The 70,343-nt window shown below is 53.0% G+C and overlaps 1 protein-coding gene across 11 annotated transcripts; it reads left to right on the top strand.

Annotated features, from left to right (window-relative positions):
* Positions 1–19,049: 19,049 nt before the first annotated feature.
* On the top strand, positions 19,050–68,899 carry CMKLR1 (chemerin chemokine-like receptor 1). 11 transcript variants are annotated; one of them, XM_039253534.1, is made up of 5 exons: positions 19,051–19,322; positions 19,581–19,635; positions 32,590–32,663; positions 64,911–64,985; positions 65,509–68,899. In XM_039253534.1, exons 4-5 carry the CDS (start codon positions 64,983–64,985, stop codon positions 66,607–66,609), a joined length of 1,104 nt encoding a protein of 367 aa, XP_039109465.1. In that variant the 5' UTR covers positions 19,051–19,322; positions 19,581–19,635; positions 32,590–32,663; positions 64,911–64,982; the 3' UTR covers positions 66,610–68,899. The 11 variants fall into 11 exon arrangements, with proteins under 11 accessions (XP_039110062.1, XP_039109465.1, XP_039109384.1 ...); XM_039253453.1 differs by having other exon boundaries at positions 32,590–32,667; XM_039253623.1 differs by lacking the exons at positions 19,051–19,322; positions 19,581–19,635 and adding exons at positions 29,219–29,283; positions 31,650–31,818 and having other exon boundaries at positions 32,590–32,667.
* Positions 68,900–70,343: the final 1,444 nt, after the last annotated feature.

Here is a 70,343-nt window from a genome sequence, read left to right as displayed (position 1 = left end):
GGAGCCTCCATCTGGAGACTTGGAAGTTCCCCAGAGTCCTAAGTGCGGCCCCAGCTGAGGACCTCTACGTTGGTGCCTATGATGAAAGTTCATGGTCAAAATCAGTCTTTCACATAAATCTCAGAGAGAAGCTGACGTTGGAGACCCACTCATCATCTCTGTTTTCCCTCTGTGTTGAGATCAGATAGCCATTTACTCGCTGAAGAACAGATCTCTGTGATGGCTTGCATTTAGGGATCAATGAAATACTTATTTTTGATCACACACTAGGGTGATGTCACCAGGGTGAGACGCTCACCTATGAGAGGTGCACGCACGTGAGAGTCCATCCACTCAGGTGGACGTATGTCCCTTTTTACCTCCCTCTCCTCTCCCACCTCCTCTGGTTAATTCGTATTACTTCTTTAGCTCTCAACCTGATGGTCACATCCTCCAGGAAGCCTTCTCTACCCCCAGGGTAGGCAGCTTCCTTTGTTACGTGTGTTCAAAGAATAATGCTCTTTTCAGAGCCCAGTTGGCAAGCACTCTGGCGTGTGAGGTTGAGCGTGATGTCTGGCCCCCCCTTCTGGACTGGAGGCTCACTGGGGTCGATTGTATTTCCAGTGCACTGGATCCTTCTCAGTAAACGTGGTAAGTGATTGAACCAGTGAACGGATGAATAAATGCAATTCTGCACCCACACATAGTTAAGGGTGCCACAGTTGGGACAAAGGTCTTCTTTTCCACATCTTCTGGAGACATGGTTTATCCAATTACCATCAGGTATATTCTGTCAACCCTGTCGTGTGCAGTGAGGCAGAGCTGTGTTTCTTAGGTCTATAATTTTCCAATAATTAGACCTTCAGGCGCTTATGTCTTGTGGTTCGAATATGGTTCAGTTATATCTCTGTTGCTAAAGTAACTGCATACGTAAACCCTCAAAAATGTGCTTTAATAGTGATGGGCTACTGTGAATGTGTGCTATTTAGGTAACTTGCAATATACTTTCAGGACAATATAATTACATGGCTGGGTTATTTTTAATTTCAACGGGCAGCATGTCTCAAGCCTCAGTCATTTCAGCGCCACTTTTTTTTTTTTAATTTTTGTCCCGTTTGTATACCACTTCGATGGTGTCATGAATTTAATATATATTTTTAAATCTACTCATTAAAAATGTCAGTAAACGTACTCCTTAAATATCAGTAAATGTGTCTCCAAAGGAAGATTTACATGACGACTGTAAATGGAAAATCAGTTTTCACTTTCCTCAAATGTAATATACCCACCACACACCACCCCCGATGAACAATGAAAATAAAACAGTGTTTTTAAATGTTAGCTCCATACTGTGAGCTACACACAAGGCTCTGAGCCCAAGGCTTGCTTGCTCTTTCTTTGTTACAAAGAGAGATCTGCAAGTATTGGAGAAAGTGTTAAAGATCTATTAGCACCAAATCAAGACTGTTTCTTGGGTGTAATGAACAAGATTGGGGGAAAAAATTGAAAAAATAATAATTTTCTCATGTTGTGACTCATTACATACTTGCTGCCTTGTCCATATTATAGGGTATTGTTTTATCATATAAATTCATTTGTATGAGCTCCTAGTTTGTGCTCATAAAGTCAAAGTCAAGTTTGCTGTTTTGGCACCAAATTCACAACAACAAATTTTGTTTTTCTCTAGTTCATTCTCACAGCCAAATCCAAAAGGGTCGAGATTGGGTGGCTCTTGAGGTCTTTTGTTCTGCCGAAACTGTAGAGTTAAGGGTGCCTGGGTGGCTCAGTCGGTTAAGTGTCCGACTTCGGTTCAGGCCATGATCTCACAGTTTGTGGGTTCGAGCCCCGTGTCATGCTCTGTGCTGACAGCTCAGAGCCTGGAGCCTGCTTCAGATTCTGTGTCTCCCTCTCTCTCTGACCCTCCCCTGCTCATGCTCTCTCTCTCCCCCCATTCTCAGAAATAAATAAAACATTTTTAAAAATTAAAAAAAAAAAGAACCACAAACAAATTACAGGTGACTTGGAGGAGTCCCGAGTGGGGTGGGAATCCTGACCTTATCACTTTTTGCTCTGTGACCTTGGGCACTTTTCACTCCTCTTAGCCTACTTTTTCTCAGCTGTAAAATGTGAATAATAGCATCAGCCTCAAAGGACTGCTGTGCAGCTTATAAAAAAGTAGCGTATGTGAACTCCCCTGTCAAACACGACGGATGGTCTGTAACTGGTAGTTATTGTTGATCCTATCTGATCCCCAGAAAGCAGGACAGTGTTTTATCCGGGCCACAACACCAGCGGCTGGTGCCTGTCAATGTTCAGGAACTACCCTCACTCTTGACCAAGTTCAGGAATGCAGAGGATAGGGGATGCTGTTTGCTCATGCGGCCTTCTTCAGAAAGGCTTCTCTGATGACGCAGGTTGGAAAATGTCATGTGTCAATTTAGAGATTACCTCTGGGGGCGGAATGGCCCTTGAGATTCTGGGGGTAGGCGCTGTGCCAGGCAGTCTATGAAGAACTATAAACTGTTACACACAGGGACGGCAGAAACAAAGGCAGTGCATGTGCGACGGCAGAATCATAAGCCATCGGAAATAGAGGCACTGAGTGTCCTCATTTTAAAGGGGGAATCGAAGGCCTGAGAAAGGAGGCAACTTGACTAAGGTCATCCTGCTGGCTAGAAGCAAAGCAGAGGCTTGAATCCACATCTCCAAATACCACCCAGTCCAGAGCTTTGTCCACGTCATCGCCAGTCCTAACCCACTGTTATCATAGTGATGATCTGCTTGTCTTTCTTCCCAGAATTTTGCAAAGCCTCTGGCCTCATCTCCCCTCTGGGAATAAATTCACATTCTCCGCCAGCACCCGCGGAAAGCAGGGGATGCTGGGAGCCTCCGTATGCACACATGGGCCCACTTAAGGCCCAGCTGTGATCCCAGGGTCATGAGCGTGCTCACACCACTGGAAGGGCTGAGCTAAGTCATCTCCAGAAAACCGTTGCCTGATGTCTTCCCTCCTGGGTCTCCTCTGTTGGACTAAAAAAGTTTATTCTTTTTTTTTTATACATATTTTTCCTTTTAACATTTACTCATTTTTGAGAGACCAAGTGTGAGCAGGGGAGGGGCAAAGAGAGAGAATGAAACACAGAGTCTGAAGCAGGCTCCAGGCTCTAAGCTGTCAGCACTGAGCCCGACGCGGGGCTCAAACTCATGAACCGCGAGATCATGACCTGAGCTGAAGTCTGACACTTAACCAACTGAGCCACTCAGGCGCCCCAAAAATGTTTATTCTTTAATGTTATGCAACATTCATTAAAAATATGGACAAGGAAAAAAGGTATCAAGAAGTTAAAAAAAATCACAATCCCACAGCCTAAAGAAAACCACTGATACTTTCTTGGCATATTTCCTGTTAGTCTTTTGTCCTGCGTGTATATTTTTCCCCTACCCGCTGGTCGACTCCCATCCTCCAAACAGAGCTTTGCATCTACTTACATTATGTTGTGTCCACTTACTAATAAGGCCATTTCCCAAGTCAGTAAATATTTTTTCTTTTATCCTAGAGGATCAATTTAATTCATGGGTTTGGAGAAAATAAATTTTTATGTTAAAACTAACACCAGACCGGGCACCTGGGTGGCTCAGTTGGTTGAGTATCTGACTCTTGATTTCAGCTCAGGTCATGGTCTCATGGTTTGTGAGGTTGAGCCTTGTGTCCGGCTCCATGCTGGGCATGGAACCTGCTTGGGATTTTCTTCCTCCCTCTCTGTATGCCCCTCCCCAACTTGCGCTCAGTCTTGGAAAAAAAAAAAACAAAACCACGGCATATTTTGAAATGGAAGGCAAAACTTGCTTGAATTTGGTAACTAAAACATGAAGCTTCAAAGAAAAAATGTCACTTCTGGCTTAGAGTCCCAGACCCTCTGAGTTACAGACTCATTCTTTGCCATTTGGTGGGTAGATATGAGAAGTATCAGTCTATTTTGAGAGATTTTTCTTTTTAAAAAAGTTTTTTTCAGTGTATTTATTTATTTTGAGGGAGAGAGAGAGACAGAGAGAGAGCACGGGAACGCCTGGGTGGCCCAGTAGGTTAAACACCTGGCCCTCGATATCAACTCAGGTCATGATCTCGTGCTTTGTGGGACTGAGCCCCACGATGGACTCTGTACCGATGGCAGGGAGCCTGCTTGGGACTCTCTCCCTCTCTCTCTGCCCTTCACTCACTCTCTCTCTCTCTCAAAAAATTTTTTTTAAAAAAATGAAGTAAAAAGAAATAAAGTGTGCATTCCCATGGCTTTTAGTATGTTCACAAAAGTGCACAGCCACCACCACACTCAATTTTACAACATTTTCCTCAAAAATAAATCTCATGGGGTGCCTGGGTGGCTCAGCCGGTTGAGCGTCTGACTTCGGCTCAGGTCATGATCTTACAGTTAGTGGGTTCCAGCCCTGCATGGGGCTCTGTGCCTGGAGCCGGCTTTGGATTCTATGCCTCCCTCTCTCTCTACTTGTACTCTGTCTCTATCTCTCAAAAAAAAAAAAAAACATTAAAAAATTTTTAAAAATAAATCCCATATGCATGTGCAGTCCCTCATCGTTCCCCTCCCCCTCTCCGTCCCCCGCAACCACTAACCCACTTTCTGTCTCTGTAGCTTTGCCGTGGCTTGATATCTCATAGAAAGGGAATCAGGCAGTCTTCTGTGCCTGGCTCCTGTCCCTCGGTGTCATGTTTTCAAGGTCCATCCATGTTTGTAGTGTGTATCTTTATCCATACCTCGTTGCTTTTTTACAGCTGAAAAATCCGTTCTATGACTCTCCCAAATTTTTCTGCCTTTCGGCGATTATGAGTAACACTGCTGTGCACGATTGTGTGTACATTTTTTGCGCGGATGTGTGTTTTCGTTTCTCTTGGGTGTGTATTCCTGGTGCAATGCTGGGTCCCAGGGTAACCTTGTTTTCTTCTTTTGAGGCACTGCCAGACTGTTTTCCCAGAGTGGCTGCGTCATTGTACGTTCCCACCAGCAGCGTGTGAGAGCCCCTGTTTCCCCACACCCTCCCCAGGACTTGTTACTAGCGCCATCCTCGTGGGTGTGAAGTGGTATTTCACTGTGGCTTTGATTTGCATTTTCCCTAATGACTAATGATGTTGGGCCTCTTTTCATGGGTTTATTGGCCCCTTCTCTTTGGAGAAATGTCTGTTCATATCATTGGCCTGCTTTTAAGTGGGTTATTGAGTTGTCTTTTTATATCAAGTTACCAGAGTTCTCTTTACACTCTAGATATCAGACACGTGACTTGCAAATCTTTTCTCCTGTTCTCTGGGCTGGCTTTTTCACTATCTTGGGGAGATCCTTTGAAGTGCAGAAGTTTTTAAGTGTTTACGAAGTTTCAAGACTATTTTCAAGAAAAGATTTTATGATAGGACTTCATGTGTCACATGAGTATGCTGTGATCGTCTTACCTAAACCCTAGTGCTGAACGCCTGAACTATTTCTAGCTTCTTTGCTATCATCCATCTTGTGAAGCCGTATACCGGTATGATTACATCTTTGTGCACGATTCTTATGGTCTCCTTAGGACAGAACTCTAGAAGTGTATCTACTCTGCCCGAGGGTGTGCGTTCTTTTACGACCCTTGGCCGACTGCTTACCAAAGAGCTCATGCCCTCATGTACCCTTCTGCGCCCACCCTCCACCCCCACGGTGCATTCGAGTGCCATTCACTGCATCCTCTGTTGCCATTATTTATGAAAAAAGACTCCTTTTGCTGAATTCACTGAACTTCACCCTATTGTAAGATGTATGTGTTTTCAAGCTGGTCTGGGCTCTGCCATGCTTCTCTGCGGAAAGAATTTTAAGGTGCATAAGAAGTAAGTCCAGCTGGAAGGGGTGACTAATTTTGATCTTGGAATATCTTTCGGGAGAAGCAGCTTCAGTACTTTTGTGTGTAGACAACAACTGTCTGGGGTCCTTTGTACAAGCCCTTGGGAGGCTGCTTCAAGGCACCCCGCAGAAACAGCGCTGGAGAACACTGCTGGCCAGCAGGGGGTGCCCTTCGGTGGCCGTGGTCTTCACCCTCGTCTATACCACTCATTTACCTCCTTCCTGGTGACAAAAAAAAAAAAAAAAAAAAAAGAATCCATTCAAGTTATCCCCAAATTCCAGATTAGTGGTGTTTGGCCTTCCAGGACCCCTGATTATCAGGCAGTGTGGCACATTGTGGGTTTCCAGTAGTCATTCAGTAACAGACTAATCCAGCAAACCTTTTTCGAGAACCTATCAGGCACCAGCCGTTGTGCGAGTGCATCATGGATCAGGTCTGGGGTCTCCTGTTTATACCCATTTGACGTCCTGGAGGTTGGTTGAAAATCTGATGACAATGTTGGACCTCCCCCTCCCCCCAGAAAACCTTGTGCACTCACACATGTAGATTTATTGGTGTATAGTGTCCTCCAGACCATCTGGGGGGTTCCTAGGAGGTGCTCAGAATCGTTGTTACATTCTTTTTTTTTTTTTTTAAAGTTTATTTATTTATTTTGAGAGAGGCAGAGGCAGTGCAAGTGGTGGAGGGGGAGAGAGAGCGAGGGAATCCCAAGCAGGCTCCGCGCTGCTACCGCAGAGTCTGATGCGGGGCTCAAACTCTCGAAACCATGAGATGACCTGAACTGAATCCAAGGGTCGGATATCCACCGGCTGAGCCTCCCAGGTGCCCCGTATTCTAGTAACTGAAGAAAAACAGACACCTTCTCATGTTCGTGTAGTTATAATTATCTAACACCTTGAAGCCTGACTCCTGAAAGGATGCCCTCCCCCTCCCCCATGGGATTTGAAGACTCTGACATTTGAACACGTCCCTGAGGGACCGTAGCTTCAGCAGAGGCTGAGCAGAGGGCTGGTCCCAGCCCTGTCGGAGCCCGCGGTCCAGGGAGGAACGCCTGTCCTCTCCTGGCCTGACCTACCCAGGACACTTGTTGAGACTCTGAAGGACATTTGTCCTCTGGCCCTTGCCCACAGTGTGTGGGGAAGAAAAAAGAGTGAATGAGCTGAACACACAGGCAGGGGGCTGTAGCCTCAGGCTGCCTGGATGTCACCAGTCTTGGTGACCCCCAGTCAGGACAGGGCCTGCAGGTGGCCGAGTCCAGCCTGGTCTTTTAGATGGCATCAAGGGCCAGTTAGGGTTTTGGGAACCAATATTCCTGCAATAGTGCAAACCAAGGCGAGCAGCTGTGGGCATGGAATGAAGCCAAAGAGTGTGGCCGCCAAGAGCCTCGGGATCCAGGAGGCCCGCAAATCACTTGTGTTGTGCTCCATACACACAAGCCGAATCCTGCCGGGCCGACCGGGAAGGGCAGATTGTCCCGCCTGCCTCCGGAAGGAGGGAATGGACCAGACAGGAAGCCATCTTCCTGGGGTGAATAATTCACAGGTTTCCTTTGCTGAATTCCACATACGCTCTTGATACTCCTCCAGCCCCCACCCCGGGTACTTTCTTTCACCCCAACATCACACAAAAGGCATGTGAAGCTCACTGAACCAGGAGGCAGCCAGCGGCTTCTCAGGGAATGCTAACGCAGCACAGAGGGAAATCCTATCAATGAACCCTCAATGTCATGGGGGGTGCCCTGGAGTGGGGCTGTCCAGGGACGGGCAAGCTCAGGGGAAATGGAGTAAGGCATTGATTCGGACACAGACCACCTCCTCCGTGTTTATATTCCTGTGCTCATGGACTTCCCGTGGGTCGTGGGCATCTCTGGGAAGCCAGAGAAAGCTACAGACCCCTTTTCTATCCACTACTATTGCAAATCATTTGAGGAAGTTTTTGGACCATTGGAGCTCAACTGTGGGTTGCTAGAGGTTCCTGGAAAGCAAATGTTAACATGTGTGGTCAACTGAGGGAGGTGAAATGTCTGTGTGCTGCAATATTGCCATTAAAGGTCATATAATGATAAAAAAAATTAGACAAACTTTTTCTTAAAGGGCCAGATAGTAGATAGTTTAGGCTTTGTGAGACATACAGTGATTTGTCCAAACTACTCAGCTCTGCCATTGTAGCAAGAAAACAGTCACGGACGATACCTACATGAATGGTATGGCTGTGTTCCAATAAAACTTTATTTACAAAAAGAGACAGTGGGCCAGATTTGGCTCACGGGCTCTAGTTTTCCAACCCCTGATAATAATAACAGCCAGTGTTTAGGAACACTTACCATGAGCCAGGGGGCAAGCTATGTGTTTATATTTTTATCTACATTTTACAGATGAGAAATCAGCATTAGGGACATTTTGTAATTGGCCCGGGGTCACTCCGCTGGTAATTGCTGCAGCCTGGATTCTGCTTTCATTGCTTTGATCATATAAGATGGTCACAGAAAGTATTATGAAGGATAGGGAACAGGAGATGATGAGAAAGATTTATTGAGATGCTGCTCTGTGCCAGGTGCTATGCTAAGTGAATCATAGGACTTAACACAAGGCATCCCCACCACAACTCACTGTTACTGATATTACCTATGAGATGGAACTGAGATACAGAGAGGTTAAGGCACTTGCCATAGGTAACACAGCTGGTAAGTGGTGGAGATGAGGTTTGAAGTGTTGGAGTTCGGAGCCAATGGCCAAGAAAGAGTTCTCAAGACGTTTTTTGGTGCAAAAAATTATTATACCACAGGGACAGGACCGCTGGGCAGGAGTGACTAAATTATAGAAGATTTTCTATCCTATAGAGGAGAGAGTGATGTTAGGGCTCCAGGAAATTGAGTCTATAGGTTTCTGGAGATTGTTTTTTTTCTCGGAAATCATTAAGACAGTTGCAAACTGATAGAGACGCAGGTCTTGCAGCGCTGTGATCTCTATCAGTTAACCATTTGTTTTTTCCCCTTCCCATTGTTCTCAGGCAGCCAGGAGTGCCGGAGGAATGTCACACAAGACCCCTGGGAGATAGGGTGGGGGGGCCATGGAGGCGGTGGGGGTGGTAGGAAGGAGGGGCCGGTTACCTTGTGCTTTGCCCTCAGCTTGCCTTTTGCAACCTGATCAGTGAGGCAGGATTCAAACCTGCAGGGTGCTCTCAAAACCATCCCCACCACTGGTTGCTGTTGAAGCCCCCAGGCTGTGCCAGTATCCCCCTTATCATCTGATGGGACACCCTCAATTAGAGGGCAGTCCTGAGTCAGACTCCTGAGCGCCCTACTTGCCCGTTGTGACCCCTGTAGCCCCTGGATCATGGTGCGGTCCTAGAGAGGGTCCTGTTTAGCTAGGGTTGACCAGCTGGCTAGACACTGACGGAGCTGCTACCCCTCTCTGGTGGGGCTGAAGAGCCGCACGAGGGAGAAGTATGTGGATGAACACAGAGTGGTGCTTCCTCGTGGTGACCGGAAACTCTGGGGGCACAGACTGCCTGGAGGACATGTCAGCTGAAGGGGGATCTGAGGCCCAGGACCCTTGAGCGTCACCCACCAGTGCCTGGGTCCCCGACACTCCCCCACGCCTCCTGTCTCCCTTCGGAGGCGGCTGAATTCTGGGCTTGCATCTGAGTCAGAGGCCCCGGCAGGAAAATAAACTTTCTGTACTGAGGGGAGGAGGGGAGAAGCTCACTTTTCAAAAATAGGAGAGGCAGCTCTGTTGCTATGACGAATTCCTTGTGTTGCTCCATGTTTTTAGATTTTTACATTTTTTTTTATGACCCACATAAAAAGGTACATACAGCCTCCTTGTAAAAATACATGGAAAAAAATCTCCATCTTGTGCCGATCTGAGTGAGATTCAGGGAGCTTTGGGGCCAGGAGAGCTTGTTGTAAAGCCTTTGAAGGCTCCGGGATCTCTGACATTTGGGGAACCCCACCCACATCATGGCAAGCCCCAAAATGTCCCTACAGATCCCATTACACATCCACGTTTCTAATAAAAATATCTGAAAAGGTTTTAAAAGAATTCATACAGTAGAGCTTTTTTGAAGAATAAATTATTCAGCATGTTCTTGTGATTTGGGCTTTCCTATTTCTCAAAACAGGAGCTCGGAGGGACCCCAGCTGACTCACGGACACGCTGCAGACATTTCATCAGACATTCATTAATTCTGAGTTTTCAGTTGCCCTTCGGTGTTCGGGGGTCAGTTGGCTTGTGAGTTCAGGTGCGGAATATCTCTGGAGGCCCTGGACGAGCCCGTGAACTTGAGGTTCAGGGCCTCGGTGTTCTCATAGGCAAAATGGGAGCAGTTTAGGAAGAAACAGGCAGAAAGAGAGAAGGGGGAGGGAGGGGACAGAGCGAATGGGGCCTCATAGCACGATCAGTGACTTTGGGAGAAGGTAGAAAGGAGTTCTTTTTTTAAAAAAATTTTTTTAATGTTTTATTTATTTCTAGGAGAGAGAGAGAGAGAGACAGCGTGAGCAGGGGAGAGTCAGAGAGAGAGGGAGTCACAGACTGAAACAGGCTCCAGGCTCTGAGTTGGCAGTCAGCACAGAGCCCGACGTGGGGCTCGAACCCACGAACCGCGAGATCATGACCTAAGCGAAAGTCGGACGCTTAACCGACTAAGCCACCCAGGCGCCCCGAAAGGAGTTCTTTGTACCACTGTTGCTGCCTTTCTGTGAGTTTAAAAGGATATTGTGAAAAAGTCCCCTTACCTAAGGTGGTGGGGGGTGAGAGGGGTCAGTGGATTCATGGGAAGCCCGGGGCGCGGGGCGGAGGCAGCAGGGGCTTGAGGGGTGTGGCTCCATGTTCCCAGCCTCCCCTAGCTGAACGGGTGCTTTTTCATATGCTCTTATATTTGGAGGATCCCTACAGATCCTTCTGGAAGAAAGAGGTCTTCTCACAAGGAAGCTGAAGACGCGTGTCCCTGGAAGGGCTTGAGGGCAAAGGCAGGTCTAAGGAAGAATCTGATTCCATTGATCTCTGAGGCCTTGGGTTTTTCTAACACTGAAGGCAGAAAAGGCCAAGTCCCTGGCTGGAGATTCGAGGCGGGGGGGGGGGGGGGGGGGGGGGGGGGGGGGGGGGGGGGGGGGGGGGGGGGCGGTCAGGCGCGGGGGGTGGGCAGTGGGAGGAAAACAGAGCGGCGGAAGAGGTGGCCCAGATGGTGAATTTGAGTCTTCCTACTACCTCCTCGCTGGCTTGCCAGCGTCTGCTCTGGGAGCTTCACAAGCGCTAACTCTAATTCTGCAGTGCCCTGCCCGGCACGTACTATTACTAGTTGCGAGTTCCACAGGAGGAAAGGAGACTCAGAGACGTGAAGTCACTTTGTCAGGGTCACACAGCCAGGGAGTGGCAGAGCTGGGATGCAAATCTGGGCACCTGGGTAGTGTGGCTTAACTTCCTTCGCGTTAAGCGCACAGCTTAGGGGCACCTGGCCGGCTCAGTCAGTTAAGCGACCTACTCTTGATTTTGGCTCGTGATCTTATGGTTCCTGGGTTCAAGCCCCACATCTGGCTCTGCACTGACAGTGCAGAGCCTGCTTGGGATTCTGTCTCCCCCTCTCTCTTCCCCTCCCCTACTTGCTCTCTCTTTCTCTCTCAAAATAAGCAAATAAACATTTAAAAAAATTATAAAAGAAGAACACAGCTTAGAGCAGGGACTTTGGCAAATGATGCAGGATCAGAGCCAGGAGGGAGGGTGGGAGGAGACAGGCTTTCAGAAATGACCCACGGAGTTTCCGCAACCCCATATTTGAAGCTCTGACTCTCAGCCTTCTGTCTTATGCACTACATTCATCATCTCAGAGAATCCCCAAAGCAGCTCTGTGGGGTGAAAATGACCATCTCCATTTAACAGAAAGGGTAAGGGAAGCCCAGAGAGCGCAAGTACCTGATGCAAGCTCACACAGCAAGAATGTGGAAGGGCTGGGATTCAAACTCATGTTTTTCTGACCTTAGAAATCTGTGTTCTCGACACCTAGGCTGAATTGCCCTAAAATGGAGTGGCTTTGGTGCTTCTGGTCTATTTCCAGCAGTTCCCAGTAACACTGGCCCCGGAGAGGGAGGTGCGGGCATGGAGGCTGGCTCAGGTCATGCAACATTCCCAGTATGGGTCAGGTCCAGCGCCGGTAGCTAGGACAACAGCAATCCAGGGCTAAGGACAGATGAGTACATGGCAGAGTGAAAAGGCAGTGTGATTTGAGAAAGTATGAACATGTTGGCCAAATACAGACCTGCCTGGTAGAAGGGGTGATCAACTTTCTCAGGTATGTGGGAAGAGGTGGGGTGACCCTGGACGGCTCACTGGAGGAGGCGACATTGAACTCAGTTTTGAAAGGTGACCAGGTTACCAGGCGGCTGTGCACAGGGTGGCGAGAGAGGGTGTTTCTGGCGAAAAGGGCAGCTGGAGCAAAGGTTCAGAAATTTGAAAGTGTGTGATGGGGTTAGAACAGAAGGCGGGGAAGCGGTGGGTTATGCAGCTGGAGAGATGGGCAGGCCAAGGCCACTGAACACATCTGTGTGTGTGTGTACACGTATGTCTGTGTGCGTGTGTGTGTGTAGTAAGAATGGAAGAGTTCTTTGGGAACTGGGAGGGCTGGCTGCTGAGGACTTGCTGTGTGACTTTGAGCAGCTGCTAACCCTCTCTGACCCTCTGTTCTACCCCCTGGAAAAAGGGAAGCTTTCCCAGACCCAAGCTACAGCTGCCAGCAGTCAGGCATCACTTGAGAAAGGAGGAAAGGCCAGCTTGGGTTGGAAAAGGGGTCTCAAGCTGGCTCCGAGCTCCTCCCACCCCTGTCCTGGAGAAATGGGCTGGAACACCCCTGCTGGTGCCCCCACCCCTCCCCAGCCGCACCACTCCTGCAAATCTGCCTCAGTAGGAGGAGCTGGGTGGGCAGGGTCCGGCTCACAGCGGGGCCATGGGTCTTATCTACCTCCACCAGGAAGCCCCCTCCCCTGGCCTCAGACTTAGGGCTTCCTCACTCCTGGTCCTACCCCCCTCCTCTATCCCCCCAACAAGCCACGCCCTTTCAGTGCTGTTAACCCTTCCCAGCCTGGACCAAAGCCCAGGGGGGCCTGGATACCTGCCAAGTATCCAACTGGTCTACCAGTTCCCTCCTAGCTCCTCCCACTTCTCAGTTCCCCAAAGTTAACTTCCCCCTTCTGCACTTCTTCCTTCCAACTCAGACAAACTCCAGGAGCTCGAGGAACTCTCCTTCCCTGAGCCTGGACTACCGGGCAGAGGGATGAACTTTTGCCACACAGAAACACGTCACGTTTCCAATACCGTTTTTTTGGCTGAGGGTGTTACAAATGTCTGGGATACTGGACAGTGTTCGGCTCTCCCCTCTTGCTAACCCTGCAGCCCTCTCGGTGGTGAAGAGCCAGAGCTTGGCCGTCAGGAAGGAGTTGGGAGCTTGGCCCGGCTGGCCCGAGGAGGTTGGCCATCTATCTATCCATTCATTTAACACATATTTGTTGAGCACCTACTATGTACCTAGCCCTAGCCCTGGCCCTGGCCCCCATGGAGCTTTACGTGTGGACGCACAGACTTTCAAATTATCGCTGCGTTGTGATTGAAGATGGTGCTATAGTGCAGGGCAGGGTGCAGCAGGAATGAAAAATAGGGGCACTGACCTCTCTTGGGGTCCAAAGAAAGCAACATTTCAATCAACATCTGAAGGTTCGGGGCCTCGAGCTCTCTTTCGGGTTTGCCATGCCTCTAATTTTCTCCTTCCTGGGAGATGAGGTTAGGTACTGGGGAGCCATGGAATGTTGCTGAGCAGGGGAATGACACTGAACAAGATGGAAGATCAGGAAGATGGCACTGGTAGCGCCCCAGGAATGATTAGAGGGCCCGCATTTGGGAATGCCGGCCTTTTAATGCCCAGTCGAAGAGGGAAATGACCCAAGATTCATTGAGTGCCCTGTGCCAGACTGTTCTAAGCGTGTTGTGTGTATCAACTCGTTTCATCTTTCCAACAGCTGTCTGAGGTAGGAGGTCATTTATTATTCCCATGTGCAGAGGAGAGAGCTGAGACCCAGCGAGGTTAGGAAACCGTCCAAGGTCACACAGCTAGCCAGTGGAGCAGGGACTCAAACCCAGATCTGCCTGCTACCAGTGTCAGTGCTCTCGTCCCTCGAACAGCCCATGTATCCCTGCTGCTGCCCTGACAAATGATCACGAATTTAGTGGCCCTAGAACAATACAGATTTATCCTCCTACCGTTTTGGAGCTCCAAAGTCCAAAATGAGTCCGAAGGGGCTAAAATCAAGACTCCTGGGGGTTTCGGGGAGAACCCACTCCTTGCGCCTTCCAGGGCGGAAGCTGCTTGTGTTCCTTGGCTTGTGGCCACACATGGAGGTGTCTGCTTCCTTCCTCCCAGAGCTCTGATCCCCTGCCTTCCTCTTCTGACACGCTTGGATTCCTCTGGGTCCCCATGGGCAATGCAGGGTCATCTCCCCATCTCACCAGTCACCATGTCCTCAGCCCTGCAACTTAAATCACATGAGCAGCAAACCTACCAGAGTTGAGGAATGACTTGCCCAAGGCCACACGGCTGAAATGGAGCTCTCATTCCAGCGCAGTCTGTGGAACTCTTAAAGAAAGTCCAAAGTAGGCACAGTTTGGATTTACAGGGAATCATTTGTGTCACAAAAAGCGTTTTCCCAGGCTTCCTGTGGCTTGAGAGCCTCTCTGGTGAACCTAGTTTTGCGGCTGATAATCGAGGGGAGCAAGGAAACCATTTGCTTTAACTAGAGCGTTGAGAATCTATGAACACTAAACATCAACCCGAAACAGATACCAAGGGCTGTGGGAATTAAGACAGAAGTTTATCTGGGGGTGCCTGGGTGGCTCAGTCGATTAAGCATCGGACTTCGGCTCAGGTCATGATCTCATCATTCGTGAGTTCAAGCCCCGCATGGGGCTCTGTGCTGACAGCTCGGAGCCTGGACCCTCCTTCAGATTCTGTGTCTCCCTCTCTCTCTGTCCCTCCCCCTGCTCACACTCAGTCTATATGTCTCTCAAAAATAAATTTAAAAAAAAACTTTAAAAAATAAATTTAAACGATGTTTATCTACACTAGGGTCAGCCAATAGGAGGGGCAGGATGAGGCAGAGCTGGCACCAGGCCCCCAGCCTCCTAGGCCAATGGGATGGGCTTTTGTTGGAAGACAGAGTGGGATGAGAAAGGCAAAGCCCTTCCTTTAGATCTAAGGTAGGCATTGCTAATGAGTAACGGTGCTCCTTCCAGCCAGTCCAGGATGTAGCCTCAGATTTCCTTTAACACAGGGCTCTAGGATTCCAGAGTCAACCAACTGGATTTGGGTAGAAGATGAAGCTTGACCCGCCATCTTGGAACTATATAGAGTTTCCAGGGGAATAAAGAGAGGTTTCTTTGCCACCACCTCTCTCGCAGGTCCCAGTGTCCTGATGTTAGGCCTTAGATTTCAGAATCCTATTTAAAAACAACAACAAAAAACTACCCTCCTCCCCATCCCGCTCTCCCAGCAATGCTTTTTACTCTGAGGAAGAAATAGCCAAACTTCTCAGCCATGTTCAGAATGGTGACCAAAGAGCTGTGGCTTCTGATTGGCGGGGGTTAGCCAGACTCCTCCTCTTCCTCACTGGGGTCCCCCATGGGGCTGTGTGATCTGACCCCACCCCCCACTGGCCTGAAACCCAGAGTCCTCAGTCTGTTGGATCTCCCAGCCAATAAAACCCAAACCTCATTACAGCCTTGGGTTGGCTTGGGAGGTAAGAGGAGACGTGCATTAACAGCATCCAACACCAATGAAGGAGGAAGAGGCAATTTCCATAAATCCATCCAGGGGCTGGATTCACTGGGCTCCACTCCCCGTCCAGGATATCCTGAGTGTCCCAGACCTTCCTCAGAGGTTGCCTCCCTGCCTCCTCACCCTCCTCCCCTCCTTCTTCCCTGCCCTTCCCCCTCCATCTCTTTCTCTTTCATCTGTCTCTTTCCCGTCCCCTCTCCCTTGTCCACTGCCTCCTCCTCTCCCCTCCCCCTCCTCCCATCTTCCTCCCCCTTCTCTTCCCCTCCCCTCCCCCCTCCCCCCCATCTCCTCTCCCTCCTGCACTTCCTCCTCCCCTCCCCCTCCTCCCAGGCCTCCTCCGCTTTCTCTCCCCGCCCCCACCCCAGTCCTCCTCAGTCCCTAGCAGATGAGGAAACTGTGGCTCAGGGAGGACTTGCCTCAGTCACAGTAGTGGAGACAGGGATTCGGTCACATCTGCTCTGTCTGATTTCAGAGCCCCCGCTCTTAACCACGATTCCGTAGGCTGACAAGGTAACTCGTTCTGGGATCCAGGATTTATTCCTACTGGAAATGTCTGTATCGGTGGTTTTCAAATGTGAGCGAGCATCCGTATCCCCTGGCGCTTTTGAACGTGCAGCTCCCTGGGCCCAGCCTGTCGAGGTTCTGGTTCCCCAGGGCTGCGGACCACCTGGCTTGTGAGCTTGCATTTCTAACCAGCCCCCCAGCAAGACAGCAGCGGCTGGTCCAGGACCTGTACTTTGAGAACCACTGGTCTCTGTTAGTGACAGACCTTTAGATGGTGATGTACATGATACACAGCCTCTCTACTGCATTGTGGGAATATCCTCACCTTTGGACTAGGATACTCTGGGGCTGCTGCTCTGCTGGTAACTGCTGGGTGGCCTCGGATGCATCCCTTGCCTTCTCTGGGTCCAGTGTTCCCATCTGTACAATAAAGGCATGGATGAGATGCTCTAAGTCCTCTGGGCAAGCCTGGCACAGGGGGGAGGAGAGGGGTTTGGAGTCAAGCTGGGTCTGACTTCTGATTCTAGGATGCTGTGTGGCCTTGGACAGTGACTTAACCTCTCTGTGCTTCCAGTTAGTATCTAGGGAATGAAAGAGACAGTAGTTTCCAAGTGTCAATCTCAGTGAACTAACAGTTGAGGATTGTAGGGAGGGAAAGGAGAGGGTCTACGGCTGGTCAGATGGCCAAGGACATGTTCCCACACCTGCCCAAGCCTCTGAGGCCTAAAGATGACCAAGTGACGCTTCCTTCTCCCTTCCTTCCTCCCCCCCACCCTTTCTCTCTCTGTCTGTTTTTTTCCTTTCTTTCTCTTCCTCTCTCTCTTTTCTATTCCCTCTCTGCCTCCCCCCTCTTCTTTCTCTCTCTCAATTTTTCCCTCCCCTTTCTCCTCCCCTTCTCTTTTCCTTTCTACACAAGTTATTTTTGGCAGTCTTAGCTTTAGAATCAGACAGACCTGGGTGCAAGCAGGCCTCCATCAGCCCCATCTGGGTGCTCTTCGCGGAATAACTGCTCCCCCGTGGCCTCAGCATTCTCATCTGTAACATGAGATGCTACACGCATTGCTGGAAGTTTGCGTGAGTCACTCCGTAGAAAGCACCTGACACAGGACCATGCATGCAGTGGGCACTTCTGTTAGCTCTTTATTCCGGGGGCCGAGGGCCGGGCTCTGGAGCCACACAGTCGGGTTGGAATCCCAGCTCTCCCGCCTATCATCTGTGTGGCGTAGGGCAAGTGACTTAGCCTTTCTGCGTCCCAATTTCCTCACTGATAAAAGGAGGACAGGAACAGTACCCACTTCGCAGGGTTGCCCTGAGAACTAAGTAGCTTTTTGTTTATTCTGCTAACAATACACAGTGAGCCAGGCACCATACTTAGCGCTGGGGATGGAGCAGGGGACAAAATATAGTTCCTTCCCCAAATGAGTTGCCAGTGTAAGGGAGAGAGACACCCTAATAGGAAGGGGCAACAGCCGCCACTGTGGATAGAGGGGGAACCCAGGGGTCTGAGCAGAACCCCCAGGGGCAGGGAAGGCTTCTGCGGAGCTGGTCCCCAAGCTGAGACTTGAAACGGGACCAGGAGACCCTCTGAATAATGAATACGTTCATAGGAATTTTGCTTAAGAAAAGAATTGGACAAGTGTGAATTGGTGTGTTTATTATCATCAAGTTGAAAATAACCTGACCAGTCACCAAGAAAGTATTGACGAAAGAAGTCAGTGCATTAATTCAATGAAATAATGAGCAGCTATTAAAGCGGGGTAGGACGTCCATACACACGCACACTCACACACCCTTATCAATGAATGAAAAAGTGGGGCACACTGTTCTACACGGAATGTGACCAAGCCATCTGACATTTATTTTAGAACGTATATGTGTGTGTGTGTTCATACCAAAGTGTCAGTGATACTCATCTCTGGGGAGCAGGGTGTGCGGATGAAAAGGTTTACATTTATTTATTTAGTTTTTAGTGTTTATTCATTTTTGAGAGAGAGAGAGTGAGCAGGGGCATGGCAGAGAGAGGGGGACAGAGAATCAGAAGCGGGGTCTGCGCTGACAGCAGAGGGCCCGATATGAGGCTCGAACTCACAGCCTGGGCCGTGAGATCGTGACCCAAGATCACGGCCCAACCAACTGAACCACACAGGCGCCCCAAGCAGGATTTGCATTTACACAGTGCAGGCTCTACACGTAGTGATAAACCGTTTTGCTGTATCTATGTCAGGCAGCTCTCCAGAAATGGCATATCGGCATATATTCCAATTATGGGGAAGATTTTTACTTTTCCTGTAACATTTGCTAAAACCAGACATAAAACATTTTAATCTTTGTGTGATACTTAAAAAAAAAATCTCACTGCCGTTTTAATTTACACACGCACAGAAAATAAATAAATAAAGCAAAGAAAGGAAAAAGGGAGCTGGAGGTCATCAAGCCACACCTCAGGCCAGGAAGGGCATCCCGGTGGGCGGAGAGAGGTGATGGCCCAGCCTGGTGGGGTATCCGGCAGCTCAGCTCCGTGGCCCTTGTAGGAGCGGCCCCGCTCAGCTCCGTGGCCCTTGTAGGAGCGGCCCCGCGGCCCACAGCTGCCCGGGGCTTTGCATGTGCTCCTGGTTTGTGCTCAGATGGTGAGCACCACTCCCAGCTGGGCTCGGCCACCGCCACCCCTCCCGGCAGGCCCCGCCACCAGCCACCATCCACAAGCCCGGTCCCCCGCTGGCAGGCAGGGGCAGCCTCCCCTGGCGGCCCCCACTCCCTGCAGCTGGCCGCCCCCGCCCTCGGCCAGCCCAGTTTCCTGCCCCTCCCTCTCCCTCTCTCCTCCTTCCAGCTGTTTCTCTGGCAGAGCTCTGTCCCATTCAGGACAGCAGAGAGAGAGAGAGAGAGAGGAGCTCAGGACTGAATGAGGCCTCCGGGAGAGCCTCCTGAGGGATGAGGGTGTTTCAGGGGAGGCTGTGATCTTGGGGGGTGGGGCGTCCAGGGGATCTTGAATGAATGGACGGACGGCTTTCGGGGCCAGCAGCCACAGCCACAGCCACAGAACGAGGTGACTGAGAGAAAGAAGTCCGGCAACACGGGTCCCCGGCACCGCCTCCAGTGGCCTGAAGTCCAGGGGGACCCTTGGGTCAACCCAGGCGGAGACCAGACACAAGGTATCACGCTGGGCTTTGACTTCCTCTGGAGGGGTCAGGAAAGGGGGCTCCTAGTAGAGAGAGGAGGCCCGTGGCTCTGCTTGAAATTTTATTTTTGTCAAAATGAAAACAGCTCTATGTGATTTTCAGAGATCCGGAGTAACGTGCATATAGCGGGGTCACTGTAGTTTTAAAAGCAGCGAGCCCAGCGTTTTTCCTTCGTGACTCCACTAACGCTCACGGCAACGCCACCATTTTACAGGTGTCTTCATTTTACAGGTGGGGACACTGAGGCTCAGAGAGAGGAAGGCGCCGGCTCAGGGCTGCAGAGACGGTAAGCCGGCGCTGGGGTGGGGGGTGCGAGACTGGAGCAAAATGAGCATCTGCACAGCTCACCTCCTTCGCCCCTGGACTCTTAGTACAGACTCAGGAGGAGGTCCCCACCCAGAAGTGGCCTTTCCGGTGGCTCTGTCCATCACTCACACCCTCGCTCACCCCCTAATGTATCTCTGCTGGTTGTTGAGGGCCTACGATGCAGCAGACGCAGGTTCAATATGCACCCAACACCTTGCTGGGTCTCCTACCTTGTCCTTTGCCACCGACCGTGAACTTCCATCCATATCCCATCAGTGTGCGTTCTCCTGACGGCACGGAAGAGATGTCCTGGAATTTATGTAACCATTCCTCACTGGGGTTGCTTCTTTCTTCTTGTTTTCTATTATTACAAACAGTAATAAGGTGTGGCCACCTCTGTCCCATGGATACTTTTTTTCAAAGGCTAAATCACTGAGCAACTGTTTGCCTGATTCTGAGGTTTGTGAGGCTTCTGGTGAGAATGCTCTCTGGCTGCTCGCCCCCTTTACGTTTCTTTATAAATGCCAATTGTCCCTTACAATCTTGCTGTTCACTTTTCTTTTATGAGTATACGGTTCAAGTCCACTCCCACTTCCTTCCTGCTGGCACGCTTCTCTTTTGTTGGCATTTAAGAGTTCTTCGTATATGAAGGATACGGACCCTTTGGCAGTGCCGTCTGTTGATCAAGCGCCACACTCCCCTCTGCTTCCAGACTTAGCACGTGGGTGGTGTGCCGCCATTTATTTATTTATTTTCTAAACATTACTTATTTATTTTGAGAGAGAGAGAAGGAGAGGGCACGGACAGAAGAGGGGCGGAGAAAGAGAGAGAGAGGAGACAGAATCCCAAGCAGGCTCCACATGGTCGGCACAGACCCCGACACGGGGATTGAACTCACAAACCGTGAGATGTTGACCTGAGCTGAGATCAAGAGGGTCCCCCATAGGCGCCCTGGCGTGCTCCTGTTTAGGTGAGTGCGCTGTAAAAGTTAGCTTTGGGCGAACTTACAAACAATGCATCATAATCAAGGAACTGTTGTTTGATGTAAGTCTGATCACTCAGACTGTCCTGTGGTTCAGATTAGCTAGCGAGGAAGTGGCCAGCTAGGCTCTGGGTCTGTCTTCTTTTTCCATTAAGAGGTCTGGCCCCCAACTTCCCTTTTGGCGGCCCGTACCTCATTTTGAAGACCAATCTTACCTGTGGTTCTTGCTGTCTTTCCCACTTCCTCCAAACTTGTGCAAAGGAGAGGCTCATCCAATGCCCTATTTGTTGAGGGGAACGTGAGAGGCTAATCCAGTCCTCTGGGGGTGGGAGTGGGGGGGTACTGGGCACTTTCTCAGTAAAAGAAAGCTTAACTGAACCCAGGGGTGCTTAAGTGGTGGGGTGTCCGGCAGTGACAAGCCTGTGGGAAGAGTTCTCTCTTGGTACCCAGGAACCTTCTCTGCCAAAACTTCAGGGAATAGGTAAACTTGACTTTGGCAAAGTCACTCCTTTCTCAGGCTTGACAGCTTCTGAGAGGTTCCTCTCTCAGGGCTCAGCCTCCTCTGTCGCTCCTGCTAACCTGGGGGTTCCTTGAGGCCAGACTTGGACACTATTCTCTCTGTATCCTCAGTCCTCTGCAGAAGACCTAGCACACAGTAGAAGCTCAGTAAATGTTCATTGAATAAAGTGACAAGGCCTCGGTTTTGCCATCTGTAAAACGGGATTGGGAGAGTCAAAGTCTCTTCCCTTCAGTGTTAATTTACTTAACTCCTCTCAGTTTGCAAACCACTTTACTGCCATTTCTTTTTTCTTTTCCTTTTTTTAATATTTTTTAATGTTTATTTATTTATTTATTTTGAGAGACCGAGATAGAAGGTGAGTGGGGGAGGGGCAGAGAAAGAGAGACTGAGAATCCCAGTCAGGCTCCTCACTGTCATCACAGGGCCCAACATGGGGCTCGAACCCACGAACCACAAGATCACGACCTGAGCCGGAATCAATAGTTGGATACTTAACTGACTGAGCCACCCAGGTGCCCTATTCCCATGATTTTCTTGAATCCTCACCGTGGCTGGATGGCAGAGATATTATTAACATGCCCATTGTACAGATTAGGAAACTGAGGCCTGGAGAGGGGTTCCGACGTGAGACCTCCATGAGAGGCACTAGCACCTAGTATGTCATGGCTATGGAGTTAGTCCTTTTGGGTGAGTTCGAACCTGATCTGCCCCCTGCCGACGGAGCGACATAGCACAAGTTCTCTGTCTGCGCCTGTGTCCTCATCTGTGAAATGGGAATATTATAAAGAGTAAATAAGGTCACACAGGTGGAGCACTTGGCAGAGGGCTCGGTGTGTCCTGAGGGGCCCTGTAAACATCAGCCATGGTTCTGCGATCACTTCTACACCAGCATGCTGCCTATAACCTTTGATACCCGTTTGAGCCAAATAGAAATGGTTATGAATTTCGTTACCAGTGGATTAGTGATGCTCAGTTTCCCATCAGAGTACAAAAGTACTAAAAACCTATTTCACTCTCTGAGCTACGCCGCACGAGTGTGCTTATTACTGCCGGTAATTACTGCCACTTTCAGGGCTACGAAGTAGACTCGGGGCTTCTCAAAGTACCCTCCTGAGAATGTGGGCATCAGAAACATCATGAATCATATTATTCATGCAGAATAATCATGAGCATTTCCTGACGCTCCAGTGTTTTGAGTCAGGGTCTCTGAGGGTGGGGTGGGGGTCCTCCTTTTACACCAGCCCCCCCCAGATGAGTCTGATGCATCCCAAAGCCTGAGGGCCACCGAGCTAGGGTATGTGACCATTTTTCCTTGTGTGCCTTTTGTCCAGGTTTCTGGGTTGTTTATTGCAGACACTGAGGTTTATGTTTTTCCCTTTCTAAGCAAATTATCTATGTGCTTCTGTGACTCTTCATGTCCTGTGTCAGCAGCTGAGGCCGGGACGCATGGTGCAGAAGAAGTGAAACTTTATCTCGTAACACCCCAGAAAGCCAGAGCGTGCTAGCGGTCACCCGGTGTGTGGGCTCTGGAATCATTTTCATAGAATGGAATTCTTGTCTCCCAGTGAAAATATACGGAGGACGGCAGTCTGAAAACAGACCAAAGACACGTTGTGTTAGTTGAAACAGAAGTGGAGGGCTCACCGAAACTCACTCTTAGAGCTTTGGTGGGAGCAGGCTGAACATGGCAAATCTCCCCCAAACTGAAAAGAGACCAACGTTCTTGAACTTTGTGGGATGTGCTGCATGGGCTCAGGCAAGGTGCTCTTGCTCTCTGGCCATAATCGTCTCATTTGTAAACAAAGAGGTTGAGTGTTGTATTCGTCAGGGAAGGAGCTACTGGAATAAATAGCTGCAAACCCATATAATGCAGGCGTTTATTATAAGGCTGGGGTTTCTGCATGGGGGTGGCCCTCTTCCGTGCATGTCCCTACTGTCCCCTTGGACATCACCACTGATGGAAGAAAGCATGGACATGGCATGTGTACTTTTTCAGTGCCTGCTCCCACACGAGGGGACTAGTCATGTGGCCAATCTAGTTGCAAAGGAGGCTGGGAAGTAGAGTTCTCGGCAGGGTGGCTTTCCCCCAATGTCAGCTATATGCGGTGCAAGGGGAGGGTGGATTTTCGCAAACAACAAGTCATCTCTGCCACAAATATGGTGACCTCTGGGCTCTCCTCCATTCTCTGATTTTAAGTCTAAATTCTGATTAACATCGTGTCAACATGGTGATCTTGGCTCCACAAATACTTTCCTGTCCTCAAGATAATCCCCAGCAGATATACTGAGTAAATCCCCACATCCCAGCCCAGTAAATGTGGGTTTCGCTGGGGCTCAGACAACAGCGATTCTCTCTCCCTCCTGGAGAAAGCAAACGAGAAGAATAGTTGTATTGAGCGCAGCACCCTTCGCTGAGCCAAAGGCTTTCATATCCAGTATCTCTCTGCATCCTCCTCAAGGCCCTACCTAGAAAGGCATCGTGATGATCATCCCCATTTTATAGACAAAGAACATGAAGATCAGAGAGATAAAGGGTCTTGCCCAAGGTCACACACGCCATAAGCAAGAGAGCTGGGATTTGAACTGACAAAGCCTAGTCTCGTCCTAGGGTGGCGTCGCACATTGGATATGTGTATGTGTGAGCACGTATGTGTGCGTGTGTGTGCGTGCATGTGAGCACATATGCGTGCATGTCATTGGGGGAGGGGTGTTCCCCGGGCTGTGTTCCCCCAGGTCTGGGCATGAGGAAGTAGGAGTGTAGGAATCGTGGTCCACATCCCTAGGATGGTCCAGGCGTGCTGGGCATGAGGCGGTTGGCTGGCTGGCCTGGCCTGGAAAGCCCAGCCTAATATTATGGCCACTGACCAGAGAACAGAGAAGGGGGTAGCGTGTAGGACACAGACTGAGGGTGCCCGGATGGCACTGAGACCTTGGTTGGGCCGGGCACCCAGCGGGTGCTTGGGAACGATTCCCTGCATGAATCAGCCTACTGGAGAGGTGGCAGCCTTACAATGGAATTAGACACAGACTCTGTGCTTAAGGCCTTTGGGGGAGGGGAGGCAAGCTAGTAACACGTATTTTCATTTATTCACTCAACAAACTTTTATTAGCACCTGCTGTGATGTCTGGGACTCCACAAGGCAGAACCCTGGAAAAGGACTCTTTTCCTGGCCCCTGCGGAACTTTGGGGGGGCCGTGGCAGGGTGGTTCTGTTTGCTGCCATTTTAGACGGGAGGAAGGTGAGGCCCTGATTGGGTCGGGGACATTCCCAAGTTCCCTGGGTGGGATTAGGCCCTGGGCCCTGTGTTCTCAGTCCGTGAGAGTTTGGGGTCAGCAGTCACTGTGCTGCCTGTGGACTTCAGGACATGCTGTTTTCAGGCCAAATTAGGAAGCCAGCTACCTTACTTCTCTTAGGAATCTCTATAGTCTCGTAGCGCTGGGAGAAAGTAGGATTCATTGCGCTGCTGGGTGGAACGGAGAGAAAGCAATGCTACACGGTGCCATCACGGGAAGACAGAATATCTGGTTGGCATCGGTTGACGCTGTGACCATGGTCACAGACGCCACAGCCAGTTGCTCTTTAGTTCAGATACCATCTCTGTCCCCAGCCGTGTATCACCTCAGCATCCTCATCTGTAAAGTGGGTACCCTCTTAGTGCCTCCTTCACGGCCTTGGTTGGGGATAAAATGGGCTCATATACATAAAGCACCGTACAGTGCATGGTCAGCTCAATGAAGACATTTCTATTTTTATTCTCCGGAAAGTGGGCATTGGGGTTTGCCCTTGCATATCTGGGTTTATGTGGGAGTCTGGTGCCTTGTGATCTCAGGTCCCCAGGCTGGAAAATTTCACTTGGGCCTGTCTCCTGGCTTCACACGTCGCCCGGTGGAGAAGCCTGGGGCTCGGGCAGGGGGTTGGGGGTGGGGGGAGCTCAGACCTCGTCCCAACCACCACGAACACTCTGCAAACTTGGAAGTAAACTTGGAAGTGCCAGCAGCTGACTCAGCAGGGGAGGTCAGCTGCTACGTAGGCGGGCTGTGGGAATCGGTTCTGCTTTTTTGAGGTTCACAGCTCGGGTCCTCTGATCCTGGCCCTGAGGGAAGCTCTTGTGTAAGGGGGTAGCTGGGTAGGGCTACTGGTACAAGAGACAGTGACTGCCAGGTTTTTATTCCGGAAATCAGGGGTCAGAAGTTAAGAGAGCTGGGTTTGGCACCGGCCCCCCGGGGAGCTCAGGTAAGTCCCTGCCTCTCGAGCCTCCATCTCCTCCTATCTCAGGGTGGTGGAGAGTGTGTCTGCAGTGCTCAGGAAATGATCAGAGGTGGGGTGTAAGGGCAGGGAGCTATCCAAAATGCAGCCCGTCCCTGGTTATCTGAATTTGTTTGAACAGTTATCAGCATCTGTGAGTTCTTGAGCATGAGAGAAAGAGCTCAAATAACCAGTGTATGAGTTTGTCATTGCTGCTGTAACAACCACCACAAACTTAGTGGCTTAAAACAACACATATGTGTTACACTGCAGTTCTGAAGGTCAGAAGTCCCCAACAGGTTTCACTGAGCTAAAAAGCAAGGGGTTGGCAGAACTGTGCTCCGTTCAGAGGCTCCATGGGAGCATGCAACCCTGTGCCTTTTTCCAGCATCGAGAGGCTGTTCACACTGGTGGGTTCATGGTCCCTTTCTCCATCTCCAAAGCCAGCGGCAGCGGGCTGAGTCCATTTCACATCGTATTACTCTGACTTTCCTGTCTCCCTCTTCCATTTATAAGGACCTGTGTGATGACACTGGGTAATCTCCCCCCTCTCATGAGCCTTGACTCAGTCCCATCGGCAAAGCCCCTTTTTCCACATCAGGTGACATAATCTCAGGTTCTGGGGGTTAGGACATGGGCATCTTTGATGCAGTGCATGTAGCATTATTCTGCCCATCACAGTGAGGGGTCTCTCGAACACTGATCTGTGTCTCTTTGTTTCCTAGGTTTGGAAATTGAGAGTTCCGAGGGCCCCTGTTATAGTTACAGCTAACTCAGCAGGGGACTGACCAGTCAGAACAGGTGTGGGTGTGAACAACCCAGGAGGCTGTTACAACGTGGTGTGTGGGTGATCATCAGCCCCACAAAGGCCCCTGGCTTTGGTATCATTCAGGCTGGATTCAAATTTGTGCCCCATTACCTACAAGCCCTGTGGCTCTGAGCAAGCGAGTCTTCCCATCTATGAAATGAGATGGCAGTAAGCCCTTGATGGGGTGGTGGTTAGGAAGAAATGAAGGTGCCCAAGTTAAGTGTGGAGCATGGTGTCTGGAACCTGGTAAAGGGCTCAACATGAACTAGCAATCTTCCTGGTGGCTGGGCCCGTGTGTCAGACACTAGTGATTTCTAGACAGGAGAACCCTTCTGTTTCTGCCCCATGCTAGGGAGAAGGGCTCAGCCTTGCCCGTGGGCTGTGTGCACCCTTGAAGAAAGGCAGCTCACTGTTGGGAATGTGTGTCCTAACCCGGGGGCATCCTGCTCCAGATGCCCAACCAGGCTTGTGTTCAGCTAGAAGGTTCTCAGAATGTGAGGTGGCTCAAGGGAGGGGCCGTCTGGTCCCCTCAGCTAAGACCCTGCAGCTTCCTGTTCTGCTCTCCTATTCATGCATCTCCATCTCTAGGATTCGTCCATCTGATTCCTTTAGTCCTAGTGGGGTTCAGGTTTCTGTCTGATATATTATTCCCCTCTCAGTCTGGAAACTTCATGTCCAATAGGCCCCAGAAAAATCTTTTTTTTGTTTTTTAATATAACTTATTGTCAAGTTGGCTAACATACATTGTGTATAGTGCGTTCTTGGTTTTGGGGGTAGATTCTGTGATTCGTTGCTTACATAAAACACCCAGAGCTCATCCCAACAAGTGCCCCCCTCAGTGCCCATCACTCATTTCCCCTCTCTCCCACCATCCCCCATCAACTCTCAGTTTGTTCTCTATATTCAAGAGTCTCTTATGGTTTGCCTCTCTCCATCTCTGTTTGAAACTATTTTTTCCCCTTCCCTTCCCCCATGGTCTTCTGTTAAGTTTCTCAAGTCTCATATAGGAGGGAAGACAGGTTGTCTGTCTTTCTCTGGCTGATTTATTTCACTTAGTCCAATACCTTCCAGTTCCATCCATGTTGTTGCAAATGGCAAGATTTCATTCTTTCTCATTGCCAAGTAGTATCCCATTGTCTATATAAACTACATCTTCTTGACCCATTCATCAGTTGATTGGTATTAGTAGGCCCAGGAAAAATCTTGACCTGACATTGGGTTGAATTGACACTGATCTTGACGTTGTCTAGTCCAGGGACGGTGCTCCTCAGCCCTCATTCACCAGCCACAGCAGACATGAATCATGCCCCTCCCTCTAGCTGGACCCAGATGTTTCAGTTACTTATCTTGCTCTGTGGTCCAAACCTCTCCAAAATGTGGTGGCTGGAAGTGACTTACTTGTTCACAGCTCTGTAGCTTGGCAGAGTTCTGCAGCGACGGCAGCGACGGCCCACACGGAAGCCATGTGGAACGAAGTTGGGTAGCTCACAGGTGATATTCAGCTGGGAGTTGACCAGGGCGGGGCCACTTAAGATGGCCTCCCATCCTGCTGGGACCCATTGTCTCTCCCCATGTGGCAGCCCCATCTGGACGTCTCTACTTGGAGGCCTAGGCTCTGGAAAGTGAAAGCCAAGGCTGGCAGGGCTCTGAGGACCTAGGCCTGGGGTCAGCACAGCGTCGCTTCTGCCACATTCCGTTGGTCACCAGCCCAGCCCTGACTAAAGGGAAGAGCAATAGAGTCCACTTCTTGATGGGGGCGGGGCAGTGACATGCATGTACGGGAGGGGATGATGTCAGGGCCCAGCTCTGAGGACAGTCTATCAACCAGATTTGACCTCACAATTCGATGGATGACAATGGTCATCTGAGATCGTCACTTGTCCTTCCTGAGGGTCTTGGTTTGTTGAGGCTGCTGTCACAAAATGCCAGAGACTGTCTGGCTGCCAGACAGAGGAACTTGTCATTCACAGTTCTGGAGTCTGGGAGTCCCCGGGCAGGGTGCCACCACGGTCACCCTTGGGTGTGGCCCTCCTCTGGCCTCCACACCGCCAACGTCTTTCTGTGTCCGCACACCATGGAAGGGACAAGAGAGCTCTCTGGGGTCTCTTTCATGAGAGCACTGACCCCACTCGTCACCTCCTGAAGACCCCACCTCCTAATAAGATCCTGCTGGGGGTTAGGACATCTGCATATGCATTGGATGGGGGTTGGGGGGTGGCGGGGACACAAACAGATAGACCATGGCCCTGAGAGGTCAGTCCATGCTTTCACTTTTCAGATGGGGAAACAAGCTTTAGAAAGTGAGAGGGACTTGTCTAAAGGAGCCCATGAAGGGAGTGAGAGAGCCAGGATATAACCCCCATGCACCCCACCAGCATCTATTGAGCACCTGCTGTGTGCCGGGAGCGTGGGATATAGGGAGAGACAAGCCCTGCCCACAGGGGGCTCCCAGTCAACTGGGAAGACAGGTATGTAACCAGAGTGATGTCCATGTGGCCAGATTCTGGCTTTAATGGTAGGGTGCACAGTGCACCCATGACATTTCCATCTGTCATCCACTCAGTAAAGTAGGTGAACCCTGGCCATTTGACTGAGAGCGTATTTTTGTTTTGTTTTGTTTAAAGTTTATTTATTTTGAGAGAGAGAGACAGAGACAGAGACAGAGACAGAGAGCAGGGGAGGGGCAGAGAGTGAGGGAGAGAGTATCCCAAGCAGGCTTTGTGCTGTCAGTGCAGAGATGGACATGGGGCTCCATCTCACGAACACCTAGACCATGACCTTAGCTGAAATCAAGGGTCAGGCGCTTAACTGACTGAGCGGCCCAGGGGCCCCGATAGCATATAGCTAAATACACTCAAATTAGTGCCTACCTGCTACACTCAGTGTGCAAAGCACTACAGGGGCGGAGAGCATCGCGGTGGGGGGGGGGTGGGTAGCTTTAATAGGGGAAGTCAGGGAATAGCGCCTGGAGAAGGAAGTGCGGACTTGAGTTCATTCCAGGGACCAGTTGGCTTTGGAGGAGGCCTCCAGTTGGCCGGAGCAGAAGTTGGCCGGAAATACAAGACATTTCAGGTGCGGAGAGCAGGGCGAGCAGAGATTGGGAGGCGTGATGAGTGGGGGGGGGGGGGGGGGTGGTTGTCTGGTGTGGTGGGTGGAAGCAGGGCGTGGCCTCAGGGAGTCTGGACACGCCACAGGGTCTCCGAAGGTCCCACCCGGTTCTCTGGGTGGTCCTATGCTGCCGCATTTCAGCATCTTGTTGTCCTGAGGCCCCTGTCTCCGAACTCCATGCCGAAGCTCAAACATTTGAACAATGGCAGATTCCAGACACGACCCCAAACTAATTGAGTTTGAAATTCTGACTTGGCAGAGGGCATGTCGGTTTGTGGCTCTTTGTCCTGGCTTGTCTGGTCCATGAAGCAGCTCAGTATTCTCCGCACTGGTGGCTTTCTTAACTGAATGATGGGTCCCCTCTCCTCCTGTGCCCAGGACTTGCTGCCAGACAGACTCAAAGCTTGGGAGAAACAAGCTGTTTCCTCCAGGGCTAAAGAAAGCTGATTCAGGATGGCAGCTGGGGTCGGCCTGTGACTCGTTTCCTGCGGGGAGACCTTGCCACACAGCCCGTCGAGCCAGACCGAGCCGGGCTGGGCATTGAAGGCACTGGCTTCCAGCGGCTGGGGAGATAGAGCCGACTGACGTCAAAATAGCCTTCCGGGAGTGCAGGCAATTTGCAGTCTCTTTTATGGCGGGACTTGACTCACAAGGGGCCTCTTCAACTGTCAGGGATTTGGGTCACGAAGAAAAAGGGCGTCCCTTGAGTAAGAAGGGAACGGCCACCCGGTGGGTAAAAGCAGAGACTCTGCGAGCTCACGGACCTGTTTTGAAACCTGCCTCTGCCGCTTGCCGGCTGTGAAACCCGGGGATGTTCACGTAGCTGCTCTGTGCCTCAGTTTCCTTCACTGTAGAACAAGGCTCACCGGGGTGTTGTACGGCTTACATGAGATCATGTGTGGCTCGGAGGTGGGGCTGAAAACCACTGTGGGCTTTGTGTGAGGGGTCCGCCCCTGGTGCTGCAGAACCGTGGGGGCCGGAAGTCCCGAGCCAGGAGGGGCCAAGAAATGCCAAGTGTGCCCAGTGCCAGGGTCACACTTCGCCCCAAGCCTTCCCCTCCATTTCCTGCCTTGGCCTGAAAACATGGCAGGACTGGGTGGGGACCTTGAATCACCAGCCTCTCTTCTCCTGGGGGGACTCGAGGCCTATTTGGCCTCAATGGGCCTTTCTTTTTCTAGTCGTTCCCTCCCCTCCCAGGAGAAACCTCAGATGTGAAGGTGAAATCAGGAGCAGGGCCCCAGGGAAGGGCGGGCGGCTTCCCGGAGCCTGGCTGGGTGCTGCCTCTCACCTCCCCTGCTCTGATGCCTGGCGCTCTGCTCCTTCCACATTCTCGGCCCTCTCCCTGCTCTGGCATCTTGCATTTCCCAGAAAGCCAACACCACCTCCTCCTAAGAGCCTTGTGTGTTATTTCCTCTGCCCACAGAGGATGGAAGCTTCCCTTCGCTGAGCCCCTGCCAGGCCTCTGCCCGTCCTGCATCCCTTCTTTAAGGTTGTTTTGTGGGTCCACAGATTCATTGGGAAAATGTGGAGATGGGGCAGAGGGTCCCATTTTACAGCCAGTGAAACTGAGGCCCAGAGAGAGATTGTGTGCTCGCCAGCTCCTTCCTTCTGTAATTTACCGGGTCTTTACTAGCCAGCCCCCCTCTCTTGCCTTTGACATGCGATCTTTGCACCATGATGGGGCACATAGGGTAATAATTTGGTGTCTGGAGTTGGACGGACCTGGGTTCAAATCCTGAATCCTTTGGTGACCAGCAGGGTTCTCTCTCTCTGAGTTCTGGTTAGCTGCTGTCTCTCAGCCTCAGTGTCCCCATTTGCCAATGAAAGGGTGAAGATTAAGTGAGATAATCCATATAAAGAAAGCTCCTCACCCCAGGCCCCGCATTCAGTGGGTCCCTGTCAAGGGGGCGCGCCTTTGACTTCCGGGCTCTTAAAACAAGATGGGTGCCCGGAGGTCCTTGGTCAATGCTTTTTGAAATGAGACCAAATTCTTCCATTGCCCCCTTCTGCCCTACCCCCCTGCCTGTTTGCAGCCATACTTTCCTGTTCAGGATGAGGCTCAGAGAGGTTGGTCGACTGCCTAAGGTCACACAGCTGCTGACAAAGGGAGACAGGCTCCCGACACCTCATCCTATACCTGCCCGTACACTTGACTGTAAACCACAAGGGCTATTCCTATTTTCCTGGCCCCTTTTGTGATTTCTAGGCCTTTCCTGCTCGTCTGGGATTTCTAGGCCTTTCCTGCTTTACCTCTGCCACAGACCCTGCCTATTGCACCCATGGCTATCTCATGCATCTTTTGTTTTTAATCCAATGCCCCATTCTGTCAGAAGTCTGTCCTCATCCAGATGTCCCGCTGAAAATCAAAGCAATCAACTCCTTCCCACTGAGGTGTTTGCAGCTGAGTACAGCTTAAGGGCGTGTGGGTTTGCTGACACGATGCTGAAGTCCGCAGAGAGTGTCAGTGGCTGGCGGACATTCAGGCGGTGTGGACACAAGGTGAGGGGGGCTTATTGGCCAGGGGTTTTCCCAGAGGTAAGCAGGCCATGGCCGGTCCTGCTGTAAAGACCCAAGGACAGGAAGTCACTGAGTCAATTCCACACAGACGTTTGTGTTTCCCACTTCCTCACACCATCACCCGCGCCTCTCCACTCCTCCCTTTTATCGTAGATGGAGTGGCCCAGACTGGGTTGACTTTTTTTTTTTTTAACGTGACGAAGCTGTACCTCAGCAGAGCTCAGAGAAACAGGGCAGGCCCCGGAAGCCTGGGGGACCAGTGTTGCAATCTGGGCACACCCATGTCTACACTGCCTGCCCCCCGGCCTGTCACTTTCCCACAGAGCCCGAGGGCAGAGCTGGTTACCACGGCCATATCCTGGGTCACGGACGAGGACAGGTATCCCTGTCATCTTTTGCCGAACTGGTAACACCGTCTTCTCACTCAGGCTCCCCTTCCTTCCTTGTGTGGGCATCAGAGGGGGCGCCGCGAGAGGCCGGGGCCGTGCCAATGGACCATCGTGGGGGGACACACGCCTGGTCGAGGCGTGTCTGGGGCGGCAGGAGGTGTGGACATGGCCGCTTCTGGAGTCCATGCTCTTGGTTTCACATTCCTTGACTTCCCAGCTCTGCACCTTGGTTTCTTATCTGTATAATGGGGGCGAGAATGGCATTGCCTCACAGGGTTTTTGGGGTGGAGGGAGGTAAATGTGGGAGAGGGCACATTTTATTGCATTTATTTATTTATTTATTTATTTCTGGTATTTGCCACAGTTGGCTGTTTGAAGGCGAGAATCTGGAAGTTGGGGGATCCGTGCAAGGAGTGCGCGTAGCTCTGGGGCCCCGGGGTCAGTAAGTACAAAGTGTTTGCTGTTTTGCCACTAGCGGTCTGAGCCGGTCCGTGTCCCTAGCGATGGGGTGGATTTGGTGCGAAGTTCTGCCCCTTTCTGCTTTCTCGTGTTGGGCGGTGGTGGGCTTTGGGCAAGTTGTCTGACTTTGTTTACAGCCATGTTCTTGAAAACTCCAGGTGCACCACAAGGGTGATTGAGAGGGTACAGGGGTGAGGTCAAAAGAGCTCCATGGGATGCCTGGGTGGTTTGGCTGGTTGAGCATCAAATTCTTGGTTTCGGCTCAAGTCATGATCTCACGGGTTTGTGAGATCGAGCCCCACGTCGGGCTCAGCACTGATGGTCTTGAGTCTGCTTCGGATTTTCTCTCTCTTCTCCTCTCTGCCTTTCTGGCTCATGCTCTCTCTCTCTCTGTCAAAAATAAATAAATAAACTTAAAAAAATAAAAAGAACTCCTGGCTCCAGGGCAGTGAAGAGTTTCTGGAACCTTCTGAAAGGCTTCTCTGGGCATCATCTGGCTCCTCCAGGGGTGGCAGCCAGCGGGTCTCTCCCCTCCATGTCTTCTGGAAAAGCTGGAGACATCTGTGCACACTCCAGTTCCCGAGGGGGGGCCCCAGCACTCATGGGGTTCTGGGCTCTGTCCCCAGATGTGGGGTGCAGAGCAAGGCCACTGTGAGGAGCTGGGTCCAAGACTGGCTGGCCCCATCTGCTCTGTGACTGCTCACCCCTCCTCTCCCCTCTCTCCTCCCCCTCCTCCCCCTCCTTCCGCTCCTCCTCTCTGCATTCTTCTGCAGCCAGTGCTCTAAATCCTTCCAGAAGTTGAGTGGAGCATCTTTGGGCAAAAACAAGAACTGACCCTGAGGTAAGGGAGGGTCCTTGAAGCCCCAGGTGCCGGCTGGGTTCTCCTTGGCTTCCTCTCCCCGGGAGTGGCTGAGATAAGACCCTATGAAAAACAGTGAACCTCAGTTGTCCAGCACACGTGCCCTGGGCACCCAGCCCCCCTGCGCCCAGCACGTCACAGGCACCCCATACATGTTAGTGAGGGGACGGACAGCAGAGGCGCACACCCCACGCCCCCCTACTCTGGGCACCAGGCTCTGCAGCATCTCCTGAAGCCCCCTCCTTCCCTCAGGGAAAAAACGAACCCTCACTGGAGTTATTTTGAGGTTGTGTGCTTATTTTTAAAACACAAGATTATTTTGAGGGCCTACGCTTTATTTATATATATATATATTTTTAAAAAGCATGGGAATTTTGTATTCAGCACCATAGTATTCCCCTACATTTAAAGACAAAACTGTGGCCCCCAGAAACCTTCGGGTCGGCTCCAGGGAGAGGACCTGCATCTGGGTTCTGGTTTCCTGTCTCTGCGGCTCATTCAGTGAAATTTGGGGTGGAAATCGCATGGATTGTCAGGTGTGAGGGGGACGCTCATGGACAGTTGAGTCTTCACCCCCATCTCTCCATTGCTTAAGTGAGGAAATGAGCACAGAGAGGTTAAGTGACGTGCTCAAGGCCGCACAGCTGGTCAGCAGCAGAGCCGGAGTTTGAACCCAGGCAGCTTTAACCACAGCACTTGCAAAGGCGCCACGTTGGTGAGGCCTGTGGCTGCTACCCTTCTGCATTTGCGGCTGGACAGCTGGGGTAGTTTCCTTGACTACAGGGACCTACTTCCTTTCACGGCATCGCCCCTGATGACTGTCACCTCCCAGAGAGAAAAACTGCCAAGAGTCCAGATGGCGCCTGGGGCCTCAAGGACCCTTCCGCCGTGGACAGGGAAGGTTTCGCACAAAGACAGACTTCAGGCTTCCCCAGCTGGAGTCATGGCCCTTCGGCCCGGGCTGGGTCTCTCTCTAGAAGGAAATAGTGTGTGCGCCTCTCGTCTGGGGCGCTTGGCCAGCCTCTCTCCCCAGGTGGTTTGGCTTTTGCTGAGGGTCCAGCCCTTGGCTCCTGTGCTGTTGTCTGTGAGCCAACTGTGAGTTGGCAAGGACTCTGAGAACTCATTTCCAGAAGAGAAGACTGAGGCCCAAACGTGATGTCAGAGAAAGAAGCCTGGTGTCAAGTCCCGTGTCTCTGGCCATCCTGGCTCACGAGTGCAGGCGAGGCCTCTGCCCTGAGTCTTCGCTGCTGGGCCAGAGGGCACCTTCCAAGTTCACAGTCACCTGGAAGAGCCACATGCTCGCGGCTCAGGGAGGGAAAGAGACCTGTGTAGGCTCTCGGAAAATTGGGAGCAGAGTGTGGCTAGAAGTCACGTCTCCTAGCTCCCTGGCACCTGGTTCATTCCTGTTTCTCTCAGGGAAACATTCAATGGCCAGGGTTTGGACGGGAAAGACAGAGCGGCTCTTTGGGCCTCAGTTTCCCCTGATGTCGAACAGGGGGATCGACAACCTCAGCCCACCGCAACCTGTATGCGGTCAAGTTCCTACCAAACAGACAGAGAGAGGAAGAGGGAGAGGGAGAGGGAGAGGGAGAGAGAGGGAGAATGCAGACAACAGAATGAATTTTTCAGAAAGTAAGATGTTTTCAGCTGAGGAAGATGAGTCTTTGTCCCACTGATTTTTGTCGGCATTAAATACTGTTTGTTTTCCGAAATGGTGGGGGGGCGGGAAAGGACAATTTTAATTTTGCAATACCCTCACTTGGCAAACACAGAAAGGTGGGAACTCTAGGGCAGTCTCACCATTTGGGAAATGTAACCGGTTCATGAACCCCCAAAAATTGGAGTCGACTGAACTAATGCTCTCTTGGGCTCCTTTGAGCTCAGGGAGAAGCCAGGTAGGCATAGGAGTGGCTGAGTTCACATGATTGGAAAGAACAGAGAGGCTGGGCCCTGGGCATGGACTTGAGGGTTCCAGCAGTTACAGCTAGAGCCGGACCGCAGAGCAGGGAATGTACCTGGCACATAATAGTTGCCCATCTTGGGCGACAGTGTGAAATGATTTCCATGTGAGTGTTTAGCGCATGACTCCGAGTCAGGGTAGTGTGTGGAGAGAGAGAGAGAGGGCTGGGTTCTGAGTTGGATATCTGTCTTAGGTCAGTTTTCCTAGAGCAGAGCCTGAGGCAAGGATTTGGGTGAATGTGAGGTCTTGAGGGTGTGCTGTCAGGCAGGGTTGGGATCAAGGAGAGGCAAGTGAAGCGGGTCATGCACGGTTAGAGTTGAATTCCATCTTTATTTAAAATTTTGGTATTTTGCTCATCATGTATTTTATGCTTTAGTTTCATTTTTTAAAAGCTTATTTATTTTAAAAGAGAGAGAGAGTGCGCGCCCATGTGCATGTGAACAGGGGAGGGACAGAGAGAGAGGGAGAGAGGGACAGAGAGTCCAAGGCAGGCTCCACGATGTTGGTGCAGAGACCGACGCAGGGATCAGTCCCACAAACCGTGAGATCATGACCTGAGCAGAAATGCTTAAACAACTGAGCCACCCAGGACCCCCTAGTTTCACTTTTTAAAAATATGGTACTAAAATGTTACTTCTTTTGGCACACTTTTAAATTGACATTCAAGGACAGAGCAGGGCAGGAACTCAGCAAGGATGTGGTCTCAGGTGGAGACTGTCCTCAGCCTGACCCCATGGGGAGCCCAACGTACCCCTGTCAGCTGGGGAGAGGTGGCCCCTGCTTAGCCGAGGGCAATTCTCAGGAGAAGGGGCCAGCCGTGAGCTGTGAGCGTCTAGCCTTCTCTGCAGTGGTGGGGTGGGCTCCCTCAGCTAGTAAAAGGGACCTGAGCCGGGCACCGACACAATACTCTCTGTTTTTCTTTAAGAGAGAACATTGGGATCAATTTTTAAGTGCTTTCGGCTGTTGGACCGTATTTCTTTGGCTATGACTGTGCGAGAGCCTCAAAGGCCCAGCTTCTAGCCTGGGTATAGAATGGATGAACGTGGGGCACCGAGGGGCTCAGTGGATTGAGCATCTGACTTGATTTCGGCTCAGGTCCTGATCCCAGGGTCATGGGAACGAGCCCCATGTTGTGTTCAGTGCTGAATGTGGAGCCTGCTTAAGATTCTCTCCCTCCCTACCTCCCTCCCTCTCTCTCTCTCTCTCTCTCTCTCTCTCTCACTCTCGCTCTCTCTCTCTCCCTCTCCCTCTCCCTCTCTCCCTACCCCATTCACACATGCTCCCTCTCTCTCTAAAATAATAATAATAGTAATAAAGAACAGATGAATGAATGAATGCATTTGAGCAGGGAGGGTGTCCGGGTAGGGGGAGGGGAAGGTAGGTGGAGCCAGTGTGGATAGGGGCGTGGCCTGAGGAATGAGCTCCCTTCCCTGGAGGGTGGGAGCAGGCGGGAGGAAAGCCAAGGCGGAGGAGGGAAAAGCGGTGGGAGGAAGAAGAAGAAAGTAGGAAGGAGGGCCTGCCCCTGTTTAAGGAGCAACCAGGGGGTGGCCTGGTGCTCTGGTTTTTCCTTTTTTATTTTTTTTATTTTTTTTTTATTTTTGAGAGACAGAGTGCGAACAGGGGAGGGAGAGAGAGGAAGGCACTGGATCCGAAGCAGGCTCCAGGCTCTGAGCCGTCAGCACATAACCCGACACGGGGCTCGAACCCACGAACTGTGAGATCATGACCTGAGCCGAAGTCGGACACTTAACCGACTGAGCCACCCAGGCGCCCCATGCTCTGGCTTTTCCTAAACTAGGAAGCTGAAGGAGTGGTAGACCCTGAGGCCTGGAATGTTTCGTTCTGAGTCTCAGGTCCCTGGAGAGGGTTGGGGTTCGTGGTGGGACTCGGGAGAGAGCACCGCAAACTACGCGTGACTAAGTCCCAGGGCTCAGGGGGAGGGGCACGGGGTTTGTTCCCTGACCACGTATTCCTTTTGGGATTTTAGGGTGACCCCACGGCCCATGTGTTCTCGCTAAAACTCTGCCTTCGCGCACACAGTGCCCGAGTTCACACCAGCCAAACTTTAAACCTGAACTTAAACCTGAACTTAACCCGTGACGTTCTCCGCCCGCCATATTGCCCAGATGAGCCAGGTTCTCATGCCTCGGAGCCGTGGCATCTGCTGTGCCGCAGGCAACTCTCACTTGTCCTTCAAGGCCCCCTTCTTCCAGGCAGCCTTCCCTGACTTGGTAGCTGCCGTTGGTACCGCGCCGGTGTGTTTTCCCAGCACGCGGGGCTTGCTGTGTTGTGATTTGCTCATTATCTGCCCCCTCCTGCCTGGCTTGGGGTTTCTTGGGAGTGGGAACTACCTCTTTGTGTTCCCGGCTCTTTGCCTGGGACCCGGGAGGCCATGTGTGCTCAGTAAGCACTGAATGTATGAATGTATGAATGAGAAATGTCTAATCCACCATCAGGTATTTATACCTTAGCGTGAAAGAAGCTCCGAGAAGAGTTTTTTTGTTTGTTATAACCACACTACCTCATGACTGGACCACATTCGTGTCTGGGGCAATATGTCGTATAATCATAAGAACCATCATCATATTCAATAGCATACTCCTCTCATTTAATTCTAGCACCAACTCTATTTGGTATGTACGATTACTGCTCCATTTTGCAGAGAGGGAAACTGAGGCACGCAATATTTAAGCAACGTGGGTAGCAGGTAGCGGAGCTGGAATTTGAACTCGGATGTTCTGGCTCCAGAGCCTGCTCCCTTCACCCTGAGGCGCTGAGCATAGGTTTGGGTTCAAGTCCTGGCTCTTCCGTTGTAGCTGTGTGACCTTGGGCAAGTTGCTTGACCCCTCTGAGCTCCTGTTGCCCCAACTGGGAGATGGGGTGTGGTAACCAGGGCTGTTGGGAGGCTGGAACAGGGTGAAGGAGGGGAAGGTGCCTGAGGGCTGATGACGGTGGTGGCCCCCACCCTGCGGGGGCTCTAGGAAACCTGCACCGGTGGTGGAGACATTGCCAAGGTTCTTGTCGGAAGGGTGAGAAAGCAAGGAGGAGGGAGACAAAGGCCCCTCTGTGAGCCACTTGGGGCCCTTCCTCTGGGAGGAAGGTGAGGACTCTTGCCTGGGAGTGGGTGCCATGTTGCCTGCCAGGATTTGTTTTTCATGAGCAATAGGTGGAAAATTACTTCACATTCTTTCCTGAGGGACAGGAAGGCAGGGCCAGTCTATGGAGGGGAAAGGTTTCTCTACACACCAGGAATGGGATCCCTGTTTTATTTTACAACAGAGTAAAAGGTAGAAAACAACTCTGAGTCGATGGTGGCTGTGGGCTGCCCATGGCTGCCCAGTCAGTTCCGGAACACGACTCTTCGCGAGCTCAGGCTCAGCCTCTGGGAGTGGGGACGGCCCCAGCAGCCCACCAGCTGGCCCTTCGCTACCCCATTCTCCCACTGGCTTTTTTTCTGGGAAACCAGACCCGCCCTTTGGGATTGGCAGGGGGGCCCTGGGCACAAATCTGTCTCCCTACACTGTAGATAGTGTCATGTGTCTGCAGAATATATTCCTGCTCCCTGATCCCCACACGGCCCTGTGAATGATTGCTCTCTCCCTCAGATAAATGTGGAAGTAGAGGACCAGAGGTTGGAACGGCTGCACCATTAGGAGAAAAACCAAGATTTTCCTGACTTCCTGCGATACTTCACACCACAGACATGGCTTGGGCTCTCTGGGAACTAACAGTCTAAGTGGCTCTAAAGCAGTTTCTTGATGAATGAAAACACAGCATATCCAGGGAAAAAAGAGGGCTGAAAACGTGTTTGCTCAACGTAAAAGACAAGGGCCTGGGAGGCGCCTGGGGGGGGGCTCTGTCTGTTGCGTGTCCAACTTCAGCTCAGGTCATGATCTCATTTGAGGGTTTGAGCCCCATCTCAGGCTCTGCTGACAGCTAGCTCAGAGCCTGGAGGCTGCTTCGGATTCTGTGTCTCCCTCTCTCTCTACCCCTTCCCCACTTGTTTTTCCATCTCTTTCTCTCTCTCACAAATAAACATTAAAAAAGAAAAAAAAAAAAGACAAGGGCTTGAGGGTCCCAGACAGCATTAAGAATAAGTAGCAAATGATACAAACACATGATTGATTAGATTACATAACACATATACAGTAATGAATTGTATGAGTGAAGAGACTGGAAACAAGTCAAATGCTCAAATCAAGGAGACTGGTTCAGTAAGTGATGGCAAATCCAACAATGGAGTAGTATGCAGCCATCAAAAAGGATAGATGCTTTTTTTTTTTTTTAATACACTGATGTGAAATGGTCTCCAAAGTGTATTGTTAGGATAGACAAAATTGCAAAAATTGTGTGTGTAGAATATTGCCTTTCATGCAAAATGGGAGAGAAATTAGAATACATGTTCATAGTTGCTTAAAGAAACTGGGAGGAGGCATGAAAAACAAATAAAAGCTGATAGGTATAGAGGGGGGAACTGGGTGGATGGTGGCAGAGGGTAGGAATGAGGGTTTTCCTTCTTTTTTTTTTTTTAAGATTTATTTTTAAGTAACCTCTACACCAATATGAGGCTCAAACTCATGACCCCAAGATCAAGAGTCACATGCTCCACTGACTGGGCCAGCCAGGCATCCTGGATTTGCATTCTAACTTTTAAATAATTTTAGATGGTTTTGAACATCACCAATTAGATGGAGTGGTGTTGCTTAGTCGAAAACTTAAGTTATGAAAGCCAAGTGAGAATCACACACAGATGCCCATTCGGCTACTCATAATAGTTATTATGCAGTGTTATTTAAGCTGTAATGCCCGTGACCTTTATCACCATGATCCCCTTGACCATCACATGAACACATTTAGGGTTTTAAACCTAGCTTTACCCAACTCCAGCTTCCTTAGTGTCCCAGGGAGAGAGCTCCTTCTGGCCTACTCTGAACCTTGCCTGAGAAGGTCCTGATTGCGTTTTATGCAAGGCCCACCCTTCCCTGTAGCATCCAGGTCATTCTGGACACTGGGATGTGTTCCTGTGGCCCCCTGTGGACACAGGTGGTCAAGCCGGTAGACTTGCTCATCTCTTTCCAAGAGAGCCCTTGAACCCTTGGTGAAATGTTTGTAGGAAAGAATGTGTCCTTGTGGGCTCTCCTTGACCCTAATATCCGATGTGCAGAGAGACCTTTTAGAGAACATAACTGAACACTCATTTGCTCAGTCGAGAAAACAACCCAATAGGGCTTTTAGCCAGTCTTCTCCCTGCCAGGACCTCCCCAAACACGGCTTCCCCACCACCAAACAGCCTGTGTGTGAAATAATAGTTACTGGTTCCTGTTAAAACTAACCAAAGACCCTGAGGAGCTCCGGTTGCATAGTCTGATCGGTATATGCTCACCGGTTGGCGTGTGGCTCCCGCCTCCCATCCCCCGAGACCCCCCACATTCTTGGGGACTCACACCTTGCTCCGAAGCTCTCTGGTCTTTGGGGAGTTTGGAAGTACCCCAAGGCCGCCCTTATTCTGCTCTTACACATGCCCCCAAATACAACAGAAAATGCCTGCGTGCCCTCTCCTCTCCAGGCTGCTAGGGACCACCCCCCCAGAAGGATGGCCATTTGTGGGGCCCCCTCCTTGGCCCACTCTGAGGTGGGTCTGTCAGCCCTTCATGGACTTTCTCAGGAGTCAGGCAGAAAGGTCGCTTTCAACTTTTCCCCCTTTTGTCTGTCTGACTCTGAAACTCTGTATTGACTCCGCCTTAGTCTTTCTTCCCTGCCCTCCCAGCTTAGCGACTTCTGTTACCTTACAGGTCATTCTCTGTCTCCCCTCCCCTCCTCCTCCCTGTTCCCCGTGCCCTCTTCCCTCCCTCTGCGTCCTCTTCCCTCTGGGTTTACTTGCCCACCCTCCCCTCACCGAAACTTCCTGGGTGTCCCCTGCAAGGTCATCCTCTGCTCTCTCCTCCCAACCGAGATTACCTGCCCCACCAAACCCCTGCCCTGCTCTTCTCCCAAATCTCCCCAAGCCGTGGAGGGGTGGGGGGGCGGGTCAGCCACCCGGGGCTCAGCAAGGCCTGCGCTTGGCTTAACGCTCTGCAGTTCCTGGTCTTGAAATTCATAGTACTTTCTTTTTTTTTTTAATGTTTATTTTTGAGAGAGAGAGAGACAGAGAGAGAGAGAGCATGGGAGGGGAAGAGAGAGAGAGAGGGAGACACAGGATCCAAAGTAGGCTCCAGGCTCTGAGCTGTCAGCACAGAGCCTGATGTGGGGCTCGAACTCATGAGCTGTGAGATCATGACCTGAGCCAAAGCTGGACACTCAACTGACGCCACCCCATCTAAGGGGCCCATGTGTTCACTTTGCACAGGACCCCAGAAGGTATCCAGCCTGTTCTGAGAGTTGTGAGCTTCCTGGGAAGGTCCAGTTTCTGGTCACACTGCTGCTTCTCATCCGATTACTAGTAACATCTGGACGCGCCTCTGGCTTCTAAGGCGCCCCCACCAGGCAGTGGCCCTGCACTCGCATTTTGCAGATGAGACAAGCCAGGGCTCAGAGAGGCCATGTCACTTGTCCAAGGGCCCACCGCTTGAGAGCCTGAACTGAAGAGAGCTGCCTCTCAAATCCAGGCATTCAGACGGAGACTGCAGGGACCCCAGCAGGCCCACCCACCCTTCTATCTGTGAGCGAAGCCTCAGTCTTTACATCTGTGAAATAGAAGTGATGAGAGTAGCCATCCTGTGCAGAGCCAACGAGTACCTAAATCCCAGAAAATTCCAGATACAGGTGCCTAGCATGTGCCTTTTGAAAGAGTGGTCACAGCCTCACTGAACCTCAGTTTCTGCGTCTGCCCAGCAGGGACCATGGGAATGTAATGACGCAGACAAGTTGTCAGCACAGGGCCCGGCGTACGTGGGCGGCAAGGTCAGCACTCAGGAGCCTCTGGCTTCCCTCCCTGTGCAGCAGAAGAGGGGGTGGTGTGTGAATAAGAAAAGCATATGATTTGCTGTCCAACCTGGGCACTTGGGAGAGCGAAAGGGGCATGTTGAGATCGGAGGCACAGGCTGAGATGTAGGGTCACCAAGTAGGGACCTTGTGCGTCTTTATCAGCGTCCTGAACGTGGTGACAGGCGAGCCAGCATCGGGGAGCCTGCGTCATCATGCCCTGAGCCGGCCTCCAGCTGGTAGAGAGCACGACTGGGTTCTAGCCTTTGCCATGGAGAACAGTGTCCCGCTCACTCCAGCTACTGATATCGGGACCTGGGTTCAGGCGCCCTCCCCGACATTCTAGAAATGTCTTCAGATGAAGCCAGCAATACGTCCACCTGCAATTCACACAGTCATTCCTTCCCGGGCACAGCTGGGAAAAGTGGCTCTTACCGAATAGCACTGTGGCGCCAGGCCACCAGCTTAGAGGGAAGGCGCCATATTGAGGCGGCAGGCATTTGATGGAGGCCTCTCCTACCACACGCCGACCTCGGGGCTGTGTCCATGAGGACACTGGTCACCACACTGCACCTTGTCCTTTCTCCACAGACCACTGGAGAGAGTCGTCCTGCTCCCCGGCCCCAGGAAGGCTCCCCATTTCCCTGGGGTGGGTTCATTTTCACCCGGGGCCACGTGACAGCTGGAGCCGGCTTCCCTTTCCGAGATTAGGAGTCTGGGAGTCCACCGCGTGGCCCACCCAAGCTACATATTTAGGACATTACTTGTCGTCTGCATTTTTCTCCGCAGCCCTGGCTCCACTTTCCGTCCCCACCCACGTTCCCTTCCTCCTTTCACTCTCACTTTTAATTTATGTTCCCCTGTACACGTGAGCCTCTTCTGAGATTCCCCTCCCCCCCTTCTGGACCACACCAAAATGTAAGCAAGCCAACAGACAAACCTGCAAGCAAACACATCCTGTAGCACTCCCCCTTCTGCTTGGAGAGAGAAGGGGCCCAGCCAGTGGGGGCCAGAAGGCGAGAGGTTCAGGAAGATGCAGAGGAAGTGCTGGCCAGCATTAGAGTGAGGAAGTGGCCCTCGTCCAGGGCAGGAGGTGGCCAGCTTATCCTGTGTGACTCCAAGGGACTGAAGTCAGGTTGCTTCGAGTTCAGTTAATCAGAAAAGGAAGAGCTTTCTAATGGCTCCCTGGGTTTTTCTCGAAGTTCTGCCAATGGAGATGGGGAGGAGAAAGAGGAGCGACCTGTTCTGGAAAATGGCAGAACTCAGGGAGAGTTTATTTCTGATTCTTTTATTCCTGAGCATTGACGGGAGGGCCCAGGGGATGCCTGAGGGAAGGTCCCAGGCATGGGCTCCCCCCATTCCAAGGCAAGGTGACTTGGCGAAGGGCCCCCGTTCACGATGCCCCTGCGATGCTATCTTCTGCCTGTCTCCCTCCCCACCCCTGCCAAGATAAGTTTCGCCAGACAGAGTCTTCGCACACTTGGCCGTCTGCGGCATCCCCACACCTAGCCCAGTGCCTGGCACACCACTGACCTTTGTCATATTCGTCGGATGAAGACCACAGCTCTTGATGACAGAGCTGGAATTCAAACTCCATATTATCAGACTCCAGAAATAGCTCTCTGTAAACATAAGAGCCCAGGGGTGCGTTGGTCAGAGTCAGGACCTTTACCTACGTAGGCTGATTTGCCCGGGACATTCTGGAAGTCCTGCCTCGCAGGATACCCCCAAACTGCATGACTGGTCTCCCATACACCATGCATTTGGGATCCCAAGGTGGGTCTTTATATTGACCCAGCTTGCAGATGAGGACATTGCTCCCTGGGCAACAGGCAAGCGCAGGGCCGGGCGGGCGTCAGCGTCTGGCTCTGCGTCTTCTGCCTGAAGCTTAAGCCCTCAGCAGCCCTGAGTGACTTTGTTTCCTATAACATGAGGGTGGCAGCCCCCTCGAGCCTAAAGCCTGTCCAGCAATGGCTTTTAAGGTTCTGGAATTTCCTCTGGGCTTCAACCAGCTGTTTTTTCCGTTGAGGGTGGAGGGGCAGTCTTCCCACAGGACCCTTCCATAGGGCAAAGCTTGAGCTTTGCCTTGGGAAAGGTGGCCATGCAGTGACGGGGTTGAGGGGGAGGGCGGCCCATTCTTCCTCTCCCTGCGTCTGGGAACTGGGTGGGGTCTCCTACTCCACCATCCTGGTTGCTGGCGGCAGCGCCCAGCTCTTTTGTCGGCTGTCTGGGCTGGAGCCAGGGGGTTCCAAGGAGCCCCCAGGCCCCCAGCACCCGGGCCCAGCAGCCTGCCAGGGTGCAGACCTCTCCAGGGTCCCCCCTCCTGCCCAGGAGCCCAGTGAGTGGCAACTGTGCTGTCTGCAGTGGGTGAGTGAGGTCACTGGGGACTCTCGGAGGTGGGGTGGTGGATGTGTGGGACGTGGGCACAGGTGGGGTCGACAGGCATAAAGATGCAGGGCTCTGTGCCCAGAGGGACCTCCAGCAGGCAAGTCACAGGGCGCCAGGGACAGTCACAGTGCCTGAAGACATGGCTCTTGTGTCGGAGCAACCCAAGTTCAAATCCCACCCCTGCCCCTTCCTAGCTGTGGGGCTCTTGGGCCAGTGGTCTTGCTTCTTTGAGCCTCAGTTTCCACTCCTGCAAAATGGGAATGAAAAAGCCTGCCTTGTTGACGGTTTGTTCTAAGTAGAGGTTGGCACCTGAGAAGTGGGGGTTAATGTCGTCACCCCAGCCTCCCAGTTTCTGTCCCTCTCTGCCGAGGGCGGAACCCCGAGACTGGGAGACAGGTGAGGGCTTCTGAGTCACCACAGAGAAGCTTGCTAGTGAAACGTGATGGCAGGAAAGGATGCCGCTCGACGGCTCGTCACAGTCCTACCACGGAAGGGCCGTCGGTCCCTCAGGGAGGCCTGGACGCACCGTGATGGGACAGAGGGACATTCTCCCCAGCCTTGCGGGTGGCCGCTGGGGTCCGTTAGAACAGAACCAAGCTCCGGGCGGGGCCGCAGTTCCTGACCTTGTTCCTTTCAGAGCCCAGCATCTGTTGTGGGGACAATAATCCCCTCCCCTCCGGGGGCCTTGTGCGGATACGGGGACACAAGGAAGGCCAAGCCCAGCCGGATGCCAGGCGGTCCCAGCACGAGTGTCCTGTTTCTTCTTGTCGCAGCTGGCTGCCCTGCCTGGATCCCTACCGCGTGCTGAGTGAGGCTGGGAGGAGCGCGGGGAACACGACGGGGCACCCCCGGCCGAGGGGATCTGCAAGAGTAAGGGCCCAGAGGTCTTGGACACCGTGCCGGGGGAGCACTGGGCTCCTGGGGCGCAGGGGAGCAGATTGATCTGGAGGGACTTGGGCTCTGAAGTCCCCCCTCCAACACCCCCCCCCCCAGTAGCCCTGGGCCCTGGTCCTAGGTCAGCCCCCTAGGTTGCTGACATCACCCGGGCTGGCCAAGGGGAATAGATAGGACAGCTCTCACCCCGGCCCTCTCTCCTCCCTCCGGGGCTGTTCTCCACCGGCTCTCCCGCTCTGTGCCCTTTCCCTCTCGGAGCTCTGTAACTCAGCGTCACACACACACATCAGTCCCCGCGGACAGAGCCACCTCTGGCTGGGTCCCACCTCCGCACCTTCGTTCCTGCTGCCCCCAGCCCCTCTAGGATGTCCCCCTCCACTGGGACCGCCCCCCCTTCCCTGCTCCTGCCACGCCCCGCGGGGGGCCGACGCGCCACTCAAGACCGCTGCTGCAGCGTCCTGGCGCATAACCTCCCCCAGTCTCTTTCTTCATCCGCAAATGGGGCGAATAACAGGTCTAAGCCCGAGACTGATGAGACCGAATCGGTTAACACGTAGATGCCACACACGCAATAAGCTCTGAAATCGATGTAACGGATTTCATGGAGTGTTCGCCCTGGGGTCATACACGCTGTTTAAGGGGCCGGGGATGCAGCTGTGAACGCGCAGACCTGAGCCTCTGCCCTCGGTAAATGTCAGCTCGGATTCATGCATCTGTTTTCGTGACTGTTCTCCCCACTCGCTCGCAAGGCGGGGAGGGGGTCCAGTTCATCCGCGCAGCGGACACCCAGCCTGGGGACTGGCCTTGTTTGCAAAGTGAAGGAAAGTTCTCTGATGTGGGGAATCCCTTGGCGTTCCTGATGTCCTTGGAGAGTTTATCGCACCTGAGGGAGCCCCTTCCTCCGGCAAGGGACGTTGTAGGGTCGGGCAAATGAGCCTGTGAGGCCCTTAGTCTCTGTCTCAAACTGCCACCCCTGGGGGGGGGGGCGGGGAGGGGCTGGGCAGCCTTGCAGGGAGGTCCCTCCTCAACTGTGGGCTCTCAGAGCTGGAACAGCCGCGTTCTGTCAGTTGTAGGTGACAGAATCGCGCCCCAAACTGGCAAAAGCAGTAAAGGAACTCCACCGGTTGAGGGAACTCCCATGAGGTTGGTCTTTCTCCATCCGTGAGGTCCTCCTTCTTCTGCCTTGGTCTCATTCTCTGTTAGAATCTGCCCAGGCGATGGCAAGAGTCCCAGGGAAGACTCTCATTGGCCCACTCTAGGCCCTGTGCCCAGTTCCTGAAGCAGTCATTGGTGGTCAGGGGAGCGGGATATTCTGATTGGCCAGGCTCAGAGCAGGGGGCGGGGTCATCTCCCTGCAAGCCCTGCAGCCTGGCAAGGGGGAGGGGTGGCTTTTGACAAAGAAGCAATGGACAGGCCACTCCCCCAATGGATGCACGAATAGGCCCTGTCTGGGAGCAAGTGGAACTCCAGAGGGTGTCTTTGGATACCAGGGACTGCTAACTGAAAGCTTGGGGTTTGCCGAAGGCTACCAGGAAGCGGTGCTTCCAGAGAGAAGGCCAGCATTTCTGCCGTTGTGGGGGTGACTGCACAATATTGGTTTATATTTGGATTCCTTTCTGGGATCATACACTAGGAAGGAGGATGGGGATGGGCATTGCCAGGCCCCTACTTGGTGCCCCACACTGGGCTAAGCCCTGCTTGCTTTGTGACACCAGAGGCAAACATGGGTTTAGGAAGGAAATTCCAGAGAGGTGAGCAAGGAGGAATAGACTGGAAGCCTACATCCACATCCTGGTTCTGCCACTTCCTAACTGTGTGGCTTTAGGCAGGTTGCTTGACCTCTCTGTGCCTCAACTTCTTCATTTAAAACGGGAATGATAATACCCACTGTATTGTCCCTGTCTAGATTAATTACCTAGATTATATTATATTAGCTAATTAGCTTAAGTGTTTAGGACAATGCCTGGTACGTTGTAAACTTCCAATAAATGTTAGGCATGGTTTTAGCCTGTCTTGGCTGCTAAAACAAAAATAGCAATTGACTTTTCACGGTTCTGGAAGCTGGGAAATCCAAGATCAGGGTGCAGGGAGATGTGGTGGCCTGAGAGGGCCTGCTTCTCTCTGTGTCCCCAGATGGTGGAGGTAGGGATATCTCTGTGAGGTCTCTTATAAAAGCACTCACCCCATTCATGGGGCTCCACCCTCGTGACCTGATTGCTTCCCAAAGGCCCCACTTTCTACCACCCTCTACCACATTAGGGATGAGCTTTCCACCTGTGAATTGAGGGGAGGGGACGCAGACATTCAGTTCATAGCAGGTCATTATCATCATTACTACTTTCACTGCAATTAATTGAGGGAGGGGAGTAGAAAGTGGGATTCTAACCATGGAAGTCAAGGCATGGCAGCAGGATTTAGCAGGCATCCATTTTGGGGAGTGGAGGGTGCCTTTCTGGGATCCAAAGTTCAGATCCCCCCAGAGGCTGTTCCTTCAATTTGCACTCATGCTCATCGCCCTGGGTGGGGGGTGGGGGGTGTCTTCAGATTTACCTGCTCCACACACTTGTCCCAGGATGTGCATCTTCTGTAAGCTGCTTGTTCTGGCTGCCCCTTGGCATTGGCTTTCTCTCTCTGCCCCTCCCCCACACCCCCATGTCAAGAGGCCCCAGGTCAGTAAGACCCCGAGATGAGGAATCAGCCTTGTCATGGTGACTGGTTTTCATCTATGGCTTCAGGGCCTCTGGGGACAGAAGCTGGGTCTCGGCCCCCAGGACTGGCCAGCGTGGGCCTTTCTCCGTGAGCTGGCTTCTCCTATGACGCCTCACCTGGGTGTCTGCGGTCCCCACTGTCGGCTCATCTAAGACCTTTCTTAGAGCACGGGCAGTTGCCATGAAAATGGCTCTCGAGGCAAAACTGCCCACGTGGGCTGAGGAAAAATCCCCTGAGAAAATGGGGAGATTGCCCAGCTCCTTGGCTCTCTGAGGGGCCCCAATTCCTGGAACCTCCAAGGACGGCCACTTCTGGGTGTGCGAGAGCTGGAAGGGGGACCTTCACGCAGCTTGCAGGGCCCCTTGCTGGTCTCCTGCCTCCAGTCTCCCCTCTTCCAGCACGGCCCCCACATCAGCCGTATGGGTTAGAATGGGGTAATTTCAGAATGATGGATATCCCTCTGCTCAAAACCATCCATGGCTCTCTATTGCCTCCAGGATAAAGTCAGCGCCTGGCAAGTTCTTCTTCCAGCCTAGTCCCCTGCCATCCCACTCTACACACACACACACACACACACACACACACACACCAGGCTTGAGCCTCTGTGCCTTCGCACACGGGGTGATGTCTCCTCCCTCCATGGTGTAGCAAAGGCTCTGCACTCTCCAAGGCTCAGCCCCAATGCCACCTCCACCAAGAAGCTTCCCCTGATTTCCCCAACCGACTTCCGTTTGCTTTGTACAGAGCCAGGGTCACAGTCTCAGCTGCCAAGCGGGGCCAGGAAGGAGACACAGTGAGTAATCTGGGGACATATATCACTTCTGCAATGAGATCTGCCCTCTCCCATTTACAACTGAAAGTGAGAATGATTTGGCCCCTCTTTATCATCAGGTCACTCTTATTTCTCTACACCAGCATGACCCAGGGCAAGCTCTGTGGTGAACTGCGGCTGACTCATTGCCACAGAGTCAGGAGAGTATAAAAGGGAGGAGTAGAGACTGAGGAGAACCCCATCCTGTCTGTTATGCAGGATGACTGGTTTGCTGGAAGCCTGGACTTTTGGTGACATCTCAGAGCGCCTACCATGCCCCTGCACTCCCCTCCCCTACACGAGGGCGGAGACTTGCCCATCTCACACCCATAGCTTCTAGCAGAGAGTGTGGCACCTAGAAGATGTTCAGTATCAGCTATCTGAATAGAAGTTTGAATGCATAGATCTGTGCTGTTTGCTGGACCCATCAAATGTGCTACCTCGGGGCCTTTGCGCTTGCTGCTCATACTGCCTTTTTTTTTCTTTTTCTTTTTGTGTTTTAAGTATAGACACACTTTATTTACTTACTTATTTATTTATTTATTTATTTATTTTTAAAAATAGTTTATTGTCAAGTTGGTTTCCATATAACACCCAGTGCTCCTCCCCACAAGTGCCCTCCTCCATGCCCATCTCCCCCCTCCCACCCCACACCCATGAGTCCTCAGTTTGTTCTCAGCATTCGAGAGTCTCTCATGGTTTGCCTCCCTCCCTCTCCCCCCCATTTCCCTCCTTCTTCTCCCCCATGGTCCTCTGTTAAGTTCTTCCTAATCCTCCTATACATGCAAACATATGGTATTTGTCCTTCTCTGCCTGACTTATTTCGCTCAGCATAACACCCTCAAGGTCCATCCATGTTGCTACACATGGCCAGATTTCATTCTTTCTCACTGCCATCATATAGATAAACCACATCTTCTTGATCCATTCGTCCGTTGATGGACACTTAGGCTCTTTCCATGATTTGGCTATTGTTGAGAGTGCTGCTATGAACATCGGGGTACTTGTGCCCCTCTGCATCAACACTCCTGTGTCCCTTGGGTAAATTCCCAGCAGTGCTATTGCTGGGTCATAGGGGAGTTCTATTGTTAATTTTTTGAGGAACCTCCACACTGTTTTCCAGAGGGTCTGCACCAGTTTGCATTCACACCAACAGTGTAGGAGGGTGCCCGTTTCTCCACATCCTTGCCAGCATCTAGAGTCTCCCGATTTGTTCCTTTTAGCCACTCTGACCAAAGTGAGGTGGTATGTCAGTGTGGTTTTGATTTGTATTCCCTGATTATGAGTGACGCTTGCTCGTACTGGGTTCAATCAGATAGTCACATGTCTCCCTCTTCCTATATCCAGGTTTCTGCTTCAGAGATCACCTTCTCAGAGAGACCTTCTCTGGGCACTCAACCTAAAATAATACCCCATCTCTATGCCCTGTGCCTCTTTATATTTTATAATGCACGCTACCACCTATCGCTATAATAATTTTATTTTTCCAGCATTCATATAATGCCTCCAATGAGCCAGGCATTTAATCTTTAGAGTAGCCCTGTGAGGGAGGGGCTCCTTACCATTGCTATTTTTCAGATGAGGACAAGGGAGCACAGAGGGGTGCGATGACTTGCCCAAGGTCACAGAGCTGGCGGGCGGCAGAGCAGGGACTCAAACCCAGGCGATCTGGCTCCAGAGGCCTTCGCCTTCTTTATCGTGCCATTTGTTGATCTCTTTGCTCCCATTCCTCCTCGGGAGCGCCAGTCTCTTGAGGCAGGTGCTGTGTCTCTGTTCCCTGCCATGTCCCCAGGACCAAGTTCCAGGCCCAGAGCCTAATGGATGTTTAATAAATATTTATTGGAAGGATAGAGAAAAGGAGACCACAAGATCAGAGAACTGGGGGGAAAGAATCCCTGGCCTTTGGCACTTTCCATGAGCCCAACATCAAGGCCATCTTGCCGGAAGTTTCTCAGCCTCCCGGAGGGTTTGAGTCAGCTTGTCTGGGAGAGGCCTCCACCCACCCTCCCTCCCCCTCCAATGGGGCCTCTGTTTTCTGACCTCTCCCAGGCAAAGGTGCCAAACCACACTCCTGGAAGCCCGGGGCCCATGCTGAGCACACTTCCTCCTGGGACAGGGCCACGGAGAAGGGGCCAGGCCAGAGGCAGGAAGTCTTAGAAACAAGGTGGCCTGGAGTGAAGGGGGGGGGGCTGTTGGGTGGCCAGTGAGGGGCCGGGGTGGGGCCGTCCTTGGCCAGATGTGCCAGAGCCTCAGCAGTGCTGAGGACGTGAGGAGAGGGCTGGAAAGGGGCCCGGGACCTGACACCGCAGCCTGCTGGGGCCTCTGATGCATCCAACGTTCCCTGACTTCTGACTCTGATCTAAGAGGTTCCAGAGAAGGCCGGTGCCCTGCCAGCTTCTCCTTGGACCTTCACCTAGTAGCTCTGCTGAGGGAGCCGTGGGGACCCATTTCCCATTTCCCACCTTTCCTATATCATTGCCAAGGAATCGTGATCGTGAGGGGAACTCTGCCCAGGCTTTCACCAGCCTGGTTTCACTGAATGCTCACAGCCCCTGGACGTAGATGTTAGGGAGCAGGAGCCCAAGGCCCAGAGAGGTGAAGTAACCCACCCCAGGTCACACAGCCTGCAAGTGCTGGAGCCAGGATTACCGAACCTGATTCCAGGAAAGACTGGACGAGAAGCCGGATTCTGCCCATTGCTCACTTGGGGTTGGGGGTGGGGCAACCTTGGGGAAGATCATGAAACTTGTTTGGATTTGAGTTTTCTCTGTCAAATGGGAATTAGGGAGGACTGGCATCGGGGTGGTGGGGGGGACCCTACGAGGGGCTGGCTCTTTTGCGAGGCGCATCCCGTAGGCCGTGTTCCTTCAGTTTCACAGCCCATCGGGTAGTCTCCACATTCCAGGAGCAGAAACGGAGGGTCAGAGATGCTGAGAACATGGGTAGAGCCCACACAGCCAGGGCCGTCTCCTGGGAACGCTGGGGTCCTCTGTGAGGACAGAGGCAGGACAAGAGCTGGGTTTCAGCCGAGGGTTTTAGCCAAGTTGAAAACCGCTCTGCAGGGGCGCTCACAGAGGATGTGGGGAGGGAGACGGAGCCGAGCTGAGGGCGGGATGGCTGTGGCCACACTCCATCATCCGCCCAGGGCAGCGTCTGGTCTGGGAGGAGGAGGCTCAGAGGAGCCACTGGCTGCGGCCTGGCCCCTATCCCCTCTGCCTCCAGACACATTCCAGGCTTGTCTTCGAGTTCCGTTGGTTTCTGGAAGCCCAGCCGTTTGCTTTGGTTCAAAATCTGCTAAGTGGATTCAGCCCAGCTTCCTCCTCACCGGGGGCCCGGGCTGTTGCTGGTTCTCCGGGGTACATCTCCATCTCATTTTTCTATACAAATGTTTGCTGAGCACGTACTGTGTGTGGGCACTCGGTCGACCCACATTGTTGTTTCTTGACATGCTCATGATTACTGTAGGAGGGAGTTCATAATATCAGCCCCATTTTACAGATGGGAACACTGAGCCTTGGAAAAGAGTTTATTCCTGGTTGTGTAGCTAGGAAGGGCATTGGAACCTGGCGGCTTAACCATCAGGTAGCTTGGAGCAGGGGGCCGAGCCCAAGACAACCTCGTCATGGATAGTACAGACCCCAGACTGGCTCATGGGGTGTGGAAGGGAAGGGTTTTAAATGAACCGTCAGCCACTGGGCCAGAAATCTTAAAACTGCAAGGGGGCCCAAGAGATCATTTTTATCCAGACTCCCCAATTTTCTGAAAGGAAGATTTTATTATCACCATTCCATAGGCAACTCAGCAACAGCTCAGAGGGGAAAGCAATTTACTCAGGGTCACACAGCATGGAGCTGGGCCATACTGTCCTTTTCAGTGGCACAAGGCTGGCAAGCGGCAGACACTTGGCCCATTCAACTATGGCATCTTTGAAAGCTGGAAGGGAGCCCTCGACACCTCCTTGTTTTACAGATGAAGAAACCCAGGCCCCTGAAGAGTCAGGGATTTATCTAAGGGCATTTATCAAGTAAAGCCTGTAAAGTATAAAGACCTCTGCCTCTCAATGGCCATATGACCCTGGGGAAGCCTCCACCTCCCTGGGCCTCTGCTTCTTCAACTCTAAAATGGACATAATAACAAGCACCATCACATGGGGTTTGTGTGAAGGGATGCACATAAAGAGCTTCTCAGCATCCTGCCACATGTAAGTGCTCAATAAAATATTATTTGGATGATGATTGTTACTAACATTTAACCCTGACGTTCTGGGCTCCAGGGCTCCTTGCTGGGATGGCTGGCTGGGCCAGGCCAGGGGCTCTGCTGTGAGCTTCAGGGGCCTGGTGGTGCTCTCACTCATCCAACAGAACAACAGAGGAGGAGAGAGGGAACAGAGCCCTGAGGTTGAAAACATGGGCCCCAGAAGTAGGAGCCCGGTGCCCCGCTTCCTGGCTCTTCTCTCCCACGGTGGGCTGGGAGCCACTGGGGAAAGTTCTCTTGGCTGCCAGGTCCCAGGTGTCCCCACGTGGCAGAGGAGACACCGCGTGGGGAGCAGTATCAGATGCAGACTGACCCTTGGGGCTGAAAGTGGGCTGTGCGGGCCTGGCCTTGCGGGTGGGGTCTGGGCCAGGACGATGACTCCTCGGGGAGCGCCTGGGAGTCTAGGTGCCAAGCCCCTGCTGTGAGCAGGACCCTGAGCCCATGCCCTGGGCTGGTACCTGGTGGGGTGGGTGGGGTGGGGGGGGGATGGTGGCCATCGTTGACAGCCAGCTCAGACCACACCCTGAGCAGCTCATGTCGTTGTCCCCCAGTGCCCTCTGGAGAGGCTGCATACACAGCCCGGGGGCGGCTGGCGTGAGAGGACTCAAGGCTGGCTTTAGGGGATTAGGTGAGTCGGGTGCTGGGCCTCTAGTCTAAGCAGATGTAAGCTTGGGGGGATTTGTTTATGGGCCACCTCCAGGGACTGGGGCCGTGTTTATGGGAAGAGGCACAGGCTCTCTGCCCGGTGGCTGCGTAGCTGAGAAGACACGCAGTGTTTGTGCGCTGGACCCACTGCTGGGGCCGTGGTGGCTTCTCAGCCTGCATGGAGAGACGTCCCCCCGAGCACTCTTGCTAGGGCCCTTATGTGGCTGGGAATGGCTGCCGGGGCTGCAGTAAAACACTGGGGCCGGGTTTGCCAGGAAGGCCCCGGTACCTGCCGCCAAGTCAGGGTCTCATGGAGGGCTGGGGTCCTGCCTGGGCTCCGTCCTAGCAGCCATGGCGGCCATAGGGACTTCGGTAAGGAGCCGGTGCTGCTTTTAAGCAGAGAGTGTTGTGATGTGTTTGCGTTTTGAAGAGATCTCTGTGGCTGCCAGGTGGAAAATGAAATCCGAATTGAAACGAGAGGCTGGTTAGGGGCCTGTCACCGCCGTCCAGGTGGGCAGGAGTGGCGGGCACGTCTGGGAGCTGTTTATGGACCAAATGGGCAAGATCTGACAGGTGTGTGGGGTGGAAGGGGTAGGGTGTGTGTGGTTAGGGTCGTAGCAGGAAACGGACCACCCGCTCAAACAGGGAGACAGGCTAGCCTAGGCTCAGAGGGCTCAGAACGGGTGGACAGTACAAGAGTCGTGCAGCAGCCCAGGGCCAGCCCTGCATGGACACCTTGGTGCCCCGGGCTGGGGGCCAGATGAGGGATCTGTACTTCGATCCGGTGGCATGGCTGTGACCGACTCAGGAGATTCTGCAGGGAGGGAGCCTGACCTCCCTCTCATCCTGGCCTGTCTCCCCAGTCGGGCTCTCAAAGAGCCTTGTGAGGTCATTCCGATGGGTCCCCCTATGGGACACAGAGCTGAGGGGAGTTGATCTGGGGACAGACAGACCACATCAGGGAGGAAGGAGTGGCGTTCTAACGCCGGGGGAGGGGAGACCAGGCAGTAGAGTGGATACTTGGAGGGTCCCCTGCTTTGTTCACTCATCTGCTGTTGGAGATGGGCCTCTGGTCCCTGAACAAGTGGGTTGTCTGGGTCCAGGGCTATAGGCTCCTGGCTTTTGCCCACGCCTACAGAGTCCTAAGCTCAAACATGGCCCCATCCAAACCGAAAGAAAATGGGACAGGCTGTTAGGCAGCCAGAACTTTCTAGCTTCACCGTGGTGACTCAGTGTGAGCTTCCAAGTGTGGGCGTGGGACCAGAGAGGAAATTCTCTCCCGGCACCGAGCTAATTCTGTCCCAGGGCTGGCTGCCAGCCTGCGGCTGGAGGATCTGTGGTGCAGTGTGGTTTTGAGGCTCCTGAGCCCCTCGAGCTGGGGATTGTAACCCCTAAGGTGTCTCTTAGAGCCATCTGCCCTGGGTGCCTGCCCTGAAGGGTGGGGAACAACCAGGAACACTGGCAGCAAAGACCTCAGAACGTGCAGGGGCTGTCTGGGCCAGGAGGAGGTGAGGATGGACCAAGGAGGGACATTTGTGAAGGAAGAGTGGCCGAGGCCATGATCTTGGGCAACTAGAAAAAGCAAAATTTTGAGGGTCAGAGAGTCCTTGGTTCAAATCCTAGGCTAATGCTTAGAGTCTGTGTGAGTCCGGCTGGGCCACTTGACCTCTCTGAGCCCCCCATCTGCAGATCTGTGCAGGGAAGATACAAAGGGGTGAGGCATAAGGGGGGTGACGTGCCAGGCAGAGTTCTAGGCCCTGGGGACACAGCACACACAAGACAGACAGAGCTCCTCTCCTCTGCGGCTTACGGAGGGTCACTTGCTCTGTCTGGACCTCAGTTTCCCCAGCCACAAAATGGGATGCATCCTGGGGGAGAGCTGGGAGAGGGGAGGCACCAGGGGCTGCCCATCCGGTTTGTGGGAGCAGGCCATGGGGGGGGGGGAGGGGAGGACAATAGACAGGCCAAACACAAAGGAAAGAGCTTCCTGTTTCCCTGATAGGCTCCCACACCCGTGGGCCCCACTGCACACATGGATAGAGAGAGGCTGAGGAAGAAGCCAGCAGGGAGAGTCCCCGACAGACAGACGATAGACAGAAAGGGAGCTGAGTCCTTTGCAGACTGAGGGCCCTCCTTTAGCAAATGGGCACGGACAGAGACCCAGACAGGAAGCAAAAGGCACACAGCTGCTGCCCAGATGCCCCCCAGCCCTGCTGTCCCCCGAGCCCGCGGGAACACGGGCCAGCAGAGAGCAGCTGGAGAAGGTGGGGCCTCAGACTCATACAGACCGGATTCAAATCCCTGCACTGCCACTAACCAGATGTGTGACTTCAGGCAAGCAAGCACGCCCCCGCCCCCTCTGGCCTCGGATGTCCCTTTGATAAAGCAGGACTGAGGACAGCCGCCCTTGCAGAGGTGGGGGGGTTGGGGGGAGCGGGCAGTCCAGGTGCACCAGATGGTGCATCCCAGCCCCCCGGCCAGGGCCAGGGAGCAGCAGACTCCACACATCCTTGCAGGATGGATGAATGAATGAGGCCCCATCTCCAAGAGACTTTGCACACAGCACCTGAGGTCAGGACACATTCCTGTTCGGGCCATCGGCCAGAGACAGAGGGGCCCCACAGAAAAATCACAGGGAACCCGGAACCTCACCTTGCCCCATCTGCAAAATGCACACCATGAGCCCTGCCAGACAGATCTCATGGGGGCTCTTGGCAGATCTCATGGGAGCAAAGACCAGAGAGTTCCAGAATGTTCTGAGGAGGTAAGGATGGTAGACAAGGAAAGAGAGTGGGTTTGGCAGTTCTGGCTTTGAGTTTGAATCCCACCATGGCACCCACCTACCTGTGCTTCCTCCTCCATCCAGAATGACTCATTTGACCTACCTCGCTGACCTGAGTTATCTGTGTGACCTTGGGCCCCTTACTTACCCTCTCTGGACCTCAGTTTCCTCATCTGTAATAGTGCTTCGAACAGTGCCTAGCATGTAGTGAGGGTTAGCCACATGTTTGTTTAATAAAAATCAAGCAAATGACATCCACCTGAGGTTTCTGCTCTCGACAGCAGGAGATGCCGGATGTGAACTTGGGCCCCGAACCCTCCTGGGCTGGGGCTGGGCTTGCCAGGGAGGTCCCGAGGCCTTGGGTGCCACAGAGGCAGCTTAAACTGGGCCACTGCTTCCACTGGCTCATCCAAGTTAACTCCAGTCTGAGACGAGGCTTCAGGATGGGGCACCGATGGCCCCTGGGTGGGGCCAAGGCCGGCAGGCTGAGTGTGGCCTCATCAGGAATTCAGGGATCCAGGCGTGGGCGGAACACTGCCCGAGTATGGGCACCAGGCAGGGATCTGGGGTTTCTGTTTGTTTGCTCTGGGTTTTTCTGGACCTCAGGAGGGGCAAGAGGGCTCACATAATGACCTCCCTCCCTCCATCCTCATTTGCATCCCCAGCTCATATCCCCCGCACTTGACCTCTCTTTCTTCACTGCATTCACTTCCTTTTAGCCCCGTTCTCTATACTTTTCCCTCCCACCCCCGCTCCCCCTGGGCCATTGTAATCTGTTCAGTGTGTATCTGGTTATCTGGTGGTGTTCTTGCAAGATGTGTGTTACTGTTTTGCGTGCCTTGCTGCGCTTGTGTGCGTGCGTGTTTTCAGTGCGCTCAAGTGCTCTTATGGTTAGGTGGTTTTCAGATGCTCCGAATGCCAATGCCAATGCCAATGCCGTGTGTACCCTAGATGACCCGTCGCTTCTAGCAGCTGTAGTCCCTTGTCCCCTCTCCCACAGTGGACCTTCAGGGGTCTCCAGCTTCCAGCAGTCAGCAGATGCATCTGTGTGCCTCTCCAGACCCCAGAGCCTTGACAGTTTTAGGGCACATAATGCCTCCCTCCGCCTCCCTCCCCCCAGGTCTCTTCCCCTGCTGGCCGGCACCTTGGGCTCTTTGTTAGAGGACTGACCTCCAGGGCTGGGAGTGCCTGGAAATGCCCATGGGCAGGGTGGAGGGACACAAATGCTCAGCCTCCTGGATCATGACCTCCATTGTTCCCTGAGCACAGGCAGAGCCAAGGGCACCTTCTGCACCCCTGCCCAGCCTCCTCCCCTTCCTGCTCCGCTTTCTCCACTCCCTTACGGATTTTTCCTGGAACACTTCCTTAATAAATCACTTTTGCAGGGATCCGCATTTGAGGTTTGCTTCCAGAGAGCCGAAGCTGAGGCATGTCCCTGCAAACGGGACACACGAGCGTCCTGGTGCTTGGTGCCTTCCAGGCCTGGATGGTGCCCAGGGGTTCATGGGTACCCGCAGTGCGGCCTGAGAGCCCGTGCCCCCATCCTGCCAGCCTGAAGGGTAGCCACACCAGCTCTGTATTCTTGCCACAGCCCCGGTAGGCACCAAGCATCAGGCGGCCGTGGTTCTCACTGGCATGTGTTTGAGCATGAATTTGTCACGTGCCCATGTGTGGAGGTTTCCCTCCTGTAAATTACCTGTGCGTATGGTTTGAGCGTTCTGTTGTGGTTGCTGTCTGTTTGGATTTAAAGGAAAGAGTTTCTTGTCCATTGTAGGCGGCAATCCCCTGATGGGTTTGGAGATTGTAAATATCTTCCTCCACTGGAGGCGGGCGTGTGGGCGCGCACATGAGTAACCCCTTATGAGGATAGGGCCTGGGTCCAGCACAAGTGAGGCCACGGGGTGGAGGACTGGGGGTAAGACTCCCCCACACCCAGAGTGGGCCATCTGGAGGAACCACAAAGAGCTGTGGTAGGTTATAGCAATGATGGCAACATGTGGTTGGTATAGCTTGAATTGCATCCCCCCAGATTCATATGTTGAATGACTCTAACCCCAAATCCCCAACACCTCCGAATATGACTGTATTTGGGCAATATGGCCTTTAAAGGGGTGGGGAGGGTAAAATGAAGTCACAAGGGTGGGCCCTAATCCATCATGACTGGGCTCCCTGTAAGAAGAGATCAGGACACAGACACAGGGAGAAGACGGCTGTGTACGAGCCAAGGAGAGAGGCCCTTGGAGCATCCGATCCTGCCAGCATCTCGATTCTGGACTGACAGCCTCCAGAACTATGAGGAAAGCAATGTCCGTCGTTGAAGCCACCCAGCCTGGTCCTCTGGGACAGCAGCACAGGCTGACTGATACAATAGGCATCAGGCTCCACATTTCCAAAGCCTCAGGGGAGGAGGATACCTCCCCCGCTTGCACTTGTCTGTGACAACACTTCTAATGGCCTTGGTACCTGCCACATAAGTGTCCAGTAAATCACAGTGCCAGCAGTTACTGCCACACGGGTTTACTGAGCACTTGCTGTGTGCCGGGCTCCGAGCTGGAGACTGGTGAAGAAGGGGTGTCTGTTATCCAGCAGTCTCCTTGGGGGTGCTGGGGGCGGCAGCAGGGGGGACATAGTCAGCAACAGAGGGAGAGGCCTGGGAGGTGGCCAGCGTGCAGGTGAAAGGAGCAGTGGGGTCAGAACCCAGTAGAAACCGATAGAAAACTCTGGGGGACGCTGATTATGTCGCCCCTCCCTCCCCAAACACCACCACCAGTGACAAAGACGAGAGTGGCCTTATGTTCTACAGGCGTGTAAAATGCTTCACACACTGTACTTCGCCTCCCTGTGCCTCAGTGTCCCCATCTGAAAATGGGTATAATTACATCCTGGCCCTGGAAGGCTGTGGCATAAGGGATGGGTGAGATGTGTGAGAAGTGTGTGGCCCACTGTCCAGTACACAGGAGGTGCTTAGTTAATGATCGGTGGTGAACTTGCTGTGCCCCAGGCAGTGCCCGGGAGCCCACCCCCAACCCCTGCCCTAACTGACACCTCCTCCTCGAGCCTCACGAGAGCCTGGGGTGGGTCCTCAGATGGCCCCATTGCACTGGGATTGCAGTGGAGCCCCAGGGGCCGCCGCCCCGTCCAGGCTGCTATAACAGGATGCCTATGGGGCTTAAACAACAAACATTTATTCTCACAGTTCTGGAGACTGGGAGGTCCAAGGTCACACCTGAACAACTTGCTTCTCCTCTCTGAGCCTCAGTGTCAGGACCTGCAAAATGGGGATGATAATACCTGCCCGCCTACTTCTCGGGGCTGCTGGGAAGGTACGCTAAGGCCATGAAGAGAAAGAAAGCTGTCCTTTGCTTCATACGCTTCCTGTCGATGTCCAGGCGGGGATGCCAGGGAGGAGGGGCCCTTGAGGCAGGACATTGTCTAGATGGCCTGGGGAGTCTGTCCCAGGGGCCTCAGAACAGCCCAGCTGCAGGCCTTGTTCCAAATGGGTATAAGTGCAGGGTCACGGGCTGAATCTGGGAGCCAGCCAGGGGAGCTCATTTGCTCCTTGGGCTCTCTGGGGGAAGCCGGGGGTGGGGAGCGGGACAGGCTGGCCACAGGCTCACCTGCCTGCCTGGGCTGTGATGAACCAGGTGCCCCAGACCTCAACCAGATGTCCTGAAAAGAGGGGCAGGGATGTAGGTTCCTGGAGGGGCTAGGACAAGGGGAGCAATAGTAGGTGTCCTGGGGAGCAGGATGAGGGGTGGGTGTAGACACAGAGAGATGTGCCGGTTAAGAGCAGGGCTCAGAGCCTGAGCCACCTGGGTGTGAGCTGGCCACTCACTGACTGTGCGACAATAGCCTCACTCCTCACTCTTACATAGGGAGTGACAGCTGTACCACTTCTGGGGCTTTTAGGGGGATGTGTGAGCTGATACAATGAAAGTATCCAGTGTTTGGGCTATTGTGTGTGCCAGTCAATTATTTATCACCGCAAACTAAAACTAATAGAAAGTATAACTAGATGAAGACATGATGAGTAACCAAACCAATGTAGAAGCCTGCAGACCAGCAGGGTTAATGCGGTTGCTGCCTCTGACCTGCAAATGTGACTCTGAGCTTCCTTGTGACCACATCAAAAAGGGAAACATGATCAGCTGTAGAACTTGGATTATCAGGAATGAAGAAATAGCCCAGCTCCTCAGGGGAAGCAGTGTTGTTCCTTACCTTGAATTCTCCTGGGCATTTCTCACCAAGCAGGGGGCTTCAGAAGGGGCACCCGAGAGACATGGTGGGCAGCATCAACGACCAGGATACACACAGCACTGCAGGTGTGATTTTCATGTGGAGCCACTTCTAGGGGCCTTGAAGGAAAGGCAAAGGGAAGGCTGGGAAGGTGGGTCAGCAAAGGCAGCTCCCTAGGAGGGTCAAGAATATGAGGCGCCTGGGTGGCTGGGTCGGTTGAGCATCTGACTTCGGCTCAGGTCATGATCTCGCAGTTTGTGCATTCGAGCCCCGTGTTGGGCTCTGTGCTGACAGCTCAGAGCCTGGAGCCTGCTTCAGATTCTGTGTCTCCCTCTCTCTCTGCCCTGCTTGTGTGCTCACTCTCTCTTTCTCTCTGTCTCTCAAAAAATAAATAAACGGGCCCCTGGGTGGCTCAGCCGGTTGAGCGTCTGACAGCTCAGGTCACGATCTCGCAGTCTGTGGGTTCGAGCCCCACATCGGGCTCTGTGCTGACAGCTAGCTCAGAGCCTGGAGGCTGCTTCGGATTCTGTGCCTCCCTCTCTCTCTCTGCACCTCCCCCACTTGCACTCTGTATCTCTCTAAACATTAAAAAAAATTTTTTTAAATAAACATAAAAAAAAAGAATATAGTGAAGGTCTGAACTAGGATTCAAAGCTAAGGCTTAGAGAGATGGGAGTCGTAAGTGGAGGGCCTGGGGACTGCTAACCCCTCATGGAAGCAGGGGGTGCCCAAGACACTTCTCACTTGGGAATCCTTGGAGGTCCAACTTCCCAGCTGTGTGGCCTTGGGCAAGTTGCATCACCTCTCTGATCCTCAGGTTTTGCACCTGTAAGCAAAGTGAGCCTTTCAGGGCTGCAGGGAGCCTTGCCGAGCAGTGTTCAGGATGTGCTGAGTGCTCAAATACATGTTGGCTACGTGTATACTCCTATCGTGGATAGATAGGTGCACACACTTTTCAGAAGCTTCTTGTTTGTTGAAGAAATAGAAATAACCAGAATTTTATAGCTCTTTATAATTTACGATTGGCCAAGGGCTCATTGTCACTTCACATGATCCTCCCAACAAAATGAGGGAGAGGTTGAGAGGTGAAGAGAAGCAAAATCTTTGCCCGTGTCACCCTTGACCCGCCCTTGAACCCAGAACTGGGGAGGCAAGTGGTTGGGACACAGGGGTCCTGTGATCTTCCCGGCCCCTTCTACCTTTCCAGCCAAAGGCCATTTTAGGAGGCAAAGGTCATTCAGCTTAGTGTTCACTCTATCTTAAGAGCTTTACATGTGACATTGAAACACACACTCCCCCACCCCCCACTGCACGATCGGGCCCATTTTACAGATAAGACAGCTGAGGTGCAGAGCAGTGGTCACAGGAAGTTCATGCAGACCCAGGATTGGGGAGCTGGCAGCCTGGCCGGGCCCCAGCATCTGTGTCCTTGACCCCTCCGCTGTACTACCTGGGTGGGCACAGAAACGAGCTCAGGACAGCAGGGATGTGTGTCCAGTTAGGCCGAGGGCAGACCTGTGCTGAGACTCTCCCCTAGGAGGTCGCAGGGAGAGGGCACACATCAGCTGGGGACACTGATGCACTCAGTTCCTAGTGGACTGACGGGGTGGACGCACAGGCCCAAAGGATGTCAGCGCCGCTCTGTGCTGCTTGGGCCTGCCCCACCCCCTCCCTGCTCACAGACGATAAGACACGGCCTGTGGCCCCGAGCTGCTCCCAGCCCCGCCGGAGAGCGAGACATGACGTCAGTTGTGTCCAGAAATGCTGGGTCCCCACTCCTCTCCACCTCCTCTGGGGGTTCAGACTCCTCCCTCATTGGTAGTGGGTGGGGGTGGGGGGGCAGAGACAGCCTGGCACATTCCTTCATTCTCTGAACTCCTAGACGTCCTTGAAAACTCAGCTCAGATCCCGCCTGCCCAGAGAAGCACGGGACTGTGCCCAGGCTGGGGGAACGCCCCCTCCGGGCTGCTTCCGGCTTTCTGGACTTGCCCCGGCTCCCCTCGGTCTTGTGCCTTCTGATTGGCCATGAGCTCCCATAGGACGGGACCCCAGGGAAGTCATTTACTTGTCCCTGGGGCCCTCACAGCCCGGCCCAGCCCAGGGAGTGTGAACACAGTCCTTTCTTCCTCAAGGACGCTTGGTGGCGGTCATCAGACCATGACTTCCGGGGCAGCACGTAGTGATGGTGACTGCCCCGGTTCCGCAGACATCATTCCAGTTCTGACCCCCCCACTCCCCCCTGGATGGATGCCTTGGGCAAGAGTTTTCATCTCCCTCAGCCTGGTCGGTGCCCATCATGGGGCCCAAGCAAAGCCATCTACAGTAAATGCTCAGCACAGTCCCTGGTCTGTGTTATCACAAGCATGTGTCACACTCCCCCCATTATGGGGGGAGCTGCACTCTTCCCATCTTCCCTGTGCATTCCAGGGACACAGGAAAGGCCCCCAGACCCCTCCCTGGGCACGTCTGGAATATTCTCCCAGCCTGCAGTGTGGGATGACACCCAAGTGTGGTGACACTTTAATTCTGAATCCCCTGAGCCCAGGGCCCTCACTGGGATTTTCCAAGTGGCTTTTATTTAATAAAAGCGAAAGATGACTTTTCTGCAATAAAATACAACCTCAAGCCCATTAAGGACCAGTAATGCGTTTATATGGTGGAAGGTCGGAGTTATTTATAACGAAGCATCGATTGGCAGTCTCGCCAGCGGAACATCTGGGTTGGAGCCGGTTTGTCAGGATGGGCAGAGCCTGGGTGCTGGAAGCGCATGGGCTCTGGACTGTCAGAGCCCTGGCTCTGGAATCCTGCAGTTTACCCCTGGGCCCTAATGGAATCACAGAGTATTTTTTGAGAGCTTGTCATGTGCCAGCACTGAACTGACATGCCGTATTCCCGATGACTGTGATTTTTACATCCATTCTGTGAAGCAGTGAGTGTTCCCACTTCATTGATGAGGAAACTAAGGCTCCGAGAGGAGAACTCACGTACCCAAAGCCACGTAGCTGGTAGTTGGCCAGAGTTGGGTTTGAACCATGCCCACGAGGCCATCTCTAAGACCTCTCCAATGTGCAGAGTCCCCAGAAGGTCAGTCTATTCTTCCTCAGGTGGGGAACAATATCCAACAAGGCTGTTACAGGAGTTGGCAAAGGGCCACTGCAGTGGCTTGGCACATGGTTGGTGGTCCGTGAATGCATTCGTGTCTGTCTCCTCACCAGGCTGCTGTGGCAGCAGGTCTGTGTGTGATCCACGACACCCAGAGGGCCCAGGGAATGCCCAGTGAGCAGGACGCTTCTCTCCTGGGCCTCAGTTTCCCCAGGTCCAAAACAAGAGGCGCAACACCTGCCTCAAAGAGCCCCGGAAAGACAAAAGAAGGGAATCATAGTTCTTGGCACATAGTAGGTGCTCAGGGCCATTCCCTTTCTGCCTTCTGGGTGCCTGGAATGGTGGTTTCTAGGTCTTCCCTGGCCGTAGATCTGCACCGAACCACCCACACACTCTTCCCTGGGCCTTCTCCGCACCCACCCCTGACTTGGGGTCTCATCGGTGGGTGTGCTGGGGTGGGGAGAAGGTGGGGGCTGGGATGAAGGCTCCAGCAATTAGTCTGGGTTCAAGGGGCTCTGTCACCTTCCAGCCTCCAAGCTCTGCTTTTCAAGCCTCTGCTTTCTCCTCTGTAAACTGGGAGTAATGACAATAGATCGTTATCTGTGCACCGAACCGTCTGACCCCCGGGCCCGGATCCAACCACTGCCTCGTCTTCCTTCCTGTAGGGGTTCCCAGCTGTGCCCAAGGACTGACTGGCCAAGGACCCCACTGGAGAGCTTTGGACACCCTAACAGTGAATGGTGAGGGGCTTTTGTGGTCTGAACAAACGTCTCCAAAGGGCACTGGTGGGGGACCTGTGACAAGGTAGGGCACCAGAGGATGGCAGCACAGCTGACTCCTGGGTTTTGGAAGTGTGGCTGGAGCCAAGTTCACAGCACTGTGCACCCCTCCTTCATTGCCCTCAGCATCGCCACAGTTCTACCATGATTTGAGGAGCTTGATGAATACTTGTCTCTCCCTCAGTGGACCGTAAGGGGAAGGAGAGGGTCCCAGAGAGGCACCAACCATGGTTGTCAAGAGGACAGACTCTGAAGCTGGGGTCTGACTCCTGGCTCCACCTCTTCTCAGCTGTATAACTGAGAAGGGAGGTGACTTAAGCTCTCTATCCCTCAGTTTTCCCATCTGTAAAATGGGCTCTGTAGTTAAGTGAGTAGTTAAGCAGTCTGGCCTTGCTCCAAGTCGGGCAGAACACCATCAGTCTTGCTGGTGTCGGCCAACCTCTTAGAGCCAGTCCCCTCTGATGACTCCTGTCTGTCCTTGCAGAGAATGGGGGACATGGATTACAACACATCCTTATCCTACAATGAGGATTACTTGGACGACCTTGAGCCCATCGTGGTTTTGGAGGAGTCGTCCCCCCTGGAAGGCAAGGTGACCAGGATCTTCCTGGTGGCGGTCTACAGCATCATCTGCTTCCTCGGGATCCTGGGCAACGGGCTAGTGATCATCATCGCCACCTTTAAGATGAAGAAGACAGTGAACACCGTCTGGTTCCTCAACCTGGCCGTGGCAGACTTCCTGTTCAACGTCTTCCTCCCCATCCACATTGCCTACACCGCCATGGACTACCACTGGGTGTTCGGGACGGCCATGTGCAAGATCAGCAGCTTTCTGCTCATCCACAACATGTACACCAGCGTCTTCCTGCTCACCGTCATCAGCTTCGACCGCTGCATCTCCGTGCTCCTTCCTGTCTGGTCCCAGAACCACCGTGGTGTGAGGCTGGCCAGCGTGGCCTGCGTGGTGATCTGGATCCTGGCTTTCTTCCTGAGCTCTCCATCCCTCATCTTCCGGGACACGGCCCACGTGCATGGGAAAATCTCCTGCTTTAACAACTTCAGCCTGTCTGCGGCCGCCTCTGCCCCGCAGCTCACCCACCCCCGGCTGGACCCTGTGGGCTTCAGCCGGCACACGCTAGTGACCGTCACCCGCTTCCTCTGCGGCTTCCTGGTCCCCGTGCTCATCATCACGGCCTGCTACTTCACCATCGTCTGCAAGCTGCGGCGCAACCGCCTGGCCAAGACCAAGAAGCCCTTCAAGATCATCGTGACCATCATCACCACCTTCTTCCTCTGCTGGTGTCCTTACCACACGCTCCACCTGCTGGAGCTGCACCACGCCGCCGTGCCCGGCTCCGTCTTCAGCCTGGGTCTGCCCCTGGCCACTGCTGTTGCCATTGCCAACAGCTGCATGAACCCCATCCTGTACGTCTTCATGGGCCAGGACTTCAAGAAGTTCAAGTTGGGCCTCTTCTCCCGCCTGGTGAATGCTCTGAGCGAGGACACGGGCCACTCCTCCTACCCCAGCCACAGGAGCTTTACCAAGATGTCATCCATCAACGAGAAGGAGACCAGCATGCTTTGAGCCTCCTCTGGGAGCCCCCGATGGACAGATGCTCCAGCCTTGGAGCCCCAAGCTGTGCCTTCCAAAGAGGCTGCAGACGCCCCTTCCACACCCACTGACACCTGCTGCCCTTACACGGGGCTCCCAGTGTTTTGGGCTGGGAGTCCAGGGCCTGGAACTCGGTCCTTCGAGTGGCACGGTGGACGGGGCATGCCGAGTCGCTCTGGCCTTGGACCAGCACCCCGTGCTTCTCGGGAGACCTGCCTTGGCTGACCCTGAAGCAAATGAGGGAGAATTCTCAAAAACACTGCCGTGAACTGGGGTCAGCGTAAGACAGAGGGATTCAGCTACCTATTCCACGCCTTCCTGGAGTGACAAACAGGCCACAGGGCGTACTCCTATCTCAGCAGAGGAGGTCAGAACAGACCTGGTGTGATGCAAAATCACGCCTCCACCACATTCCAGCACCACCCCTTCTCCACATGCCAGCGCTACCCCTCCCCCACATGCCCGTTTCACTGGCCAGTCAGAAATCCCGCCGCCCGCATCATTCCCCTGGGTGAGGTCAAGTGGAGGTACGGTTTAGGAGAAGGGCTCGAGAGGGGAGAGCAGAGGCCCTTCAAAGGATGCAGCCCGAAGGCACTTACCCTGTAACCTCCCCAGGTGGGGTGCTGTGGGCCGTGGCTATTTTTGGGGGTGGGGTGGCGTCAGCCGTGCACCCCAGGCCCCGCTCTCCTCTTGCAATTGTTGCCTGGGGGCTGGGCCCTGGTGGACAGCTTCACTCTCAGTTTCTTCCCCATTGTGGGGTTTGCCCTTCCTTTCCCGATCCACTGGCCCTGGCAGCAGGTACTCAGATAAACCACGCCAGGGCAGGGGGCCTGGGAAGGAGGGCATCTCACCACCCCCACCCCAGCTTCAGAGAGCAACCTGGGAGGGCCTTGCAGGTTGAAGAGCATGTCCAAGGGCTGGGTCCCTGAACTCCGCAGGGCCTGGGGCCTGGTGGCCGTGCTGCCTCTTCTCCTCGGGACCGACACCCTCCTGTACCACAGTGTCCTTGTCCCATTTACAGATGACAAAGCTGGGGCTCGGGGAGGGCGGGCAGTAACGCGCCCACGGACACACAGCAGGCATGAGGCAGAGTTAAGATTTGAACCCAGCTCTGTCTGGCTCCAGAAACTGTTTTTTTATTTTTTTCAATGGCAAATGTATCTATTGAGAATATTCTAGACTATCATGATAGCCTACACTTATTTAGTGCTCCCTATGCTAAATTTACACCTCCCAGCGGCCCTGACTTACAGTTATTACTTCTCGTTTACATACATGAAGCTCAGAGAGGTTAAGTAACTTCCCTGAGGGCGGCCAGCTGGTCTCCACCAGAGCCTTCATTGGAAACTAGGTCTGTCTGGCTCCAATAAGGCTGCAGGATCAGGGTTCTGAGAGAGGTGTGGGGTTTTGACCTTACATATTGCTTCTTCAGCAGATTAATATAAACATCTTCCTGGCCTATGCATCAGCTTTGCAAACTGTTTTCGAAAATGACCCACCGGGGCAACGAAAATACTCTTGGCCTCTGGTTCCCCTGACATCCATCCGCACGCGACCGCCATGGTTCCCGTGTCCTGTACCCTCTGAGACCGCCGGGAAGGCGTGGGGCGGGGGGGGCAGGCCGGGCGGGAGGCTGTCGCTGGGGGGGCGCAAGGCCCTCTGGCCTCCCCGCGTCCACACTCTCTTCTCTTCCAAATGCCGTCATCGTGAAGCCAGTTCTCTGACAAGATGCAATGAACAGATGTAATGTCTACACAGCGCTGGGCAAGCGCCCGAGGCCATGGGCTGTTTGGAAATCGCACCTCGTTAAGAGACAGACTGTTCCTTCCCTCCTCGGGTCATCGTTGTTTATGACGAGGCCGCTCTGAACTGACCCTAAGTCAGGGCGCCCAGTGGCTTCAAGAAACCTGAACTTGGGCCGTAGGAGAGCAAAAGTAGGGAGCTTTAAACATTGCCCCAACTTCACAAGGGAAGCAATGAGATGGCCTGGGGCGTGTTCCAGACACCAGAGGCGGTCCCCAGCCACGCAGGCTCTGAACCCCAGGTGCTCCTTGTTCAGGCCGGTCCCTCCCTCCTCCTGGGCTGCGTGCAGGCCAAGCCTGGCCGCCCGGGAGCCAGGAAATCGGTTTGTTGTTGGAAAAGCTGATGAGCGGGAGTAAAATCCAAACCAGCTGTTTTCCTCCTTAGGGTTGGGCCTCTCTCTGGCTGCCCCACCAGTTGTTCTCCATTAAATACGTAAATGCTGCCATGACATCCTCCTTAATCTTGTCCCTACAGCTTCTTCAGAGCATCTCACAGATACAAAGGTCCTGCGGTTCCCAAAGTAGGTGGGCCTGCATTACGCCACAGGCAGCCCACATGCTTTGTGTCTGAGAGGCCGCCTTCGGGGCCAGGACTCGGGCCAGTGTTGGTGGGCCAAGGGGGTCCGGGGAAGCCGGCACAGGGACAGGAGATGAAGGCGGTATTGGGGGGGGGGGGAAGCACAGAGGAAATGCAGATAAAGATAAGGGAAGAGGGTCTGGTATGTTTTAAGTACCTACTATGTGTCAGGCTCATGATCTCATCAGATCCTCAAAAACGGTCCAAGGTGAAGACCATCAGAGCCACCTGAGTGAGCAGAGAGGGAAGTGGAATTGCAGACCCCAGCTGTCCAGCCTCGTGCAGCTAGTAAATGGTGGAGCTGGGCCTTGAACCAGGTCTGCGGCCTGAGATCCCACAAACAAGGAAGGGGGGTAAGCAAAGGGATACGGGGGAGGGGCTCAGGATGGGGCAGTGACCCTGACATTGTGCTGGCTGACAGAAGAGTCTGCCCCCAGAGTCTGCTCTGGAGGGCTTAGGGGCCAGGCTGGGTGGCAGAGGACAGAACCAAACAGTGAGAGGCACCCGGGTGGCTCCGTCGGTTGGGCGTCCAACTCTTGATTTCGGCTCAGGTCATGATCTCATGGTTCGTGAGACTGAGCTTTGTGTTGGGCTCTGTGCTGACAGTGCAGAGCCTGCTTGGGATTCTCTGTCTCCCTCCCTCTCTCTCTCTCAAAATAAATAAGTAAATTTAAAGAACCCAACAGTGAGAAGAGCCATGAGGGCCTCTCCCATTTTACAGATGAGGGAATGGAGGCTTCAAGCGCTGCCCTTTGCTGCAAACCCAGCTGGTGTTTGCTCGGATGGAAGTGGCCCACAATTCCCTAGCTCTTCCCCCTCCCGTTCTGCCCTAGCATGCCATGCCCGGGCTAGCGCTGGGCGCCCTGGGCCTGAGGTCGCCAAATCCTGGATTTGGAAGATTGCTGCTGGCGGTGCCTTCCAGGACCAGGAGGGACCAGGAAGCTACTTGTCTAACCACGAAATAATTCAGAAGGGGCCTCGCTTGCTTACTCCATTTGAGGACAAAGTTGCTTTTGATTAAAGAGACTGAAGCAAGGGTGGGGCTCCGTGTGGGATGTGCCTGCCCCCCAACGCCCCCCTGCCTTCCCCATCCACCTCCCGGAGTAGCAGGCGAGGCCCAGAGAAGTGCAGTGTGCTGTCCAAAGTCACGCAGCAGTGTTGTGAGGCAGCTGGAGGAAACCCCAAATTCCCGATCATTCCTTGAATTTAGGATGCCAAAGAAACTGCAGTTTGAAAAGCATTCCCTCCACTTCTGTCAGTTTCTTAGCAACCACGGACGGGAGATTGTTAGGGACTTACTCAAGATAACGCTTACCCATCTACCCCAA

The sequence above is a fragment of the Hyaena hyaena genome, unplaced genomic scaffold, assembly GCF_003009895.1.
Source record: "Hyaena hyaena isolate Hyena2069 unplaced genomic scaffold, ASM300989v1 scaffold_0, whole genome shotgun sequence".
Classification (NCBI taxonomy): domain Eukaryota; kingdom Metazoa; phylum Chordata; class Mammalia; order Carnivora; family Hyaenidae; genus Hyaena; species Hyaena hyaena.
The sequence above is the reverse complement of the archived record's forward strand: the minus strand, read 5'-3'. Positions and strand labels throughout refer to the sequence as shown.